This window comes from Pleurodeles waltl, chromosome 4_2 (genome assembly GCF_031143425.1).
Source record: "Pleurodeles waltl isolate 20211129_DDA chromosome 4_2, aPleWal1.hap1.20221129, whole genome shotgun sequence".
Taxonomy (NCBI): Eukaryota; Metazoa; Chordata; class Amphibia; order Caudata; family Salamandridae; genus Pleurodeles; species Pleurodeles waltl.
The window spans coordinates 660,356,286-660,428,374 of NC_090443.1; positions in this window are offsets into that span (position 1 = coordinate 660,356,286).

Here is a 72,089-nt window from a genome sequence, read left to right on the forward strand (position 1 = left end):
AAATACAGAGGAAAATGAAAGAATCTCCCATGATCAAATTATCTCCGATCTATTTTCTCTGAATAGGAGATGTGAACTGCCAAATGGTAAAGAAAGAATGACCATCAGAGAATCTAACATAAGCTCTATTTTTGCCAACCTGAAGAAGAAGCTTTAGTGTTTATTATTATGCCAAGGACCTGTGACCATTTCATTACTGACAACCGTAAATCTACTGTCTGAGAGATAATACTGTTCCTAGGGTTTAAAGTCTGTCAACTTTATGCCTCTCCACCTTCAGCTTGTCTTTTTGCAGTACCAGAGTTTTCAGCCAGCCTTTTGTCTTCAGAAGGCAGAGTCCTTAGCCAGCTTGCATGCTGAAGTCAAACCTGCAACCTACCTGCCTTCTGATCCTCCAGCTTGCCTACCTACTGAGCCTATACTTCCAGTGTGCCGGCCTTCAGAGATTCTATTGGTGAGAAGACCGCCACTCCGGTCTTCTGCCCACTGGCCCTATTATGAGTTTCTTGGGGGGTCAGTGGGTGGAAACAGCGTTTGGCCCAGTGGGAAACTACCCACAACATTGAGGCCGGCTCATAATCGAGCCAGTTGCGTTGTGTTGGTGCAACAGCCACACAGCACCGACTGCACTTTTCACTGCCTGTGTTTCAGGCAGTGAAAAGCGTGACAGGGCTGTCCATGCGGGCCCCTGCACTTACCATGTCAAGGGCGCCTGATACCCCGTCTCTTCCACCCTTTGCATGGTGGCAGAACTGCCATGAAAAAGCTGGCAAACACGGAAGTCATAATCACCAGGACAGTGCTATTTGTAGTGCTGCCCTACCGGATAAAGACAGCAGGCACCGCCAGGCTCTTGGCCACCGAAAAAGTGGCAGTGCTGGTGGTTGGATCATGGTGCTTTCGGCCAGGCCTTAATTTGCCTGTCAGACCACCACTTTGGCGAAAGCCACCGCAAGTCTGACGGTCCCAGGACCTCCAGACTCGTACTGAGGCCCTGAGTCTCCAGCCTCAGAGTCAACACTTTCATGGTGTAAACACCCAGGGCCAGAGCCTCCTGCATATCTGATTCCAGAGTCTCCTGCATATAAATCTTCTGTATGCCTACCTCCATGGCCAGTGCTTCAAGTCTCCTTCCTGTTACCCTCTTTGTGTTCCGCCAGCTTACACTTGACTTCTGGGCCTCCTATCTGCTTTTGAATCTACAGTCAATCTACCTGCTGAGTACTACTCCAGCCTCCCATCATCTAAAGTTCATGTACCTTTGCTTCAGGCTCCTAAGCCTTCACTACTGATTTCGGACTCTCCAAGTCTAGAATAAAGTCTGACTTGTGTATTAGACCACTTCCCTCTTAAAACATCTGCCTTGGATGCTCCTGTTAATTCACAGCTTGCTATTCTACCCTCCATAACATCACATTTTGACAGCAGTCCTCTGTTACCTTGTGCTGTAACTCTGTTGGAAATGGACATATTTCACACAAGCTAAGGCTTTGAATCCAGTTTTAGATGCTGGGAACTAGTCTTTTTGGGGGGCATGCTGTGGGAGTACACTCACTCTCTCATGTGTCCACCATCACTAGGGGGAGGAATTATGGGACTTTCAAGTGTTCTAATAAGCTTCCAGACCTTCCACTGTATGCATAACCTGATTTCCAGACTCTTTGGCACTATTCAGAACTTCCCATCCAGTTCCGATTCATTCCACGTTTTGAGGAAGGCATTCTATCCATGCTAAAAACTAGACTCCATTTCCTAAAATTCCCTGTTCACTGAGTCATCTCTATCCCTGCAGGCCGAGGATGGGGGGAGGAATTTAGCACACCTGTGGTTGGCAGTTGCTAGCCTGTTCACAAGCGGTGCATGTTATCACTGTGTGGTCTTTTAAACCCCAGGTCCCTTCAGTCCAGCATTGTAGCAGTGTTTCTGTTTAGCTGCCCTTTTGTTTCCTTAGTTTTTACTGTCTTTGCTTTCTATGTTCCTGGACTGTAGCTAATCCTTGTTCCTTGTTTCCTGTTGCTGTGCTGTAGCTAATTCCTCCGCTCCTGAACTTGCACTGCCTGCAGTGCTACCTTGATTCCTGAGCTGTAACTAATCCTTGTTCCTGAACTAGCACTGCCTACAGCGCTACCTTGAATTCTGAGCTAGCAATATTTTAGTGCACTCTTGAACTCTCTCTCTCGTCCTGTATTTCCAAGTCTCTTTTTTCCAGTTTCTAGTTTGCTACCTTCCTATACCCACTGTCTTAGCCTCTAGTTTCATCTTATTGTTGTTACCTACTTCTGCCAAGTATGCCCTGTGTTTTCCATTCATTCCTCTTTAGCACTCTTCCTTACTATCTCCTTGTCTATTGTGGCAGTGAATTATTTAGTTTTACACCCTTGCTGTTACCCCCTTGCCTGTTTGATTGCCAGGATCCACAGGCTCAGCTCTGACAACCTAGATGGTGTTTCTTTTCCACTGTTAGTATACTGTAGTATTTGAGTTACTTTTGTAACGTCGTAATAGGTATCAGCTCCATAGACCCTGTTTGTGCATTTATATTCTATATGTGGGTATTTACAGCCAGTATCTGAAACAGAAGTTGTGTTAGGATCTTACTGACCTTCAGTATTTATATATATATTTATCTTTATCTGCAACGCCTTTCAACAATATGACTTTCTCAGGTGGATTTGAAACAATTGATTAGTCCTTCAGATGTACTGCACTATTTATAGTTCATTCAATGGCAGTCTGGTAGTTGTAGTACAATCCTATTCCCACAAAGTGCTGTAAAATCACAATATCAACTTTCCCTCTAGAAATACACCTTCCTAATACATAGTTCTCAACATGCTGGTGCTTTTAATCAGGCCAGTGCCTGCAATCTCCATAGCTGGTTTTAATCTGTGCCATTGCTTGCCATTCAGGCTTTTAAACACTCCCAGAAAATACTGAATAAAGTTCCAGGTACAGAGCAGCATCAACCCCCACAGGACACTTCAAGTGAAAGCCATCCTATTCCCTGCTGAAACGAAAGCTGGCTATTTCTCCATGATGCGTTTCAAGAAAGCGCATTTTAAAGTAAGTCTTTCCATGTAAAATACACCAAATATATATATATATGTATTTATATTACCTAGTGGAGGTCACCAGTAGGTAGTTATAGTCAGGGCTATGTTTCTATAGAAAAAACATTTTTTGACTTGCCTATATATTTGGCACTGTTTAAGATACCTTCACAACATTTTTTTTTTTTAAAGTGTCCTGGTGCTTCTTACATTTTCGGGGTTATCTGTCAAGTAGAGGGCTTGAAAAAGGGTGGGGGGTTAAAAAGTTGTGTTTACCATGTTAAATCCCATAGAACCTTTATACACGACTACAGCCCAAATCACTGGAAGGAATTACATGAAATTTGTCAGAAAGCTAGCTTTTGGTATGCAGATTACACTTTCACTTATTTGGTGTAAATCAGTTCAGTAGTTTTTGAGATATTAAAGGGAAAATAAATGTGTATATCTAGGGATGCGGATCCTTTGCGAATAAATTGTGAACATTTGTGAATGCACATGCAAATAGAAGCCCTGTAATTGGCTTGCCACAACCTGACTAGAAACTTGCAGCCACCAATTTATGTTATCGGAGAGGGTTCCTGAGGCTGAAAATAGAAATGATGTAAGTGGTATAAGGGGTCAGGGTACAGGGGTGTGATTTAGGGTCAAATTATGGGTTTGAAATAATTTTTCTTCACCATGTGTGATATTCGCAAATATCCTAGAATGTTCGAGGATATTCTTTAATATTTTAGAATGTACTAAAACAATCTTAAAACAAAAACATTCACAGACTCATTCATACACTAATTAATTTGATCCTACATGCACTCAGAGACCCATGTGCTCACTCAGACCCACTCATAGACTCACACACCCACTTTCAGACCCACTCAGATACTCACAAAGCCACTAACAGATCCACTGACAGAGACAGGCCCTGTGACCAACGTCCGCTGCGTACGGCCAAAGGCTGTGCGTGGAGCAGGGTTGCGTGGTTATAATGGTTTCAATACAGGGCCTCATATAAAACCATAGAAATTCAGCAGTTAGAGTTAGCGTTATTTTAAGTAACTATAACACGGGCCCTAAGCTGATTATAACTTGTGCCATCGCCATGAACAGCTAATTACTCCACATATATAATTGATAATTTCTTGTATGGTATCTTTGATATTATCATTGCAACATTTGCAATAAAATTATTGATAAGAAAACTGTGCATGGAATGGGCGTGAGTTACAGAAACTTTAGGGCCCAATAAAATTACTTCAAGTAACTATAACTATAACTGGCCAAATCTGTGACTAAATGAATTGAGCAGACTTCACAAAGTGTTATGCATTATGTCAATAAGGTGACACCTCATATTCGAACATGAGAAGGACTATCAGAGGTTTCTGCTGCAACAGAGGAGAAAAAAGTGAGAAGACACAAAAAGGTGATGCTAGAAATACCTGCAAATATTCTAAACCACACAAATTGCCTGGATAGCATTTCCAACATGTCATGTTTCACCCACTGGGCTACTTTAGAGAGAGGCCCACTTTATGGAAATCAGTGCTGTCCCTGCTCATTGTGGGAAGTGTCCATGCTGAACTGCCAGGTAAAGTCCCCTCCTAAAGGGAACACAAGCAACCTCAGAATTCTTTCAGCCTCATTAAGCCATATCAGTGAGGTATAGCTTGGTTTCTATGACACATTGAGCACGTAATCCACATCCCTTTATACCCTAGGCTGCATAGGGTATTATCTCAAACACACAATTCTATTCTACTCTTGGACTTTCAAAACCGCTTGGCTATCCAACGGACCTCCCAGTACTAGATCGACCATACCAAAGCAGAACTTAGGCACTTAAGCAAACAGCACAGTCTTCAGCTGTTTCCTTAAGCTTAACTCATCCTTGTTTCTACTTTTTTCGTGTTCAAGATATTTTATTGAAGTTTATGATAAGGCATTAAATCATACAAAAAATATTACCAAAGGAAGTAATTAACATTTTACAATATTACATTAATATAACAATTGAATATATACAATGACAATAATAATATAATAGTAACTAAAATTGAAAAAAACAAAACAAAAAAGGGGGACTCAATAAGTATTATCTTTACAAGTATATCTCAACCCCGTAGCTGCCGGACCCTCCCTCACAGTGCTGAGCCCTTTTTTGGGTACTTGGGATAGTTTGTGCTCAGACCCCCATAACTTTTTGTGCACATAAGCTATCCATGCCAAATGTGCATCCTTTTTTCCAACATTTAGGGGATTGTAAAGGTACCCAGAGTTTGTGGGTTCCCCTGCAGGAGACCACAAAATTAGCCAAAATGCAGCTAAGATGTGTATTATAATTTTGTTTAAATGGGAGAAAAGTGCTGAAGAAAAAGGCATCTTTTTTTCCCTGCAAATGGCATCAACAAAGGGTTTGTGGTGCTAAAATCACCAGCTTCCCAGCTTTCAGGAACAGGCAGACTTGAATCAGAAAACCACATTTTTCAACACAGTATTGGCATTTTACTGGGACATACCCCATGTTTACTATTTTTTTGTGCTTTCAGCCTCCTTCCAGGTAGTGTCAGAAATGGGTGTGAAACCAATGGTGGATCCTGGACAGCTAAACATTTCTGAAAAGTAGATGAAATTCTGAATTCAGCAAGGGGTCATTTGTGTAGATCCTTCAAGATTTTCATACAGAAAGTAACAGTTGAAATAAAAAAATATTGAATAAAAAAACAGCCCTTTCTGATCATGTTTTCTTCTGTAACTGTTTCCAACTATGATAGTTTTTTAAAGCAATAAACTGTTATGGTTGCTGGTCCCTCCCGGATGTGGGGATACATAGGTCTTGTAGGTTCATCAAGAATCCAAGCTACTCAGTGCCAATAAATGAGCTGTACCTTGCAATGGGTTTTCATTGCATACCGGGTGTTCAAGAATTAATTTGGTAAAATATCAAGAGTGAAAATAGGTATCAGGGAAACCTACGTATTTATGAAATGGGCACAAGATGAGGAGTTTAGAAACAGTGGTTATTTGCACACCTCTGAATTCGGGGGTCCTCATGCTAGCATGTGATTTACATGGCATTTCTCAAAATGACTTCTTTCACATACACTGTCTTATATTTGGAAGGCAAAAATGTAGAGAAAGAATTGGAAATTACACTTGTTCTTTAATTCTGTGTTCCCCCAAGTCTCCTGATAAAAATGGTACCTCACATGTGTGGATAAGCTTAGTGCCCACAACAAGTAACGCCCCAAAATGCAACATGGACACATCACATTTTTCCATTGAAAAATTGTGTGATTTTTGCAAAGTGCCTAGCTGTGGATTTTGGCCTCTACCTGAGCCGGCTGGGTGCCATGTAACTATAAGCAGGGACCTTATAATAATTGTTTATAAGCCCTGGTGAGGTAAAACAGCTAAATTTGTTTTTCCCTAGGGAAAACCTAGGGAAACATACCAAAACTATCTCACTAGTTTCTGTCACCCAGAATCCTTTGCAAACCTCACAATTCGGCTAAAAAAACACATTTGCTGAACATTTTGGTGACAAAAAGTTAAGGAATCTGAGGGGACCCACAAACTTTCTTCTAACCAGCAATCCCCCAAGTCTCCTGATAAAAATGGCACCTCGCTTGTCTGGGTAGGCCTAGTGCCCGCAACATGAAATTCCCCAAAACACAATGTGTACACATCACATTTTCCTAATGAAAGCAGACACATTTTTTGCAAAGTGCCTAGCTGTGGATTTTGGCCTCGAGCTCAGCCGGCACCCAGGGAAACCTATCAAATCTATACATTTTTGGAAAGTAGACACCTAGGGAAATCCAGAATGGGATGACTAGTGGGCTCTCACCAGGTTCTGTCACCCAGAATCCTTTTCAAACCTTAAAATTTGGCTAAAAAAACATGCCTGCTGCACATTTTGACAATGGAAAGTTCTGGAATCTGAGGGGAGCCACAAACTTCTTTCTAGCTCTCCAAGTCTCCTGATAAAAATGGTGCCTCACTTGTGTGGGTAGGTCTAGTGCCTGCGACAGGAATGGATCACACGCTGGTCAATGTTAGTCCTTACATGAGGGCAACTATTGACCCTGAGGTGATCCATTTCTGATGCAGTCACTAGGTACATACACTCAAGTGGGGTAGCGTTTTTATCAGGACAAGTGGGGAAACACTGGGTGGTAGGAATTTTGTGGACCCTAGCATATTCCTGTTGTTTGTGTGACAGAAATGCAAGAACAAATAGAGTTTTTATTCAACATTTCACCTTTGCAGGGTATTGTGGGTAAGAAAACTTTGGAGAATCCACACAAGCCACACCTCAATGGACTCCCCCAGGTGTCTAGTTTCCAGAAATGTCTGGTTTTGGAAGGTTCTCCATATGGCCACCGAGCCCAGGAACAAAAACGCAGGTGCCTGCCTTACAAACCCAGGTTGTTTTGTGATAGATAATTTTGATGTCTCCACAATACGATTTGGGCAGTGGAATTTTGGGCTGAGCTAAATTGGGGAGCTCCCATGTGAGAAAACAGGGCTGATGAACTTTTCCCAACCTACCTTTAAGTCCCCAGTATATGGTAGGGCATATAGGTTTAGGTACCCCGGCTTAGGTGGTGCACCCATAGGTGACCCATAGGTGAACTGCTGAGGCGCCCAGGGTCATTTTAAATGCTGGCCTGCCTTGCTGGCTGCTTTTAAGTTAAAGTTAAAAGCAAATTCGGCTTTGGAATTAAAAGTACTTCCAAAGTCTTAAACAACTTTATTTTTCACATTTGTCACCCCTAAGGTGTGCCCTTTGTGCCCCTAGGGCTGGGTGCCATGTAACTATAAGCAGGGACCTTATAATAATTGTTTATAAGCCCTGGTGAGGTAAAACAGCTAAATTTGTTTTTCCCTCACTGTAGTGAAGGGCCTCCATAGGCTAAAATGGGGAGACTTTATTTTAATTAACGAAGTCCCCTTAAGTGTCAGATCCTCGAGTTTGGTATCACATTAATTGTTACAATAAATCCCACAACTTACAATTATTGGATTTAATATAACTAGTTCAGGTTAAGAGTTTTCCCTGATAAGTTGCCAACTTCTCTGATTGGCCATCCTCTGGATGAGGTGTGTAGTGGTCTGGGCTGAACACAAAAGATGTGCCTGGGGAGGAGAACTGCCTCAGCAGATGGGAAAGCATGAAAGGGGGAGGGCTGCCAAACTGGTCTTCAAAGGCAGGGAAGGACATTTGGAGCAACCCAGCACCCTCCCCCCCTCTAGATCCTGCAACCCCAGACAAGTGTCCTCTTGATTAGATTAGGAGAGGGCAGGAGAGGGGTGTGTTTAGGACCACACCAGTGGGGGGGGGGGCTCAGCCAGATGTAACTTCCAAAAATGAGTTTCAGCCAAGATGGATTTTTGAAGAATGTTGCTCCCTGGGATTGATTTTTGCCACACTTCCCAGGAAGTGGTCACTACAGGGAGAAGGACCCTGCATCTAATTGGAGAACCAGAACCCCCTGCTTTCACCAGGGCCCAAGGATAAATATGGCGAGCTGCACCCACACCTTAGATCCCTATCAAATTCCTACAAGGAAGAACATCAATAGAAAAAGGACTGCTGTGCTGGACCTCTGACCTGCATCTGGACACTGCACTCTGAAGGACTCCACCAGCTGCACACTTGGGCTCCACCACAAGAAGGATTTTGCCTGGCTTCAACTGGTTCAAGGAGGGACTTCCTGTTTGATACATATGAAAAATTGCTAACCAGAGTCCCCTGCCTCAGATCCTGAAGAAACTGACCACTGACTATTGTCCAGTGGTGATTTTGGAGTTTGAGCCAAGTGCATTCTGGGAGTTGTAGTCCGCACCCTCAAGGAGCAACTCACAGCTTCTGGATCATTGGGTGAGATCTGGACACCAAAAGAACCTCAAAAACCCTTCTGGAAGAATATCCAGAAGTTTGGAGAAGATTGGAGAACTTTTTGGAAAAAGCTCCATAAAGGGACCAACCCTCCTAAGCAACTCTAGCTAGCTTGCCTCAACCGCGACCTGGCCTGACTTGCAGGTTTGTCCTGCTGAAGAAAATCTCTGAAAAAGTGACTAAAGCTGAACATAGAAAGTTGACCGAGACCTCCCGCACAGGGTATCCAAAGAGGGCCACAGGATCGTCGGATCAAGATTCAGGTTTGGCCCAGTTGAATGATTTTCATCTCCAAAATCGTCTAAGTCCAAACGTACAAATATTCACTGAGGGCTCCCGCGATGCGTATCTGAGGAAGGGCTCCAGGTAGGACGGATCAGACTGGCGACTTTGTCCCGCTGAATAAAATCTTCAAGAAAAAAACTAAGTCCAAAGGTAAACTTTTGACTGAGGCCTCCCACTTGCTGTAGCCGAGCAGGGCTCCATCGCCGTCGGCCTTAAACTTTGACTTTGCCCAGGTCGAGGTGGGACCAGATGACAAGATTGGCCTATTAGTTTCCATGCGCTAAAAAATGCTATTTCTTTAAAAATTCATATCTCCTGTTTGCCTTACCCAATTTTATTCATGTTGGGGTAATTTTAAAGATAAAATATACTTATTTTTATAAATTGGTGTTGGTTTTTAATATGTTTTGTGTTTTACTTATTTACTGTTTTGTGGTTTTTAAATGCTTTACACACTTGCCTCTTAAGTTAAGCCTTGTCGCTTGATGCCAAGTTACCAAGGGTTGAGCTGGGTTTCATTTATTGAGACATAACTGACCTAAGTGGAGGTTAGTGGCCTACTGCTAAGTGTAGGTACTTATCTGCCCTTACCAATTATCCACTTTCCAACATCTAAAGAGAGCACTAACTCTGTGCATGCTGCTGCATGCACCTGTTCTCTGGGTTGGGCTAACCCGTTATTGTCTCGCTGAACAAACTGTGCTTGAGAAGGAACAGCACAACTGTTCTAATCACCTCCCTCAGAATCACTGGAAAAGGAGTAGTCAGATGGAATTCCTCCGATTGACAAACCACTCCCAGAGCCAGCTCCATTGTCCTATCCCTCAGATGCTGTCTTAGTATCTGATGTCTCAGCCTCTGATCCTACATCAGAGCTGTCCTCCAATACCCGAGTTAGGGCTTGAGCAACAGTCATCAAACGAGATGCCATCTCTGATACTGGCTAAGCTGTCCCTCTAAAACACTAGCGTACGTAGACAGTCACAAAATTGCTGTTAGGTGTGTATGATGCGTGCAACAGTAAAGGTCTGTCACCTTAACTTCCATTCTTCATTCAATCAGCACGTTCTCTCAAGACACTAAAAAAAAAAAAAAGGATCACAAGAGTTATCAGATTTTTTTTATTGCTACCTAAAAGCTACGGTTCAAACGCGTTGGTTGGAGTATATATATATATATATCTATATATATATATATATATATATATAGAATGTAGTGTCTCTGGTTTCCCTGGTTTCCCTGAGAGCTGATCGCAGCCCCCAGGGAAACCACACACGCATTGCCAAAAGTGATCTCCCTGTATGTATATGTGTATATATATATATATATATATATAGATATATATATATATATATAAAATATAAATATAGCGAGAGCTATATATTTATAGATCTATATATATAGAGCACTCTCTCTATATATATATATATATATATCAATATATATCTATAGATACATCTATATATATATCTATATGTATATATGTATCTATATATATATATATATGTAGATATAGATATATATATATATATATAGAGAGAGAGAGAGAGATCTATATATATAGATCTATAAATATATAGCTCTCTCTATATATTTTTTTTTAATGGCTGTATGGTGTCCTTGGGGGTGGCGATTGTGTCCCCCAGGCAGGGAAACCATAAATCTATTTTTTTTAAATGCCCTAAAGAGGGGGTCAGCCCTGCTCACGGGAGACCCCCTGTCAGTTTCATTATTTATTTTTAACCTGGGGGGGGTCCTGATCATGCCCCCCCTTCCCAGGGGTAAACTAACATTTATTTTTCTAGATATGCCTTCACTGTGATCCATTGCCAGGAAACCATTTCAGGAAGGCCTCTTTTGAAAGGGGCACGCCCCCACTTTCTGACCAGGCCTTCCTGAAGGCTGGGGAGGCTCATCGGAGTAGAAAGCGGCCTTACCTGCTGCTTCCAGCTCCGCTAGGGAGTACCAGTGCAGCTCGCGGCGTGCAGACATCACAGAGGGATGGGCGGGATCCGGGGTAGACACACAAGCTCTTCCGTGTCTCCTGAGGGATTTTGAAATAAAAAAACTCCTCAGGTGTGACACACCAGACGATTTTTAAAACCCCTCCCTGGCGTCAGCCACTGGTAGTGACCCGCACCAGGGAGGGTGTGTGTGTATTGGCCAGGAAGGATGTGCGTGCGTCGGTCAGTGGCACACACAGGCGACGTTAATGGAGCTACTCATTATAATCTCAAAGACCATACATATTAGATATAAACATAAGATATTAATAGTACTTAGTAATAAATCTAGTGCTATGGAATGATCAATTGGTTTCCAAAATGATTGATAATGAAATGTGTTTTGAACAACACCCATAATAGTCAGATTGGCTCCTTTTCTTGTGAAAATTATCCATGATCACCATGCATGGGTTGATAATATTGAAGCAGTTTTTTCAATTGGCAGTAATTGATTTTAGAGCAGCAAAGATTAAGAAATCAAAGAGTTTTTTTAATCTGTCAGTTTGGTTGAAAATAACATAGATGTGTAAATCAACACATTATATGAAAGTTTTTCTAAGAGATTAAGGACCAGATTATGAGTCTGGAGGTCTCAAATCCGACTGACTTGCAGTGGCAGTCAGACCACCGCGGCGGCCGGACTGCCACATTTCAACCCTGCCAGTCGGACCACCAAGGGACCGCCATCTCCAGCTGGATTTCTGATCCTGACGGGCTGACTTTGGTCTTGGTTGTGATCAGCCAAAGTGGCGCTGAAGTCAACCATGTTCTCCGCCAGCCTTTTCCTGGCAGTTCAACTGCCATGAAAAGGCTGGTGAAGAAAAGGTGCTGGGGTACCGGGGGCACCTGCACTGGCCACATTGTTGTGGGCATTGCAGGGGGCTTCCTCCCCACACCACCAGAATGCACACTGTCTACTCAGCAGACAGAGCATATTCTGAAGGTGCTGGGAGGGCCACCTGTGCGATAGCCTTGGCTCCATGCAGGGCTGAGACCAATGATACCACACAATTCAACTGGGATGACCGACAGAAACCTTGGTTTCTACCATTCAGCCCAGGGGAAACCTCATAATAGGGTTGGTGGGGAGAACGTCAGCTCCCTGGCGTTTTCCTTACCAAGGGTCTGGTGGTCGGGTTTTTCCAGGTCCAATATGATTTTGCCATGACTCTCAAACCTCTTTCTAAAGTGCAGAAACAATAGTACATTCATAAATCCTATGTGTTAATGAGCCTGAATTAAAATTTCAGTTCCAACAATTAGGGGAATTTAGAAGCTTTGCATTTAACAGTTTTAATAGAGTCCATAAATAATTAAATAATATGAAAGACATAGATTGGTATAAAGACAGAGGTAACCATCCAGAAACACAATTCAACCATATTTCTTTCCATACACCTTGAGAAATAGATATATTGTGTTATTTATTCCAAAATGAAGAGAGGAAATTATTATTATTATTATTATTTTCAAAATTAGTAAAAACGTTTACAATACTTTTTATAGGAACATTGTTGGGAAATTAATCAAGGATAGAATTACATAAAAGTTCATATTTAAAAATATCTGAAAGGGGTAAGATACATTTTTGTTGTAGTTCTTCAAAAGTTAAAAAAGTATTGTTAAGATATATAACTTTAAAGTAAAAAATACCAGCATTTTTAAAGATTTCAAAAATGTTATATTTTATTTAAGTTTTAACAAGGGATTAAATCACAAGGACATACTTAAGGTGTGGGAAATAGATGACTGAAAGAGAGTCTAGATTGTGTAAGATTAGTTTTGTAGGTTTTAGTATTGTGGATCTTCTGGTCTGACATTGGGTCTCATTGCGATGGTCAGAATGAGCCGTGGGAAGGAGGCAGCCGTCATACAGGTGGCCTCCCCCCCAGTTGTATTATGATGCTTCCACCGGGCTGACCAGTGGAAACATCGTGTTACAATGTTTCCACCAGTCAGGTCGGCAGAAACAGTGCCACGACATTGGCCTTGGCTCCCTTAAGGCACAACAGCACCCTTGGAATGTGAGGGTGCTGGCAGCAGGTCCTGCATTGCCCATGCCCTAGGCATAGGAAGTACATGGGCCCACCTGAGGCCCCCAGCACTTCTTTCACTCTTAGCCAGCCTTTCCATGGTGGGGGCCCGCCATGAAAAGGCTGACCGAAAGAGGACTTGTGACCAGCATGGCAGCACCGCCGTGGCTGATCATGACTCCGACCTCTTCCACCCTGCCGGGATCCATGATACCTGTGGTGGTGGCAGTCTCTTGGTGGGCCAACCACCAGGGTTATAGTCTGACAGTTGAACCACCAGGAGTGCAGTGGTGGTCCGACTGCCACGACAGATTTGGCGGTCCTTGGACCGCCAAACTAGGAATGGGGACCTTAGTCAGCAATGCAGCTAAAGGAAATAGAGATATATCTAACTTTTTCTATAAGAAGACATGAAAGTGTTTTATTCTGTAATATTAAAGCAAAAGGAGATTTGTTTTAGAATAAACACTTTATGATAGTTCAAAATATCTGTTAAACCAAAATCATCATTAGACTTTCCAGTTTTTAATTTGGTATAGTTTATATGTAGTGTTTAGTTAAGTAACGTTTGATATTTTTATCTAAATTATCATAAAATGTAAGAGGAAGTCGAGTAGGCATCATAGATAAGAGATTCAATATTTTTGGAGCAATAACCATTTTAATAGAATCAACTTTTCTTCACCAGGATAAGAGTAAGATAGACCATTTATGAAACATGTCTTTGATATGATTAAGAATATATTCACATTTCAATGTATCCAATTGTTGAGAGAATGAGAAAATAGGATACCAAGATATTTTATGTTTTTCTTCTGCCATATTCTTTAAATTTTGGGGCGCATATCAGGGGCATAATGCACATTTAATGGAAAAAATTATATTGTATTAGTGTTTAAAATGTAACCAGAAATGTGGGAATATGTTTGAATTACATTTAGTAGAGGAGGAATGGAAAAATCAGGATTACTAATATGCAGTAAGACATCATCAGCATATGCTAATGTTTTTATAGGAACATCATTAAAAGTAATACCTTTTATTTCCATACAGTTTCTGCTGGTAATGTGTAAAGGTTAAAAAGCAAGATGAAAAAATAGAAGGTAAAAAGGGATAAGCTTGACGTGTGCTCGAAAATGGAAAAATTTGTTAGAGTTGACCATTAACGAAAAGTCTGGCAGATGGACCAGAATAGAGTCCTGAAATCATGTCAATAAAGGAATTGCCAAAATTAAATATGGATAAAGTATGAAATAGTTACTGCCAATGTACTTTGTCAAATATTTTTTTGGCATCTAATGCTATGACACGGGAGAGTGGATGTAAAGATGACGCTGCTTCAATTACATGGAATAATAATCTAGTGTTATTTACAGAATGTCTATGTTTTATGAAACCAGTTAGATCAATGTGAATGATAATATCAAGCACAGAAGGCAATCTAGTTGCAAGAATTTTCACATAAAGTTTACTTTTTAAAAAAGATATTTTTTTATTAACATTTTGTTGTTTTACAGACAGTATCTTGGTTACGGCGTAATTGTGTATACATCTTGTTTATGCTTAACAGTGTTAATATCACAGCTGTCTACTCTTGTTTGGGTGGTTTCACCTCATTGTACATTAAGTATATAATTCAGTCTTATGCAGGAACAGAATATGTGTGCTGATTCTTCTTGTTCGGGCTGTTCCACCTACTGGGCGTTATATCACCGTCTTATTCTTGGTACTATACATCAAGTTTAACTTGTATCAAACAATATTTAAGCTAAACTTTGAACATGATGGCATTGTGTGGGGTGGTAGTTGCTTATGCAGGGGTAGGCCACACTCTGGCTTTTCCAATGTATGGGGCGACGATATTCATAGACTTTGTCTGACTTCAGGTGGATGGGGTGCCTTTCGCGTCCAACCTGTCTATTACTCAATGCCCAAGGCAACATCCACTATTGACCCCGCCCCTTGTTCAGTCCCGGTCTCGTTAATGTCCAATTTAGTAACGTCCTAGTGGGTGTGGTAACATCCCTCCCTTCCTATTTTCTACCTAGGTTCCACTTCTGTTGGCGTGTCCATACCTGTCCCCACTCCCCTCGCCATATTGTCCCAGCATTGTCCCAGCTTGCCACTGCTACTTCCCATTCTGGTGCAATAGGGTGGTGGCGCAGTCCCTTCCCCTCCTCACTCTTCAAAACCTGCAGCTCGGCTCTGGTCCATGTTGTTACATCTTGTCTCCACTTAACCTGAGGGGGGCGACCCTGCACTTTCCAGCCCTTCGCAATCTGTCTCCTGTACAGGACAAGTGCCAGATCCAGGAAGGGCCCCCCCACCCTACCCCGCGGCAGGCCAGCCCCAAGGCCCAGTAAACATACGTCAGGGGTCGGAGTCAGGTTCATGTAAAAAAATCTCGATAGATCAGGCATCACCTCGACCCACCCGAGCTGGATATCCAGACAGTTCCATACCATGTGGTCGAAGTCTGCGTCTACATTCTTACATCTAGGGCACGTCCTGGGAGCTCCCCCATAAATTAATGTTAGCCGTGTGGGGTGAGGTACGTTCTGTGAAGATAATTGGCACATAAAGTTTACAATGTTGGTTACTAGACCGCCAGACTCGCCATGGCAGTCTGGAACGCGGCTGCTGTGATGGTCTGACCACCACATTAGGACCCTGGTGATCAGACCACAAGGGTACCATTGTCAGCGATCCAAACTGGTTAACGACAGGTGCTGGTCACTATCAGTCAGGGTGGCACTGCATTCAGCACTGCCCTACTGATTACGAACTGGTTCTCCTCCAGCCTTTTCATGGTGGTCAAATCACCATGAAAAGGCTGGTGGAGAACAGGTACAAGGCGCTGCAGGGGACTGCAGGGGGACCCGTGCACAGCCCATGCACTTGGTATGGGCAGCGCGAGGTCCCCCTGCCCAGCACCCTTGTAATGCTCACTACCTGACGTGCCGATAGTAGGCATTGCAAGGGTGCTGATGCCCCCTGTGGATGGAAGCATTGCAGCTGGCTCGATTACAAGAACATGACAATGCTGCAGCCACTTATCAAATCGTAATAGGCCCAGCGGGGAGGTAGCCAGTAAGACAGCAAACTTCCCATCGGAAGTTTGGCGGAAGGATCATCCTGTCTGCCAAACTCATAATCAGGCCCATAGGGTGGTAATTCGAAAGAGCAGTGGGATCCTTATTAGGTTTTGGAAGAAATGTAATCAAAGCTTCAGTAAAGGATCCTAAAGTTGATTCTAAAATACAAAATTGAATAAATAGCTTAATTGAGTGAGGTGGCAGGTAAGGAGAATATTCTAGTTTAAGTAATTTACCCATTAAGACATTTAATAGCTAAATTAATTTCTTCTAAAGAAATTCGTACATCCAATTTGTCCCTCACTGACTGATTAATTTTAAGTAAACCACAGAATTGCAAAGAATTATCAATACTAAATGTATCTGTAACTGTGGATTATTGTATAAATTTGAATAGTAGTTCAAAAATTAATTGACTATTTCCTTGTGTGATAATGCAAAGATAACCATTTAAACCATGAACTGTATTAATCAGGATTTTTTCTTTTTTAATATGGAGATCATTTTCTAAAACAGTCATCCAGATCTATTAGCATTGAAGTACAATTTAGCCATATTATTTAAAATATGCATGCTAGCTCTTTTGCTTAACAGGGAGCTTAATTGATATAGAAAATTCTGTAATTGTACTGTGTATTTATTATCATTAGATGTAATAAAGGAATGCTCATGTTTTGCTATTTGTTTATCACCTGAAATAAGCGTATGGTCAGAAATATCTATATTGTAAATTATAGGATCAGAAATTGTCTGGATTAATTGAGAGAAGAAATTAATAAATGATCTATTCAAGAGTAGGAATTATGAGGATTAGAAAAAATATAAAATGTTTCTCCTTTGGGTGATGTAGATCCCAATTATATTCCAATTTGGCAGATCTAAAAAAAAGATTTAAAAATGAAAAAAGCTTTGCAAGATGATATTTGGTTTCAGAACATATATCCAATAAAAGGTCAAATATTAAGTTAAAGTTCCCACCAATAATATGACGTACATCACCTAATTTAAGCAATTCAGAGGTAAAGAGACACCCAAACTTAAAATCATAATTTGTTGGCCCATATACATTAATAAGATGAAGAATGGTAATATCAATTTTAATATTCCCTATGAGAGAATGACCATCTATATCAGAACATTTGCTTAGTATTTGAAGATTTAGGTTTTTTTCAAAATGGATTGCAAAAAAGTTATTTTTGTTAACTGCAGGAGAAAAAATAATAGTACAAACACATGTTTTATTCATATATGATAAAACGTTATCATATTTATGTTTCTTTTGAAGAAGACAATTGTCTACCTAATGTCTTAAAAAACAATCTAAAACTTTATTTTTTTTATCAAGGTGTCTTAAACATTTAACATTAAAATAAACAATTTTAATTATTTTAATATTATCCATACTTAGCAAAGAGAAAAGACAATAATAAAAAGGAAAAATAGGACTGAAAAGTAGCTCTAAAGGCAGATGAGAGGAGAAGAAGCAAGGACATAGACAAAAATAAAAAAGACAACATGGAAACATAAATAGTGCTCCAGAATCTTACCCATACACGTGCAAGATTGACCTGCCCTAATAGAGAAAATCAAAAAAGTAGGATAGGTGTAATAGTATTTAAGTGTAAGAATTAAGTAGAAGTGTAATTCGACTCCATGGAGAGTGGAGAATGCAGATCTAAAAAGGCATGACGATCAACAAGGCATTGAAAAGAGTTTGAGATACCATCTTTCCAAATTCTCATAATAAATCAATCAAAACAGCCATATTTAAAGCCACAGCTTCTTAGCTGTGGTCGAAGTTCAGTTAATTCTTGGCAAACTTTGACACCTTCCTTGGCAAAGTCTTGATATATGAAAATGTTGTTTCCATTGAATATTAAAGTTGGCATCTCTCTTGCTGCTTTCTAGAACAACACTAGATGATGATGGTGCACAACTTTAAAGATCAGTTGATGTGGTTTGACATTGCTTGATTGAGGAAGAATTCTATGTGCCCAATTTTGAATTTTTCTGGGAATTTTATATATAAAAGACCAGGTAACAAGCTTTCCAAATACTGCCCTCTGTATTTGCCTTCAACACCTTCTGGTATATTAAATATGCATAGGTTATACTGTCTATTAGGAATTTCTAAGTCGGTAATAGAGTATTTATGGCTCCAATTATAGCAGAAGAGACATCTTACTGTCAATTTTTCTCTTGTTTTCTTGAATTTGTATTAAATTATTAGAGACTTTCATTGAGAGACTAGCCATATCTTTGCAAATACTTTTAATTTCTGATACAATGTTGCCTGTAATAGAGTGTACTGTTTGTCATTTTTCCATTATAATGGATAAAGAGGGCACATTAGAATCCAAAACATTTACCTTTGCTGCTGGTGGAGAAGTTGTTTGCTTATGTCTGTTATTTATAACATGCACATTCTTTCCTTTCATACTGATATATTGGGCCTGATTCTAACTTTGGAGGACGGTGTTAAACCGTCCCAAAAGTGGCGGATATACCACCTACCGTATTACGAGTCCATTATATCCTATGGAACTCGTAATACGGTAGGTGGTATATCCGCCACTTTTGGGACGGTTTAACACCGTCCTCCAAAGTTAGAATCAGGCCCATAGTCTTTAAATAATCTAAATGACATCAAATGGTCTTCAAATGTGGGAGTGGTTTAGGCCTCAGCTGCGCCCTTTCCTTAATGTGGCTCCGCCCACTGACAGAAAACTCTAGCAGAACTTTACTGGACAGCTCGGCTGAAGGCTCAGTATGGGAATAGCCTTCCATATTGCATGCAATGCCTCAAAATTAGCATCCCTAGGAAGCGTTGGCTATAGAGATTAAAATGTGTCATCATTAACAGGTAAGAGAAGCCTTCAAATTGTTAAAATATCAAATAATAAGGGGGTTCACAGGGGATTATTGAGAGGCAGCCATCTTGTTTTCACGCACTGGCCCAATTCATCCTTGTTCATTCTTAATGTTACAGTTAGAGCATTCCATAATTCAGGAGATAAATAAACAAAGGATCATCCTCTGCTCCTTGATTTCTTGTTCTTAGGAACTCTTAGTAGTCCTAGAGCAGAGGACGTAGAAATCTACTTGGACTATAAAATGACAGACCAAAGGCTGTAGTATCTGAGGGCCTTTCTGATGAACCACCTAATGGGCTAGTCATACTACCTTAAACGGAATACTTTGGGAAACAGGCAGCCAATGTAAAGATGCCAGTCCACTGGAAACACCATCTCATAACTTGCTCCCCGCGCTCTCAAACCCACCACCACTGGGCTGAAGTTCGGGACTTTCTAATGCTCTAATAAGCTTCTGGACCTTCCCCTACATGTGTATCCTGACTTCAAGTAATTTGAATGCTATTTGCAATTTTCCATCCTTTCCTAATCCATGCCAGATTTTGTGGAAGCCAGTCTGCTCATGCTTGGAACTCCAATACCTATAATCCCCTGCTCACTGCTTCGTCTCCACCCTTGTAGACAAAAGATGAGTGGAGTAATTCAGCACACCTGTGGCTGGCTATTGCTAGCCTGCTCACACCTGATGAATGTGATTACAGTGAGCACTTTCAAGCCTCAGCTCCCTTCAGCCCAGTGTTGGTCATTGTAGCTGTTTTCCGGTGAGACAGACCCTTGTTTCCTGAAGTTTCTGAGCCATAGTTATTCCTGGTTCCTGTTCCAGAGTTGTAGCAAATTCTTGTTGCTGAATTAGCACTCCCTTCAGTTCTGCTCTACTGTGGCACTTCTACTATACCTTGTTCCCTAAACTGTTTCTGCCTGCTGTGTTTCCTTGTTTCCTTGAATTCTGCACCAGCACTTCTTATGCTCCCTAGAAGCCTCTCCTTCTGTATTTTCCATTTCCCAGTCCTTGCCCTTCTCTCTATTTCGTTGTTCCAGTTCCGAGTTTGCTGGTTTCCTGCTGTCTTTCTTCTAGTTTCCTTTTTTGTTTGTTTCTTTCTGCAAGTGTGCCCTTTGTTTTTCCTTCTTTCCTGTTAAACACTCCTTCTTGTAGCTCCTTGTCTATCATGGTGGCATTTAGTTCTCTACCCTTGCTGTTACTGCCATGTGTGTTCCTGTTTGATTTCCAGGATCTGTGGGCTCAGCTGACAACCTAGGTGATGTGTCTTGTCCACTGTGAGTATTGTCTTTCACGTACTTTTATACCATCCCCATAGGTGTCAGCTCCACAGACTCTGCCTTTGCATGTATATCTAATCAGCAGTCAGAATCTATAACAGCAATTGTGGGTGATTAACTTACTGAGCTTCAGTTTTACCGTGTGGAGCTCCCGAGTGGTTTACCACTTTACCCCACATTGTGCGTTCGACCTGGGGTGTTAGTCTGGGTGCTTCATTGCATCTTGAATGCCTGTTCTATCTGAGCCTTATGTCTCCTATGCCGTTGAATAGAGCTTCCCTTTTGGATCCCCTCTCTCATCTGACTCTCTGTGTGATCTTGGATAGCCCTATGCCAGTACTCTGCCTCCTTTGTCTTCCCTGCTACCAGAATAGCCAGCACCCCTGGCAGTTCGGAGAAACTCCGTGGTGTTTAGGTAGTTTCAGCAGTATCCACACATCTGCATTCTGTATCACTTGTGGTCTTTTGATCACAATTTGGGAACTACCTAGATAGAATGTGTTACCATTGTCCATTATAGATAACACTAATGCTTAAGCCACCACTCTCTGCATTGAGCTCTGTAACAAGTTCAGCAACTTTCTAAGTTTACTTATTAGCCTAAAGCAACTTAAGGTTAATTTCTTGGCCTGGACCTCCAGTGAGAGCTTGTTATGAATCTAAATCTCCAGACTTCTAACAGCTGATTTAGGGATTAGATGATTCCCTAAACAGTTCAGCCAACTTATTTTGGACCAGATAGTGGTATTGTTGGCAACTGCTAGCCCTTATGTTTTTTGGCATTTAATTTTAAGAAGCAGACAGACATCCATCATACCACTTCATTTAGGCAAGCATTTAGCTGATTAGAGACTGCCACTTCCTCAGAAGTAAGTGAAATGACAATTTGTGTGTCATCTGCATATGACATCAGTGAAAAACCATGTGTAGATACAATCTCAGCTAGCGGGCGAACATAGAGGTTGAATAATGTCGGGCTTAGTGCGGATACTTGTGGCACCTCAGACTTTAAAATGTGTAATTTTAAATAGCAAGGTTCCTAAAAAATTTGGAAGCTTCTATCATACAAAAAGAAGGAACACCATTTAAGGGCTAAACATGTAATTTCTGCATCTATCAATTGTCATAGTAGAATGGGGTGAAACACGGTACCAAATGTTGCACTGAGCTCTCATAATATAACTGCCCCATCTTACCTTGATTAAGGATATTTTTCAACTCTTTCATAACTTCCTCTAATGCAGTTTCCTTACTGCACCCCAGACAGAATCCTGTTTGGATGGAATGTAGTACCTTATTATTTGCCTCCAGAAAATGTGAAAGGTGTGTTTTTGCAGAATTTTTCAATATTTTACTCATGTCTGGAAGATGGGATATTGGCTTGTAATTTTCAGTTGAGGCAGAATCTAATGACAGTGTTTTCTTAACAGGGGTCTTATGACAGAGTGTTTCCAGGAAAGTGGTACAGTGCTGCTCTTAACTGACATTAAAAATATCAATTACCCTGGGTAGATTATATTTTCCCTCTTCATCAATAAGACAGGAGGGGCTTTATCTTGCAGGGAGGCAGGTTTTACAGTTTTCATAATGACTTCAATATTTCCTTTCTGAGAATTTGTTCTTGACCATGAGATCCTGAAGAACGCCATCAACATTGACCATAAGGTCCCAGGGAATACCCTTGATAAGGCCATTAAGTTGAGCATTTTCTACCAAGGTGGCATAAATATTATTGACTTTTGCAAAAACATATTTAGCAAGCATGTCACATAGAAATTCAGATGTCAAGATCCCTGAGTTTTCCATAGCAGGTTTTGTAAGCACATTAACTATTTTAAATAGTTATTTTACTGAGTTTGACACACCATCAATAAGAAGAACAAGGGTGATTGGAGAAATGCCTGCAAATAGTCTAAACCACTGAGAGGGCCTGTGGGCAGCATTCATACTCATTGTGTTTCACCCAGTGGGTCACTATGCACTGTGGCCCACCTTATGTAAATCAATGCTGGCCCTGTTTCCCAAGGGAACAGTCCATCCTGGATTGCCAGGGGAGGTCTACTTCAGAAGGGAATATAAGCAGCTCAAGACTAATTTCAGCCTTATTAGGGCTCCTCAGTGAGGTAGAGCTTAGATCCTGTGGCTTAGTGAGCAAGGGGCCCAAGTCTGAATAGAGCCTTTGCCAATAGGGTGTTATATCAGACACAAACAAAATATGTGAGGAATGCTTGCAAATAAACTAAACAATGGATAAACCTTCCAGGTGGCATTCCAACCTATTGTTTTTTAGAACCCCCTCATGCAAATCAGTACTGACTCTTTCCTTCTAGAACAGAAAAGAACACGAGCAGGAGACCCAGATAGGTTTAAATCTTGGTAGGCCTCATCCCGAGGCACTGTTCGAATCTCATGGCACAGTGAGCAAGGGACCCACATATGGGCATACCCTTGACCAACGAGGATGTTACATCAGGTGCATAAAAAGAAGTGATTGAAGTAATGCTTACAAATAGTCCAAAACACTGACAATCACTCTAGGTAGCACAGACACCTTGTGAAAAATCCAAATTCAATTTAAAAATCACAGTTAAAAGGTAGTTATGATTCAGTGAACCCATACCAATAAGTTCTGTTAAGTTCCATTTATAGTATGCAAAGCTCACAATGCACAACATAACTCACTTCACCCCTGTTGGAAATGTCCCTTCCTGCAGGGTTATCCCCTGACTTTTTGCCTTTCCATCCGGTTTTGTTGCTGTACCTTTTTGTTGGCTATAGGACTCAGAGCACTTTACCACTGCTGATCAATGCTAAAGTGTGTGTAATCCTCCACTAAAACATGGTAACACTGGTGTATCCACAACTGGCATATTTAATTAACTAATAAGTCCCTTGTAGAGTGGTGTACCAAATGCCCAGGGACTCTGAATTGAATGCTTGTAGTGGACCCACTGCACTGACCGTACCACTCACTTAAGTAGCTGCATAAACATGTCTCAGGCCTGCCATTGCAGGGCCTGCGTGTGCAGTCTAACTGCCACCCTGACTTGGCACTTGAAACAAAACTCTTGCCAAGCCCAGAACTCCCCTTTTCTTACATATGTCACCGTTAAAGTAGGACCTAGACATCCCTTAGGGCAGGGGTCTTCAAACTGGGGGGTGGGCCCCCCTAGGGGGTCCTCAAGGGATCCCAGGGGGCACCAGGCTGTGGCCAAAATAAGCATTACAGAGATAACAGTGTTTTGTTTTAAGCAGAAACATGTTGCTGCACTAACAAAAAGGTAGCATTACTTAACTGCGATGTTTAAATACATAGACATATTTAAACATTGCCATCTTTATAAAATAATTGGGAAAAATTCCGAGGGGGGTGCCCGATGATTTTTATTTTTCAACTGGGGGGGCACGGCATTAAAATGTTTGGAGACCATTGCCTTAGGGCAAGGTGCCATGTAGGTAAAAGGCAGGACATATACTTTTACATTCTCATGGCCAGGTAATGAAAAACTCTCCATAGTCGGTTCTCATCACTGTGAGAGCTGTCCCTCTCATAGGCCAGCATTAAGAGTTCCTTATAATACCTTTAAGCTGTAATATGTGAAATGAGAGGAGTAGCTGCATCATGTTTAGTACCATTGGAATGGTAATAATAAATCTTCTTTACTGGTAAAGTGGGATGTATTATTATTATTTTAGAAATGCCACTTTTAGAAAGTAGGCATTCCCCTAAACTTTCTGCCCTGTGTGCCACAGCCTATCTCCAATACACATCTGCCTTGGGCTAGGACTGGTGACAGCTACACTTGTAAATTCCCTTCAGATACCCGCAACACAGGATACTCAACTGCATCTGCATACTGATGTGTCTTCATGGGGAGAAGATTGGGAACCTCAAATGATAGTATCTACACAAGGGCGCTGATTACCCCCCAGTGATAGTCTGGAGCCAAGGCTGACCTGAAAGGGGGACCTGTGCACTTTACAAGAACTCTTTGTAGTCACCCCCCACATCAAAGGCACTTTCTAGTAAAAGTCCCTGACCCCCTAAAATCAGTACACTTCTGGACTCAAGAAAACACTGCTGGAGTAAAGACTGCTGCAACAGTGCTGGAGTAAAAAATGCTGCATGCCAGGATTGCCACTCTGTCAGGATTGACTGCTCTCAGGAAATGCTGAGATGCTTTGCTGTGCCACACTGCTGCCTGCTGATCTCTGCCGGGTAGCCCAAGACTCGTCCTCCAAATGCAGAGTGACTCTGACCGGCTTCTACTTTCCTTTGCTGCTCGCCTTCAATTTCAACTCAAGCAGCTTTTGCCAAACTTTGCAGCTCACATCTGTAACCTGCCCAGAGTGGCCCTGCTTTCCTTTGCTACTCACCTTTACTTTCAACCTGGGCGGCTTTTCCCAAACTTCGTCGGTCACATCTGTGACCTGCCTGGAGTGGCTCTGCTTTCCTTTGCCGCTTACTTTCAATTTCAATTCAGACGGCTATTGCCAAACTTCACCACCCATCTCTGTGACAGACCTAAAGTGGCCTTGTTTTCACCTGCCACCTGCTTTCAACTTCAACTTGAGCATCTTTAGTCAAACTTTGCAATTTGCTACTTTCAAACTCAAACACGGGCAACTTCGTCAACCTTTGCCGCTTACACCTAGAAACCCTCTGGAGTGGCTCTGCTCTCCTTCACCGCTCGCTACTCTCAGTGAAACTGCGTGGCTTTGCCCAGCATAGCTGCACATCCCTCCCCGAGAGAAAAGCAACCCCGACAGAACCAGAGTCCATCGGGACATTGAACACTCATGCTGAGGAGTCACAAGCACCACCCCTTTGATCTATTACATTTTGTTCATTACCTTACTATTTTTAAGTCTACAAAGCCTATACATTGCTGTTTGTGAATTGTATGTGTATCATGCTAAATTTAAAAGTAACCAGATAAACATGCTTTATTTTTCTACATCTGTTTCTGTGGTGTGTCTCATGAGGTTACTGTGAATGTATTGCACAAGTACTTTACATATTGCTTTCTAAGTTAGGCCTGCACCAAGCTATCAGAGAATGAACACAGGCTAATCTATGTGGAGCTATTGACTTGCCCTGACTAGGATTGTGTTCCCTACTCAGAAAGGGTGCATACCTCTGCCAACTAGAGACCCAATTTCTAACAACCCCCCTTTGCTTAATACACCAATGAAAGGTGCATGTAGTGAGTTCTGGTGTACATTGTGTGTACTGCAGACAATAAGTGGTGAATTTCAGAGAATGCATGGATTTGCATTCATTGAATCATAACTACACTTTAACTGTGGCACAAGAAAAATAAAGCAGTATATAAAAAGCTAAGCATAACAGACTGCAACAATCCATAAGTATCATGACAAGAGATTATTTGATTGGAGTGGTAGATCATGGGGTTTTAACAGAAAAAAGGAATAGGAGATTATCCAGGTTTGTGATTTACAATCCAAACAAAATACAAGACTAAGATTAGTCTAAGAATCTGTCAATTTAATAGGCTGAGAAACTATGAAACTAAGAATGTTAAAGTCTATAAATCTATAAACTAAGAATCTAGGAATCTTAGACCCTAAGGCTTTGGCACTCTGCCATTATTCTCTGCCACCGGAGTAACAGACAATTGACATTAGGAAGAGCTGGACTGACACCAGTATTTTCACAGTGAAAAAGGAAGCTTCAAGGGTGAAATGGTGCTGTTGTGAGATGTAAGTTGTGAGACTATGCAAAGAGGGAGCGCTAGAAAGCTATATCCTTTGTTTTCTATTCTTATGGTTCTAACTCTCACTTTTTCTCAGAGTTAGCGTCAGTCCTAGTTAGCAATCAATTAGATGCTATACATTATGATAGGTGCAGCTGTGCACATCTATGTTATTCATTTTTGTTACCATTATCTGTGCAATATCTTTATATAAGATGGAAGTTTGGATTTTGGGTATCCAGCTATGCTCCTCCTCTTTGGCAGATGTTTATGTTGTAGTGCAATTTAAACATATATTAAAGGTAGTATCTTGTGTGCTTTAAGAGTTGGAGCAGGCACTACCCTTTTACTTACAGTGGTAGAGGGTTGCTGAAATGGTAGGATGCTGGGAGTTGATGTACAAATGATGGCAATAACAATAAAAAAAGTAGTGTGAGGTAGGTCATTTTCTTTCTTTTCAAACGTAATTTTTGAAGTATTCTTTTTCTTGGGCCTATTTTCTAATGAGAGCAGTTAAAGTTTTGTTGTGCATTAATAACAGGCTTAGTAGCAGAAGGCCATTTGTCCCACATGCAGTTTTGGTTTAGGAAACCCATCTGAGATCGATCAGTTCCAAAGGATTCATTTTTCACTGGGCTTTCCAAGTCTATTGTGCTCCTGCTAGTGCTGGCCAAAAAGGGGTGGCTATTTTTGAACACTTCTATGAAGTGGAATATAGTATACTCCAAATGGATCTTATTGGTGCATGGCTTTGGATTTCCACTTCTACTGTCACAAAAACGTAAAATGTTGTGACCTATTATGAGCCTGTCAAAGCCTCATGACACATATATCTTTTGAGGGCCTACTCTAATGGCCTCAACAATGATGAAGTTGATTTTAACTTCATTCAAGTGCCTGAGCTGGATGCTTTAAAGAATGGCAAGAAGCAATCTATACCTAAAACTGCAGCATTCAATCCAAGTTTTAAAACAGATTTAGGTCTTTTAGATCTGTGGCGTATGCAGTTTTTTTCTCAAAAGCAGCATAGCTGTTTGTGACTTTGTTTACTTCACCCTCCAGACTAGATTTTTGGCTCATTTCACAAACCTAGGGATTGTAAGCTCTTCTATGTTAGATAATAGGTTTTCAGATCATGCTGCTATTTCTGTATAGATTGAAAGTTTGCTGGACCCATCCCAGATTAAAAAATGGTTCTTCAACAAATCCCTTTTCTCAGAGTCAGAATAGGTCCTATAGCTCATTATATTTCAATAAATCTTTGAAAGGCCCCCTTTCGTATAGCCTGGGATGCACTGAGAGAACATGTCATTGCTTAGTCAGCAAAAATGGATATAAAAAGAAAGGCTGCAACTTTTAGGCTCCAAGCATGCATTTAAAGGACATCCATAAGCTAATTGTGAGAGGGTGGTTCTGACCATCTGGTCTGGCCTGATTTTTTACTTTTTGACCACCTGCTTTTTGACCTTTTACGGTGAGGGAGCCTCAAAGCCAGGGACTCCCCCACAGTAAACTCATGGTAAAATGGACGCCATTTGTGACCGTCAGTGCCGCCTTGCTAAAGAAAGGCTGCTGTGGTGCACCAAGAGTAGGAGGCCCGGGATGATTACATGAGATTATGTGTGCACATGTGTGTGCACCCATGTAAGGGCTGCACGGGGAGGGTTCCTGGTTTGCGCAACCCAACAACTGTGCTTAGGGAGCCTGGTGCAGAAGGAACTATGTAGGGCGAGTGGTGACCTGGAGTAGGCCTCAGGAGGTGGGTATACACAGAGGAGAGATAATCAGTGTGCTTACTGTATTCTTACTGTAGGGACTCTCCAGTACATGTCAACATCAGTGTGCTTACTGTCTTTTCACTGTAGGGACACTCGATTCAATGTCAACGGGAAAGAGTGGCCTAGGGCATAACTCAGGTCCCCTGGCCAGATCACTCCAATGTACACTGTAACCTGTGTGAAAAGAATGATACAGTAGGTTACAAAAGCATACTTGTACAACACATGGGTCATCCAGGAATTTCATAATTCTCTGACTCAGCTCAGGATTAGGGTCAATTACTGCTCTGTCCAGATGACTGAGCAGGACCTTGCATCAATTATCCAGCTGTCAGCCCCTGCCAGGAAATGGGCGGAGAAACCCTGAAAGTAATGTTAGGAAGGAAGGGCTGAGTTTCAGAGCACATGTGGCCTAACCTCCTGGAGGACGCCATTTTGGGCAATTCCAGAAGACTGTTCAGGGAGGAGGGATAGGGGCAAGGAAGTGATGTGGCACATCTGGATTGGCCAGAGGTGCAGGCCTGCTGGACACTTCCACCCCCACTTAAAAGGTCCTGCACAGGGGAGAGCTCTCTCTCTTGGCTGTGCTTCACTGCTGGACACTGAGACTGTAGACGGGCGTCATGGACAGCTGAAAGGAAGAACCCCCTGAATGCCCACGGGGCAGGGACTCTGCCCCTGAATGTCTTCAGGCCCAGCGAGGTGCATGCCTGGGCCAGGTAAGCTGGCCCCTCACTCCTTTTTGCTTCTAAGCACTATTTTTACTTACAACTTTGAAATTCAAAATCTCCACCTCTGCTTATTGAATTTTTGCCATTTTGGTCTTGTTTATTAATTAACTATTTTACTAACCTGGTGTGGAATCCTTTTATGTGGTGGTTTCGCTGTTTATTGTTTGAAGTGTTGCAGAAATACTTTTCACACTGCCTCTACATTAAACCTGACTGCTCTATGGCAAGCTAGGGGTGAGCACAGGTCAATTTAGAGATTGCCTCAAGACCTTACCCTGACCAGAGGTTTGGTTGCTGCTTGACCAGGGATCACACCCCAGTCAACTAGCAACCCAATTTCTAATCGTTAGCTTTAATACATATTTGACTATATTATTATGCAGCTCTTTTAGACATTGTATTTCAGGTGAACATTAGTCTTTCACCCACATATTAGTTGCTCAATGTTCACCAGTAGCACATTCTGCCTATTGGCTTTAACATGACATTAGACATTACATTCTGTATTCAGTTTAGCTGCCTATTGGCTTTAACATGGCATTAGACATTACATTTGGTATGTAGGTTAGCTGCCTATTGGCTTTAACATGGCATTAGACATTACATTTGGTATTTAGGTTAGCTGCCTATTGGCTTTAACGTGGAGTTAGACATTGCAGATGAGCTGTGTTTTTCCAAGCTGTGTTTTTCCACATGGTAGACCAAGCTGTGTTTTTCAAATTGAATTCACACGAAACCTAACGTGATAAGAGAGCGTATATTTGGTGTTTTCCTTTCTGCTCAGCCTTGGGAAGAGGAGGGGCCTAGGAAATCTGGCCAATCTCCAATTGCTTGTTTTATTTCCCGAGTCCGAGAGGAAGGGGCAGGTTTTTGTAACGGTGGCCCTGTGACAACTGCAATCGCAATCACGTACTTACCTACATCTGGCCCTATCTTTTTTCCTTTATATGCAAATATCTGAACAGATCGTTTACACCAGATGTTTTTGCAATTTTGTTTGGTTTAGTTGATCATGATGTTTCCTTCAGGTGTGCAATGGAATTTTATTTTTGTTGCTACGATGGAAGGCAAATGATGTGCCACTGTTTGTTCAATGTAAAGTTTTTAAATCAATTAATGCAAAAATAATTAATCAGATAGCTGAGCATAATAGGATATGATAAATTATACTATGAGCTTGGAATGTGTAATGAGAGTTTCCTTTTTAGAGAGCTATGACTATCAATAATGTGAACTGGTTCCCGGTATCATTTTTATGCTCAATATTAATACAAATGTCATTGCATGAATTGATTTGATTTGATTATACCGAGTTAACGTATTGATAGATTTGTATATTTATAAGGAACTGTTGAACAGCTATTTTGTATACATTTATCTTTCAATACTTCCCAATTAAAAAAAAAATATAAGAATGTAAGAATCTAATGGCTTGATTCACAAAGACAACTTACTCTTTTGAGTAAGTTTACATTTTTTAATACATTTACTACTTGTCCCTATTCACAAACTACACTTCTGCTGAAACTTACACTTCTATGATAACTTCCAATTTTGTACAGTCCTGCACTAAACACCGTAAACCACCAGTACTGCAACACCTTCCTATAGAAATAAATTTGAAGTAGTTAAATTACATTAGATCATTTAAAAAGAACTAACATATATAAATATACATAAATTCATGTTACAAATACACAAACTGTATATATTTATTACTTCATTATAAAATATTAGTTTAAACCTGATGTAACATCAATTTTTTGTACAAATATTGACATTCATTGTTATTAATTCCATTCCCTTTAACTATTAATGCTCTCTAAAAGTATTTATTTTATTAAAATGGGAATGCGTTTTTTAATTTAAACTTCAGAAAAGCAATTTAATATTAATTTAATATATTTCCTTAAATTAAATTATGAATTCAAAATTAATATAATAATGCTGTACCATATTTTCTCTTTTGTTCTGCATTTAAAGATCATTCCTTAAATGAACTTACATTTATATTTAACATAAAATTAAGGCAAAGGGTGGTATCAGTTGTGGGGAAGACAGGGAAGGACACTGACTGATGCATGTCAGTTGTGGAGCTCAGTCCTCACACATCACATGGTGTTTGTAATTGAATCCATGTGCTGGGTCAGTGTAGCTAGATGGAAATGACAGGTCGGGTTCCGAACAAGGACTCAGCGTCTTCATAGCTACTATAATAAAATACCAGGGTCAGACTGTCCTATGTGGCAGTGCTAGGAGGGCTAGTCTGATGTGTCAGTGCGAGGGTTAGCTTTTCTAGTTGTTTTCTGGCCTATTGTATAGTCTGGTGCTCAGCTTTTTACAGTTGACTTTTCTGGTACTATCACAATTAATGTCTGCAGCAAAGTAAAATCCATGCATTCTCCTACACCTTGCAAAACATCTACACAGTCTACCTTTACAACTTCTCAGTTTGCAAACATGTACCACTTTGTTAGGTGTATGATGTAGGCTGGACAGACCTTTTATTGTATCAACATTTTTCCAGACAACCGGAACCCCTGGAGGCCTGTGATTAGGGCAGGGGCCGGTCTTCGTGCCTCTGTCACTTTCTCAAGCTCACTGAGGTTAATTGTAGCAGACACTGAGAGGGTTCATAAGAGAGTGGTGGAGAGGGAAGATAGAGAAAAGGGCATCATAGAAGGATAAGAGAGAGAAGGAGATGAATGGTAAATCACATTGCGCTAAGAGGTGACGGAAAAAGGGCTAGTTTGAGCCTTTTTGCCAGGACTGCTTTTGTTCCCTAGGGACAGATGTACCAAAGGATTTTACACATTCTGTGTCTATGGGAAAAAGCTTTCGTACATATGGCCTAGTCTGGCCCTGATCTAATTCTCTAATCGGTGCCGCTTTTATTTTATTGATAATACCTATTATCCTGTCCCAGTTCGACCCTGAGAAATATTCTTTGCACTATGAGCAAATGAAGTGCTTAAAATAAAAAATGAGATTAGTTTTGAAGGAAATACTTTTTGATCGTCTAATAATTCTGTAGGGAGGACTGCATGACAAGAAGATACAAAGTCAGCACTATAAAAACAACTTTTTCTTGGTATTTGTCTTTTCTGTTGACACCAGGCAGCAGACACAATGGATTGCAGCACACCGAAGCAAAAAAAAAAAGCTTCACAAGTATATGTAAATATCTCAGCACACCTACCTGACACTGGTTTAATGTACCACAGTACACATTATTTTCTTTTGCTTTGTCTAATTCCCAATTGGTTGTCTGAGGAAAATGAACAGTTCTAAGCAATCACACAAACTGCTGTGACCAAAAAGGCCAGATGTCAGTTAATGTGGGATTTGGTAATCCCCAAGCTGCAAATACCTTTGCTAATAAATAGTAAGAATCATAAAACGTGCAGAACATTGGAATGAAGTAAGTCATGCTGAGTATGCCTTCTTTCTTTTTTGCATACATGACATAAAATATATTTTTCTCAAGTTCTCCTTGATCAGTCTGGACTTCTGGAACTTGCTTCACAAAATTCAGTACGAAAATTATTTTTTTTGTTTTTCTTTGGGGCCCCAGTGAATGTGCCACTTTTTTGAACGCATAAAAGTTTCCAGTAATTCACACCAAAAGCTGTAATTGCTTCTGTACTGGATGAGCTATCAATCTCATTTTTGAACGAGTAGTTATGCACATGCTTAGTCTTCTTTAGTTGGAAATGTGAAAACAACTCTAACACTATTTTCGACGAGAAACCGGTTCCTCTATTCCACTATGCCACTATCAATATATATATATATATATATATATATATATATATAGCTATAGGTAGCTCGCGCTAACTGACATGGAAGAGCCCAGAGAGAATTAGAATCTCCAAAGGTTCGCCGGGAAAACTTAACCCAAGGTGAGCATTCCCTGAAACACCTTAGATATATGATGCTGTTGCTTCAATAAATCACAAAGCACTTTCGCATAAGCGCTCATGGCAGTGTGTTCTTTCATCTTTCAGATGCCAAAGGTTTGAATATATATACCCATGTGTGTGTGTGTGTGTGTGTGTGTGTGTATATATATATATATATATATATATATATATATATTTTTTTTTTTTCAACTGCTCCTGCTGTTCTTCCAACGCTGGCCTTTACTTCACCCTCCAGACTAGATTTTTGGCTCATTTCACAAACCTAGGGATTGGAAGCTCTTCTATGTTAGATAATAGGTTTTCAGATCATGCTGCTATTTCTGTATAGATTGAAAGTTTGCTGGACCCATCCCAGATTAAAAAATGGTTCTTCAACAAATCCCTTTTCTCAGAGTCAGAATAGGTCCTATAGCTCATTATATTTCAATAAATCTTTGAAAGGCCCCCTTTCGTATAGCCTGGGATGCACTGAGAGAACATGTCATTGCTTAGTCAGCAAAAATGGATATAAAAAGAAAGGCTGCAACTTTTAGGCTCCAAGCATGCATTTAAAGGACATCCATAAGCTAATTGTGAGAGGGTGGTTCTGACCATCTGGTCTGGCCTGATTTTTTACTTTTTGACCACCTGCTTTTTGACCTTTTACGGTGAGGGAGCCTCAAAGCCAGGGACTCCCCCACAGTAAACTCATGGTAAAATGGACGCCATTTGTGACCGTCAGTGCCGCCTTGCTAAAGAAAGGCTGCTGTGGTGCACCAAGAGTAGGAGGCCCGGGGTGATTACATGAGATTATGTGTGCACATGTGTGTGCACCCATGTAAGGGCTGCACGGGGAGGGTTCCTGGTTTGCGCAACCCAACAACTGTGCTTAGGGAGCCTGGTGCAGAAGGAACTATGTAGGGCGAGTGGTGACCTGGAGTAGGCCTCAGGAGGTGGGTATACACAGAGGAGAGATAATCAGTGTGCTTACTGTATTCTTACTGTAGGGACTCTCCAGTACATGTCAACATCAGTGTGCTTACTGTCTTTTCACTGTAGGGACACTCGATTCAATGTCAACGGGAAAGAGTGGCCTAGGGCATAACTCAGGTCCCCTGGCCAGATCACTCCAATGTACACTGTAACCTGTGTGAAAAGAATGATACAGTAGGTTACAAAAGCATACTTGTACAACACATGGGTCATCCAGGAATTTCATAATTCTCTGACTCAGCTCAGGATTAGGGTCAATTACTGCTCTGTCCAGATGACTGAGCAGGACCTTGCATCAATTATCCAGCTGTCAGCCCCTGCCAGGAAATGGGCGGAGAAACCCTGAAAGTAATGTTAGGAAGGAAGGGCTGAGTTTCAGAGCACATGTGGCCTAACCTCCTGGAGGACGCCATTTTGGGCAATTCCAGAAGACTGTTCAGGGAGGAGGGATAGGGGCAAGGAAGTGATGTGGCACATCTGGATTGGCCAGAGGTGCAGGCCTGCTGGACACTTCCACCCCCACTTAAAAGGTCCTGCACAGGGGAGAGCTCTCTCTCTTGGCTGTGCTTCACTGCTGGACACTGAGACTGTAGACGGGCGTCATGGACAACTGAAAGGAAGAACCCCCTGAATGCCCACGGGGCAGGGACTCTGCCCCTGAATGTCTTCAGGCCCAGCGAGGTGCATGCCTGGGCCAGGTAAGCTGGCCCCTCACTCCTTTTTGCTTCTAAGCACTATTTTTACTTACAACTTTGAAATTCAAAATCTCCACCTCTGCTTATTGAATTTTTGCCATTTTGGTCTTGTTTATTAATTAACTATTTTACTAACCTGGTGTGGAATCCTTTTATGTGGTGGTTTCGCTGTTTATTGTTTGAAGTGTTGCAGAAATACTTTTCACACTGCCTCTACATTAAACCTGACTGCTCTATGGCAAGCTAGGGGTGAGCACAGGTCAATTTAGAGATTGCCTCAAGACCTTACCCTGACCAGAGGTTTGGTTGCTGCTTGACCAGGGATCACACCCCAGTCAACTAGCAACCCAATTTCTAATCGTTAGCTTTAATCCATATTTGACTATATTATTATGCAGCTCTTTTAGACATTGTATTTCAGGTGAACATTAGTCTTTCACCCACATATTAGTTGCTCAATGTTCACCAGTAGCACATTCTGCCTATTGGCTTTAACATGACATTAGACATTACATTCTGTATTCAGTTTAGCTGCCTATTGGCTTTAACATGGCATTAGACATTACATTTGGTATGTAGGTTAGCTGCCTATTGGCTTTAACATGGCATTAGACATTACATTTGGTATTTAGGTTAGCTGCCTATTGGCTTTAACGTGGAGTTAGACATTGCAGATGAGCTGTGTTTTTCCAAGCTGTGTTTTTCCACATGGTAGACCAAGCTGTGTTTTTCAAATTGAATTCACACGAAACCTAACGTGATAAGAGAGCGTATATTTGGTGTTTTCCTTTCTGCTCAGCCTTGGGAAGAGGAGGGGCCTAGGAAATCTGGCCAATCTCCAATTGCATGTTTTATTTCCCGAGTCCGAGACGAAGGGGCAGGTTTTTGTAACGGTGGCCCTGTGACAACTGCAATCGCAATCACGTACTTACCTACATCTGGCCCTATCTTTTTTCCTTTATATGCAAATATCTGAACAGATCGTTTACACCAGATGTTTTTGCAATTTTGTTTAGTTTAGTTGATCATGATGTTTCCTTCAGGTGTGCAATGGAATTTTATTTTTGTTGCTACGATGGAAGGCAAATGATGTGCCACTGTTTGTTCAATGTAAAGTTTTTAAATCAATTAATGCAAAAATAATTAATCAGATAGCTGAGCATAATAGGATATGATAAATTATACTATGAGCTTGGAATGTGTAATGAGAGTTTCCTTTTTAGAGAGCTATGACTATCAATAATGTGAACTGGTTCCCGGTATCATTTTTATGCTCAATATTAATACAAATGTCATTGCATGAATTGATTTGATTTGATTATACCGAGTTAACGTATTGATAGATTTGTATATTTATAAGGAACTGTTGAACAGCTATTTTGTATACATTTATCTTTCAATACTTCCCAATTAAAAAAAAAATATAAGAATGTAAGAATCTAATGGCTTGATTCACAAAGACAACTTACTCTTTTGAGTAAGTTTACATTTTTTAATACATTTACTACTTGTCCCTATTCACAAACTACACTTCTGCTGAAACTTACACTTCAATGATAACTTCCAATTTTGTACAGTCCTGCACTAAACACCGTAAACCACCAGTACTGCAACACCTTCCTATAGAAATAAATTTGAAGTAGTTAAATTACATTAGATCATTTAAAAAGAACTAACATATATAAATATACATAAATTCATGTTACAAATACACAAACTGTATATATTTATTACTTCATTATAAAATATTAGTTTAAACCTGATGTAACATCAATTTTTTGTACAAATATTGACATTCATTGTTATTAATTCCATTCCCTTTAACTATTAATGCTCTCTAAAAGTATTTATTTTATTAAAATGGGAATGCGTTTTTTAATTTAAACTTCAGAAAAGCAATTTAATATTAATTTAATATATTTCCTTAAATTAAATTATGAATTCAAAATTAATATAATAATGCTGTACCATATTTTCTCTTTTGTTCTGCATTTAAAGATCATTCCTTAAATGAACTTACATTTATATTTAACATAACATTAAGGCAAAGGGTGGTATCAGTTGTGGGGAAGACAGGGAAGGACGCTGACTGATGCATGTCAGTTGTGGAGCTCAGTCCTCACACATCACATGGTGTTTGTAATTGAATCCATGTGCTGGGTCAGTGTAGCTAGATGGAAATGACAGGTCGGGCTCCGAACAAGGACTCAGCGTCTTCATAGCTACTATAATAAAATACCAGGGTCAGACTGTCCTATGTGGCAGTGCTAGGAGGGCTAGTCTGATGTGTCAGTGCGAGGGTTAGCTTTTCTAGTTGTTTTCTGGCCTATTGTATAGTCTGGTGCTCAGCTTTTTACAGTTGACTTTTCTGGTACTATCACAATTAATGTCTGCAGCAAAGTAAAATCCATGCATTCTCCTACACCTTGCAAAACATCTATACAGTCTACCTTTACAACTTCTCAGTTTGCAAACATGTACCACTTTGTTAGGTGTATGATGTAGGCTGGACAGACCTTTTATTGTATCAACATTTTTCCAGACAACCGGAACCCCTGGAGGCCTGTGATTAGGGCAGGGGCCGGTCTTCGTGCCTCTGTCACTTTCTCAAGCTCACTGAGGTTAATTGTAGCAGACACTGAGAGGCTTCATAAGAGAGTGGTGGAGAGGGAAGATAGAGAAAAGGGCATCAGAGAAGGATAAGAGAGAGAAGGAGATGAATGGTAAATCACATTGCGCTAAGAGGTGACGGAAAAAGGGCTAGTTTGAGCCTTTTTGCCAGGACTGCTTTTGTTCCCTAGGGACAGATGTACCAAAGGATTTTACACATTCTGTGTCTATGGGAAAAAGCTTTCGTACATATGGCCTAGTCTGGCCCTGATCTAATTCTCTAATCGGTGCCGCTTTTATTTTATTGATAATACCTATTATCCTGTCCCAGTTCGACCCTGAGAAATATTCTTTGCACTATGAGCAAATGAAGTGCTTAAAATAAAAAATGAGATTAGTTTTGAAGGAAATACTTTTTGATCGTCTAATAATTCTGTAGGGAGGACTGCATGACAAGAAGATACAAAGTCAGCACTATAAAAACAACTTTTTCTTGGTATTTGTCTTTTCTGTTGACACCAGGCAGCAGACACAATGGATTGCAGCACACCGAAGCAAAAAAAAAAAGCTTCACAAGTATATGTAAATATCTCAGCACACCTACCTGACACTGGTTTAATGTACCACAGTACACATTATTTTCTTTTGCTTTGTCTAATTCCCAATTGGTTGTCTGAGGAAAATGAACAGTTCTAAGCAATCACACAAACTGCTGTGACCAAAAAGGCCAGATGTCAGTTAATGTGGGATTTGGTAATCCCCAAGCTGCAAATACCTTTGCTAATAAATAGTAAGAATCATAAAACGTGCAGAACATTGGAATGAAGTAAGTCATGCTGAGTATGCCTTCTTTCTTTTTTGCATACATGACATAAAATATATTTTTCTCAAGTTCTCCTTGATCAGTCTGGACTTCTGGAACTTGCTTCACAAAATTCAGTACGAAAATTATTTTTTTTGTTTTTCTTTGGGGCCCCAGTGAATGTGCCACTTTTTTGAACGCATAAAAGTTTCCAGTAATTCACACCAAAAGCTGTAATTGCTTCTGTACTGGATGAGCTATCAATCTCATTTTTGAACGAGTAGTTATGCACATGCTTAGTCTTCTTTAGTTGGAAATGTGAAAACAACTCTAACACTATTTTCGACGAGAAACCGGTTCCTCTATTCCACTATGCCACTATCAATATATATATATATATATATATATATATATATATATATATATATAGCTATAGGTAGCTCGCGCTAACTGACATGGAAGAGCCCAGAGAGAATTAGAATCTCCAAAGGTTCGCCGGGAAAACTTAACCCAAGGTGAGCATTCCCTGAAACACCTTAGATATATGATGCTGTTGCTTCAATAAATCACAAAGCACTTTCGCATAAGCGCTCATGGCAGTGTGTTCTTTCATCTTTCAGATGCCAAAGGTTTGAATATATATACCCATGTGTGTGTGTGTGTGTGTGTGTATATATATATATATATATATATATATTTTTTTTTTTCAACTGCTCCTGCTGTTCTTCCAACGCTGGCCTTTACTTCACCCTCCAGACTAGATTTTTGGCTCATTTCACAAACCTAGGGATTGGAAGCTCTTCTATGTTAGATAATAGGTTTTCAGATCATGCTGCTATTTCTGTATAGATTGAAAGTTTGCTGGACCCATCCCAGATTAAAAAATGTTTCTTCAACAAATACCTTTTCTCAGAGTCAGAATAGGTCCTATAGCTCATTATATTTCAATAAATCTTTGAAAGGCCCCCTTTCGTATAGCCTGGGATGCACTGAGAGAACATGTCATTGCTTAGTCAGCAAAAATGGATATAAAAAGAAAGGCTGCAACTTTTAGGCTCCAAGCATGCATTTAAAGGACATCCATAAGCTAATTGTGAGAGGGTGGTTCTGACCATCTGGTCTGGCCTGATTTTTTACTTTTTGACCACCTGCTTTTTGACCTTTTACGGTGAGGGAGCCTCAAAGCCAGGGACTCCCCCACAGTAAACTCATGGTAAAATGGACGCCATTTGTGACCGTCAGTGCCGCCTTGCTAAAGAAAGGCTGCTGTGGTGCACCAAGAGTAGGAGGCCCGGGGTGATTACATGAGATTATGTGTGCACATGTGTGTGCACCCATGTAAGGGCTGCACGGGGAGGGTTCCTGGTTTGCGCAACCCAACAACTGTGCTTAGGGAGCCTGGTGCAGAAGGAACTATGTAGGGCGAGTGGTGACCTGGAGTAGGCCTCAGGAGGTGGGTATACACAGAGGAGAGATAATCAGTGTGCTTACTGTATTCTTACTGTAGGGACTCTCCAGTACATGTCAACATCAGTGTGCTTACTGTCTTTTCACTGTAGGGACACTCGATTCAATGTCAACGGGAAAGAGTGGCCTAGGGCATAACTCAGGTCCCCTGGCCAGATCACTCCAATGTACACTGTAACCTGTGTGAAAAGAATGATACAGTAGGTTACAAAAGCATACTTGTAGAACACATGGGTCATCCAGGAATTTCATAATTCTCTGACTCAGCTCAGGATTAGGTCAATTACTGCTCTGTCCAGATGACTGAGCAGGACCTTGCATCAATTATCCAGCTGTCAGCCCCTGCCAGGAAATGGGCGGAGAAACCCTGAAAGTAATGTTAGGAAGGAAGGGCTGAGTTTCAGAGCACATGTGGCCTAACCTCCTGGAGGACGCCATTTTGGGCAATTCCAGAAGACTGTTCAGGGAGGAGGGATAGGGGCAAGGAAGTGATGTGGCACATCTGGATTGGCCAGAGGTGCAGGCCTGCTGGACACTTCCACCCCCACTTAAAAGGTCCTGCACAGGGGAGAGCTCTCTCTCTTGGCTGTGCTTCACTGCTGGACACTGAGACTGTAGACGGGCGTCATGGACAACTGAAAGGAAGAACCCCCTGAATGCCCACGGGGCAGGGACTCTGCCCCTGAATGTCTTCAGGCCCAGCGAGGTGCATGCCTGGGCCAGGTAAGCTGGCCCCTCACTCCTTTTTGCTTCTAAGCGCTATTTTTACTTACAACTTTGAAATTCAAAATCTCCACCTCTGCTTATTGAATTTTTGCCATTTTGGTCTTGTTTATTAATTAACTATTTTACTAACCTGGTGTGGAATCCTTTTATGTGGTGGTTTCGCTGTTTATTGTTTGAAGTGTTGCAGAAATACTTTTCACACTGCCTCTACATTAAACCTGACTGCTCTATGGCAAGCTAGGGGTGAGCACAGGTCAATTTAGAGATTGCCTCAAGACCTTACCCTGACCAGAGGTTTGGTTGCTGCTTGACCAGGGATCACACCCCAGTCAACTAGCAACCCAATTTCTAATCGTTAGCTTTAATCCATATTTGACTATATTATTATGCAGCTCTTTTAGACATTGTATTTCAGGTGAACATTAGTCTTTCACCCACATATTAGTTGCTCAATGTTCACCAGTAGCACATTCTGCCTATTGGCTTTAACATGACATTAGACATTACATTCTGTATTCAGTTTAGCTGCCTATTGGCTTTAACATGGCATTAGACATTACATTTGGTATGTAGGTTAGCTGCCTATTGGCTTTAACATGGCATTAGACATTACATTTGGTATTTAGGTTAGCTGCCTATTGGCTTTAACGTGGAGTTAGACATTGCAGATGAGCTGTGTTTTTCCAAGCTGTGTTTTTCCACATGGTTGACCAAGCTGTGTTTTTCAAATTGAATTCACACGAAACCTAACGTGATAAGAGAGCATATATTTGGTGTTTTCCTTTCTGCTCAGCCTTGGGAAGAGGAGGGGCCTAGGAAATCTGGCCAATCTCCAATTGCTTGTTTTATTTCCCGAGTCCGAGAGGAAGGGGCAGGTTTTTGTAACGGTGGCCCTGTGACAACTGCAATCGCAATCACGTACTTACCTACATCTGGCCCTATCTTTTTTCCTTTATATGCAAATATCTGAACAGATCGTTTACACCAGATGTTTTTGCAATTTTGTTTGGTTTAGTTGATCATGATGTTTCCTTCAGGTGTGCAATGGAATTTTATTTTTGTTGCTACGATGGAAGGCAAATGATGTGCCACTGTTTGTTCAATGTAAAGTTTTTAAATCAATTAATGCAAAAATAATTAATCAGATAGCTGAGCATAATAGGATATGATAAATTATACTATGAGCTTGGAATGTGTAATGAGAGTTTCCTTTTTAGAGAGCTATGACTATAAATAATGTGAACTGGTTCCCGGTATCATTTTTATGCTCAATATTAATACAAATGTCATTGCATGAATTGATTTGATTTGATTATACCGAGTTAACGTATTGATAGATTTGTATATTTATAAGGAACTGTTGAACAGCTATTTTGTATACATTTATCTTTCAATACTTCCCAATTAAAAAAAAAATATAAGAATGTAAGAATCTAATGGCTTGATTCACAAAGACAACTTACTCTTTTGAGTAAGTTTACATTTTTTAATACATTTACTACTTGTCCCTATTCACAAACTACACTTCTGCTGAAACTTACACTTCTATGATAACTTCCAATTTTGTACAGTCCTGCACTAAACACCGTAAACCACCAGTACTGCAACACCTTCCTATAGAAATAAATTTGAAGTAGTTAAATTACATTAGATCATTTAAAAAGAACTAACATATATAAATATACATAAATTCATGTTACAAATACACAAACTGTATATATTTATTACTTCATTATAAAATATTAGTTTAAACCTGATGTAACATCAATTTTTTGTACAAATATTGACATTCATTGTTATTAATTCCATTCCCTTTAACTATTAATGCTCTCTAAAAGTATTTATTTTATTAAAATGGGAATGCGTTTTTTTAATTTAAACTTCAGAAAAGCAATTTAATATTAATTTAATATATTTCCTTAAATTAAATTATGAATTCAAAATTAATATAATAATTCTGTACCATATTTTCTCTTTTGTTCTGCATTTAAAGATCATTCCTTAAATGAACTTACATTTATATTTAACATAAAATTAAGGCAAAGGGTGGTATCAGTTGTGGGGAAGACAGGGAAGGACGCTGACTGATGCATGTCAGTTGTGGAGCTCAGTCCTCACACATCACATGGTGTTTGTAATTGAATCCATGTGCTGGGTCAGTGTAGCTAGATGGAAATGACAGGTCGGGCTCCGAACAAGGACTCAGCGTCTTCATAGCTACTATAATAAAATACCAGGGTCAGACTGTCCTATGTGGCAGTGCTAGGAGGGCTAGTCTGATGTGTCAGTGCGAGGGTTAGCTTTTCTAGTTGTTTTCTGGCCTATTGTATAGTCTGGTGCTCAGCTTTTTACAGTTGACTTTTCTGGTACTATCACAATTAATGTCTGCAGCAAAGTAAAATCCATGCATTCTCCTACACCTTGCAAAACATCTACACAGTCTACCTTTACAACTTCTCAGTTTGCAAACATGTACCACTTTGTTAGGTGTATGATGTAGGCTGGACAGACCTTTTATTGTATCAACATTTTTCCAGACAACCGGAACCCCTGGAGGCCTGTGATTAGGGCAGGGGCCGGTCTTCGTGCCTCTGTCACTTTCTCAAGCTCACTGAGGTTAATTGTAGCAGACACTGAGAGGCTTCATAAGAGAGTGGTGGAGAGGGAAGATAGAGAAAAGGGCATCAGAGAAGGATAAGAGAGAGAAGGAGATGAATGGTAAATCACATTGCGCTAAGAGGTGACGGAAAAAGGGCTAGTTTGAGCCTTTTTGCCAGGACTGCTTTTGTTCCCTAGGGACAGATGTACCAAAGGATTTTACACATTCTGTGTCTATGGGAAAAAGCTTTCGTACATATGGCCTAGTCTGGCCCTGATCTAATTCTCTAATCGGTGCCGCTTTTATTTTATTGATAATACCTATTATCCTGTCCCAGTTCGACCCTGAGAAATATTCTTTGCACTATGAGCAAATGAAGTGCTTAAAATAAAAAATGAGATTAGTTTTGAAGGAAATACTTTTTGATCGTCTAATAATTCTGTAGGGAGGACTGCATGACAAGAAGATACAAAGTCAGCACTATAAAAACAACTTTTTCTTGTTATTTGTCTTTTCTGTTGACACCAGGCAGCAGACACAATGGATTTCAGCACACCGAAGCAAAAAAAAAAAGCTTCACAAGTATATGTAAATATCTCAGCACACCTACCTGACACTGGTTTAATGTACCACAGTACACATTATTTTCTTTTGCTTTGTCTAATTCCCAATTGGTTGTCTGAGGAAAATGAACAGTTCTAAGCAATCACACAAACTGCTGTGACCAAAAAGGCCAGATGTCAGTTAATGTGGGATTTGGTAATCCCCAAGCTGCAAATACCTTTGCTAATAAATAGTAAGAATCATAAAACGTGCAGAACATTGGAATGAAGTAAGTCATGCTGAGTATGCCTTCTTTCTTTTTTGCATACATGACATAAAATATATTTTTCTCAAGTTCTCCTTGATCAGTCTGGACTTCTGGAACTTGCTTCACAAAATTCAGTACGAAAATTATTTTTTTTGTTTTTCTTTGGGGCCCCAGTGAATGTGCCACTTTTTTGAACGCATAAAAGTTTCCAGTAATTCACACCAAAAGCTGTAATTGCTTCTGTACTGGATGAGCTATCAATCTCATTTTTGAACGAGTAGTTATGCACATGCTTAGTCTTCTTTAGTTGGAAATGTGAAAACAACTCTAACACTATTTTCAACGAGAAACCGGTTCCTCTATTCTACTATGCCACTATCAATATATATATATATATATATATATATATATATATATATATATATATATAGCTATAGGTAGCTCGCGCTAACTGACATGGAAGAGCCCAGAGAGAATTAGAATCTCCAAAGGTTCGCCGGGAAAACTTAACCCAAGGTGAGCATTCCCTGAAACACCTTAGATATATGATGCTGTTGCTTCAATAAATCACAAAGCACTTTCGCATAAGCGCTCATGGCAGTGTGTTCTTTCATCTTTCAGATGCCAAAGGTTTGAATATATATACCCATGTGTGTGTGTGTGTGTGTGTGTGTGTGTGTGTGTATATATATATATATATATATATATATATATATATATATATTTTTTTTTTTTATTTTTTTTTCAACTGCTCCTGCTGTTCTTCCAACGCTGGCCTTTACTTCACCCTCCAGACTAGATTTTTGGCTCATTTCACAAACCTAGGGATTGGAAGCTCTTCTATGTTAGATAATAGGTTTTCAGATCATGCTGCTATTTCTGTATAGATTGAAAGTTTGCTGGACCCATCCCAGATTAAAAATGGTTCTTCAACAAATCCCTTTTCTCAGAGTCAGAATAGGTCCTATAGCTCATTATATTTCAATAAATCTTTGAAAGGCCCCCTTTCGTATAGCCTGGGATGCACTGAGAGAACATGTCATTGCTTAGTCAGCAAAAATGGATATAAAAAGAAAGGCTGCAACTTTTAGGCTCCAAGCATGCATTTAAAGGACATCCATAAGCTAATTGTGAGAGGGTGGTTCTGACCATCTGGTCTGGCCTGATTTTTTACTTTTTGACCACCTGCTTTTTGACCTTTTACGGTGAGGGAGCCTCAAAGCCAGGGACTCCCCCACAGTAAACTCATGGTAAAATGGACGCCATTTGTGACCGTCAGTGCCGCCTTGCTAAAGAAAGGCTGCTGTGGTGCACCAAGAGTAGGAGGCCCGGGGTGATTACATGAGATTATGTGTGCACATGTGTGTGCACCCATGTAAGGGCTGCACGGGGAGGGTTCCTGGTTTGCGCAACCCAACAACTGTGCTTAGGGAGCCTGGTGCAGAAGGAACTATGTAGGGCGAGTGGTGACCTGGAGTAGGCCTCAGGAGGTGGGTATACACAGAGGAGAGATAATCAGTGTGCTTACTGTATTCTTACTGTAGGGACTCTCCAGTACATGTCAACATCAGTGTGCTTACTGTCTTTTCACTGTAGGGACACTCGATTCAATGTCAATGGGAAAGAGTGGCCTAGGGCATAACTCAGGTCCCCTGGCCAGATCACTCCAATGTACACTGTAACCTGTGTGAAAAGAATGATACAGTAGGTTACAAAAGCATACTTGTACAACACATGGGTCATCCAGGAATTTCATAATTCTCTGACTCAGCTCAGGATTAGGGTCAATTACTGCTCTGTCCAGATGACTGAGCAGGACCTTGCATCAATTATCCAGCTGTCAGCCCCTGCCAGGAAATGGGCGGAGAAACCCTGAAAGTAATGTTAGGAAGGAAGGGCTGAGTTTCAGAGCACATGTGGCCTAACCTCCTGGAGGACGCCGTTTTGGGCAATTCCAGAAGACTGTTCAGGGAGGAGGAATAGGGGCAAGGAAGTGATGTGGCACATCTGGATTGGCCAGAGGTGCAGGCCTGCTGGACACTTCCACCCCCACTTAAAAGGTCCTGCACAGGGGAGAGCTCTCTCTCTTGGCTGTGCTTTACTGCTGGACACTGAGACTGTAGACGGGCGTCATGGACAACTGAAAGGAAGAACCCCCTGAATGCCCACGGGGCAGGGACTCTGCCCCTGAATGTCTTCAGGCCCAGCGAGGTGCATGCCTGGGCCAGGTAAGCTGGCCCCTCACTCCTTTTTGCTTCTAAGCACTATTTTTACTTACAACTTTGAAATTCAAAATCTCCACCTCTGCTTATTGAATTTTTGCCATTTTGGTCTTGTTTATTAATTAACTATTTTACTAACCTGGTGTGGAATCCTTTTATGTGGTGGTTTCGCTGTTTATTGTTTGAAGTGTTGCAGAAATACTTTTCACACTGCCTCTACATTAAACCTGACTGCTCTATGGCAAGCTAGGGGTGAGCACAGGTCAATTTAGAGATTGCCTCAAGACCTTACCCTGACCAGAGGTTTGGTTGCTGCTTGACCAGGGATCACACCCCAGTCAACTAGCAACCCAATTTCTAATCGTTAGCTTTAATACATATTTGACTATATTATTATGCAGCTCTTTTAGACATTGTATTTCAGGTGAACATTAGTCTTTCACCCACATATTAGTTGCTCAATGTTCACCAGTAGCACATTCTGCCTATTGGCTTTAACATGACATTAGACATTACATTCTGTATTCAGTTTAGCTGCCTATTGGCTTTAACATGGCATTAGACATTACATTTGGTATGTAGGTTAGCTGCCTATTGGCTTTAACATGGCATTAGACATTACATTTGGTATTTAGGTTAGCTGCCTATTGGCTTTAACGTGGAGTTAGACATTGCAGATGAGCTGTGTTTTTCCAAGCTGTGTTTTTCCACATGGTAGACCAAGCTGTGTTTTTCAAATTGAATTCACACGAAACCTAACGTGATAAGAGAGCGTATATTTGGTGTTTTCCTTTCTGCTCAGCCTTGGGAAGAGGAGGGGCCTAGGAAATCTGGCCAATCTCCAATTGCTTGTTTTATTTCCCGAGTCCGAGAGGAAGGGGCAGGTTTTTGTAACGGTGGCCCTGTGACAACTGCAATCGCAATCACGTACTTACCTACATCTGGCCCTATCTTTTTTCCTTTATATGCAAATATCTGAACAGATCGTTTACACCAGATGTTTTTGCAATTTTGTTTGGTTTAGTTGATCATGATGTTTCCTTCAGGTGTGCAATGGAATTTTATTTTTGTTGCTACGATGGAAGGCAAATGATGTGCCACTGTTTGTTCAATGTAAAGTTTTTAAATCAATTAATGCAAAAATAATTAATCAGATAGCTGAGCATAATAGGATATGATAAATTATACTATGAGCTTGGAATGTGTAATGAGAGTTTCCTTTTTAGAGAGCTATGACTATCAATAATGTGAACTGGTTCCCGGTATCATTTTTATGCTCAATATTAATACAAATGTCATTGCATGAATTGATTTGATTTGATTATACCGAGTTAACGTATTGATAGATTTGTATATTTATAAGGATCTGTTGAACAGCTATTTTGTATACATTTATCTTTCAATACTTCCCAATTAAAAAAAAAATATAAGAATGTAAGAATCTAATGGCTTGATTCACAAAGACAACTTACTCTTTTGAGTAAGTTTACATTTTTTAATACATTTACTACTTGTCCCTATTCACAAACTACACTTCTGCTGAAACTTACACTTCTATGATAACTTCCAATTTTGTACAGTCCTGCACTAAACACCGTAAACCACCAGTACTGCAACACCTTCCTATAGAAATAAATTTGAAGTAGTTAAATTACATTAGATCATTTAAAAAGAACTAACATATATAAATATACATAAATTCATGTTACAAATACACAAACTGTATATATTTATTACTTCATTATAAAATATTAGTTTAAACCTGATGTAACATCAATTTTTTGTACAAATATTGACATTCATTGTTATTAATTCCATTCCCTTTAACTATTAATGCTCTCTAAAAGTATTTATTTTATTAAAATGGGAATGCGTTTTTTAATTTAAACTTCAGAAAAGCAATTTAATATTAATTTAATATATTTCCTTAAATTAAATTATGAATTCAAAATTAATATAATAATGCTGTACCATATTTTCTCTTTTGTTCTGCATTTAAAGATCATTCCTTAAATGAACTTACATTTATATTTAACATAAAATTAAGGCAAAGGGTGGTATCAGTTGTGGGGAAGACAGGGAAGGACGCTGACTGATGCATGTCAGTTGTGGAGCTCAGTCCTCACACATCACATGGTGTTTGTAATTGAATCCATGTGCTGGGTCAGTGTAGCTAGATGGAAATGACAGGTCGGGCTCCGAACAAGGACTCAGCGTCTTCATAGCTACTATAATAAAATACCAGGGTCAGACTGTCCTATGTGGCAGTGCTAGGAGGGCTAGTCTGATGTGTCAGTGCGAGGGTTAGCTTTTCTAGTTGTTTTCTGGCCTATTGTATAGTCTGGTGCTCAGCTTTTTACAGTTGACTTTTCTGGTACTATCACAATTAATGTCTGCAGCAAAGTAAAATCCATGCATTCTCCTACACCTTGCAAAACATCTATACAGTCTACCTTTACAACTTCTCAGTTTGCAAACATGTACCACTTTGTTAGGTGTATGATGTAGGCTGGACAGACCTTTTATTGTATCAACATTTTTCCAGACAACCGGAACCCCTGGAGGCCTGTGATTAGGGCAGGGGCCGGTCTTCGTGCCTCTGTCACTTTCTCAAGCTCACTGAGGTTAATTGTAGCAGACACTGAGAGGCTTCATAAGAGAGTGGTGGAGAGGGAAGATAGAGAAAAGGGCATCAGAGAAGGATAAGAGAGAGAAGGAGATGAATGGTAAATCACATTGCGCTAAGAGGTGACGGAAAAAGGGCTAGTTTGAGCCTTTTTGCCAGGACTGCTTTTGTTCCCTAGGGACAGATGTACCAAAGGATTTTACACATTCTGGCCCATATTTATACTTTTTGACGCTAAACTGCGCTAACGCAGTTTAGCGTCAAAAAGTTTTGCGCCGTCTAACGCCATTCTGAAGCGCCATGCGGGCGCCGTATTTATGGAATGGCGTTAGACGGCGCAATCAGACCGGCGCTGCCTGGTTTGCGTGGGAAAAAACCACGTAGACCAGACAGCGCCGGCGTAGGGGGAAAATGGCGCATGGGCGTCTTAAAATGGGGCAAGTCAGGTTACGTCGAAAAAATCGTCTTAACCCGACTTGCGCCATTTTTTAACGACGCCCATCCCCCATCAACATGACTCCTATCATTGTAAAGATAGGAGTCATGCCCCCTTGCCCAATGGCCATGCCCAGGGGACTTCTGTCCCCTGGGCATGGTCATTGGGCATAGTGGCATGTAGGGGGGCACAAATAAGGCCCCCCTATGCCACCAAAATAAAATATAAAAAATAAAAAATTATACTTACCTGAACTTACCTGAATGTCCCTGGGGTGGGTCCCTCCATCCTTGGGGGTCCTCCTGGGGTGGGCAAGGGTGGCAGGGGGGGTCCCTGGGGGCATGGGAGGGCACCTGTGGGCTCATTTTGAGCCCACAGGCCCCTTAACGCCTGCCCTGAGCAGGCGTTAAAAAGTGGCGCAAATGCGCCGTTTTTAGCCACGCCAACTCCCGGGCGTCTCTTTTGCCCGGGAGTATAAATACCACGTAAAGGCCTGGGAGTCATTTTTTAGACGGGAACGCCTCCCTTGCATATCATTAACGCAAGGAAGGGGTTGACGCTAAAAAATGACGCACATTCCGGGAACTTTGGCGCTATTCGCCTCTAACGCCATAGTATAAATATGGCGTTAGTTGGCGTTAGTTTTGCGTCGAAATTGCGTCAAAAAAAACGACGCAATTTCGGCGCAAACGGAGTATAAATATGGCCCTCTGTGTCTATGGGAAAAAGCTTTCGTACATATGGCCTAGTCTGGCCCTGATCTAATTCTCTAATCGGTGCCGCTTTTATTTTATTGATAATACCTATTATCCTGTCCCAGTTCGACCCTGAGAAATATTCTTTGCACTATGAGCAAATGAAGTGCTTAAAATAAAAAATGAGATTAGTTTTGAAGGAAATACTTTTTGATCGTCTAATAATTCTGTAGGGAGGACTGCATGACAAGAAGATACAAAGTCAGCACTATAAAAACAACTTTTTCTTGGTATTTGTCTTTTCTGTTGACACCAGGCAGCAGACACAATGGATTGCAGCACACCGAAGCAAAAAAAAAAAGCTTCACAAGTATATGTAAATATCTCAGCACACCTACCTGACACTGGTTTAATGTACCACAGTACACATTATTTTCTTTTGCTTTGTCTAATTCCCAATTGGTTGTCTGAGGAAAATGAACAGTTCTAAGCAATCACACAAACTGCTGTGACCAAAAAGGCCAGATGTCAGTTAATGTGGGATTTGGTAATCCCCAAGCTGCAAATACCTTTGCTAATAAATAGTAAGAATCATAAAACGTGCAGAACATTGGAATGAAGTAAGTCATGCTGAGTATGCCTTCTTTCTTTTTTGCATACATGACATAAAATATATTTTTCTCAAGTTCTCCTTGATCAGTCTGGACTTCTGGAACTTGCTTCACAAAATTCAGTACGAAAATTATTTTTTTTGTTTTTCTTTGGGGCCCCAGTGAATGTGCCACTTTTTTGAACGCATAAAAGTTTCCAGTAATTCACACCAAAAGCTGTAATTGCTTCTGTACTGGATGAGCTATCAATCTCATTTTTGAACGAGTAGTTATGCACATGCTTAGTCTTCTTTAGTTGGAAATGTGAAAACAACTCTAACACTATTTTCGACGAGAAACCGGTTCCTCTATTCCACTATGCCACTATCAATATATATATATATATATATATATATATATATATATATATAGCTATAGGTAGCTCGCGCTAACTGACATGGAAGAGCCCAGAGAGAATTAGAATCTCCAAAGGTTCGCCGGGAAAACTTAACCCAAGGTGAGCATTCCCTGAAACACCTTAGATATATGATGCTGTTGCTTCAATAAATCACAAAGCACTTTCGCATAAGCGCTCATGGCAGTGTGTTCTTTCATCTTTCAGATGCCAAAGGTTTGAATATATATACCCATGTGTGTGTGTGTGTGTGTGTGTGTGTGTGTATATATATATATATATATATATTTTTTTTTTTTTTTCAACTGCTCCTGCTGTTCTTCCAACGCTGGCCTTTACTTCACCCTCCAGACTAGATTTTTGGCTCATTTCACAAACCTAGGGATTGGAAGCTCTTCTATGTTAGATAATAGGTTTTCAGATGATGCTGCTATTTCTGTATAGATTGAAAGTTTGCTGGACCCATCCCAGATTAAAAAATGGTTCTTCAACAAATCCCTTTTCTCAGAGTCAGAATAGGTCCTATAGCTCATTATATTTCAATAAATCTTTGAAAGGCCCCCTTTCGTATAGCCTGGGATGCACTGAGAGAACATGTCATTGCTTAGTCAGCAAAAATGGATATAAAAAGAAAGGCTGCAACTTTTAGGCTCCAAGCATGCATTTAAAGGACATCCATAAGCTAATTGTGAGAGGGTGGTTCTGACCATCTGGTCTGGCCTGATTTTTTACTTTTTGACCACCTGCTTTTTGACCTTTTACGGTGAGGGAGCCTCAAAGCCAGGGACTCCCCCACAGTAAACTCATGGTAAAATGGACGCCATTTGTGACCGTCAGTGCCGCCTTGCTAAAGAAAGGCTGCTGTGGTGCACCAAGAGTAGGAGGCCCGGGGTGATTACATGAGATTATGTGTGCACATGTGTGTGCACCCATGTAAGGGCTGCACGGGGAGGGTTCCTGGTTTGCGCAACCCAACAACTGTGCTTAGGGAGCCTGGTGCAGAAGGAACTATGTAGGGCGAGTGGTGACCTGGAGTAGGCCTCAGGAGGTGGGTATACACAGAGGAGAGATAATCAGTGTGCTTACTGTATTCTTACTGTAGGGACTCTCCAGTACATGTCAACATCAGTGTGCTTACTGTCTTTTCACTGTAGGGACACTCGATTCAATGTCAACGGGAAAGAGTGGCCTAGGGCATAACTCAGGTCCCCTGGCCAGATCACTCCAATGTACACTGTAACCTGTGTGAAAAGAATGATACAGTAGGTTACAAAAGCATACTTGTACAACACATGGGTCATCCAGGAATTTCATAATTCTCTGACTCAGCTCAGGATTAGGGTCAATTACTGCTCTGTCCAGATGACTGAGCAGGACCTTGCATCAATTATCCAGCTGTCAGCCCCTGCCAGGAAATGGGCGGAGAAACCCTGAAAGTAATGTTAGGAAGGAAGGGCTGAGTTTCAGAGCACATGTGGCCTAACCTCCTGGAGGACGCCATTTTGGGCAATTCCAGAAGACTGTTCAGGGAGGAGGGATAGGGGCAAGGAAGTGATGTGGCACATCTGGATTGGCCAGAGGTGCAGGCCTGCTGGACACTTCCACCCCCACTTAAAAGGTCCTGCACAGGGGAGAGCTCTCTCTCTTGGCTGTGCTTCACTGCTGGACACTGAGACTGTAGACGGGCGTCATGGACAACTGAAAGGAAGAACCCCCTGAATGCCCACGGGGCAGGGACTCTGCCCCTGAATGTCTTCAGGCCCAGCGAGGTGCATGCCTGGGCCAGGTAAGCTGGCCCCTCACTCCTTTTTGCTTCTAAGCACTATTTTTACTTACAACTTTGAAATTCAAAATCTCCACCTCTGCTTATTGAATTTTTGCCATTTTGGTCTTGTTTATTAATTAACTATTTTACTAACCTGGTGTGGAATCCTTTTATGTGGTGGTTTCGCTGTTTATTGTTTGAAGTGTTGCAGAAATACTTTTCACACTGCCTCTACATTAAACCTGACTGCTCTATGGCAAGCTAGGGGTGAGCACAGGTCAATTTAGAGATTGCCTCAAGACCTTACCCTGACCAGAGGTTTGGTTGCTGCTTGACCAGGGATCACACCCCAGTCAACTAGCAACCCAATTTCTAATCGTTAGCTTTAATCCATATTTGACTATATTATTATGCAGCTCTTTTAGACATTGTATTTCAGGTGAACATTAGTCTTTCACCCACATATTAGTTGCTCAATGTTCACCAGTAGCACATTCTGCCTATTGGCTTTAACATGACATTAGACATTACATTCTGTATTCAGTTTAGCTGCCTATTGGCTTTAACATGGCATTAGACATTACATTTGGTATGTAGGTTAGCTGCCTATTGGCTTTAACATGGCATTAGACATTACATTTGGTATTTAGGTTAGCTGCCTATTGGCTTTAACGTGGAGTTAGACATTGCAGATGAGCTGTGTTTTTCCAAGCTGTGTTTTTCCACATGGTAGACCAAGCTGTGTTTTTCAAATTGAATTCACACGAAACCTAACGTGATAAGAGAGCATATATTTGGTGTTTTCCTTTCTGCTCAGCCTTGGGAAGAGGAGGGGCCTAGGAAATCTGGCCAATCTCCAATTGCTTGTTTTATTTCCCGAGTCCGAGAGGAAGGGGCAGGTTTTTGTAACGGTGGCCCTGTGACAACTGCAATCGCAATCACGTACTTACCTACATCTGGCCCTATCTTTTTTCCTTTATATGCAAATATCTGAACAGATCGTTTACACCAGATGTTTTTGCAATTTTGTTTGGTTTAGTTGATCATGATGTTTCCTTCAGGTGTGCAATGGAATTTTATTTTTATTGCTACGATGGAAGGCAAATGATGTGCCACTGTTTGTTCAATGTAAAGTTTTTAAATCAATTAATGCAAAAATAATTAATCAGATAGCTGAACATAATAGGATATGATAAATTATACTATGAGCTTGGAATGTGTAATGAGAGTTTCCTTTTTAGAGAGCTATGACTATCAATAATGTGAACTGGTTCCCGGTATCATTTTTATGCTCAATATTAATACAAATGTCATTGCATGAATTGATTTGATTTGATTATACCGAGTTAACGTATTGATAGATTTGTATATTTATAAGGAACTGTTGAACAGCTATTTTGTATACATTTATCTTTCAATACTTCCCAATTAAAAAAAAAATATAAGAATGTAAGAATCTAATGGCTTGATTCACAAAGACAACTTACTCTTTTGAGTAAGTTTACATTTTTTAATACATTTACTACTTGTCCCTATTCACAAACTACACTTCTGCTGAAACTTACACTTCTATGATAACTTCCAATTTTGTACAGTCCTGCACTAAACACCGTAAACCACCAGTACTGCAACACCTTCCTATAGAAATAAATTTGAAGTAGTTAAATTACATTAGATCATTTAAAAAGATCTAACATATATAAATATACATAAATTCATGTTACAAATACACAAACTGTATATATTTATTACTTCATTATAAAATATTAGTTTAAACCTGATGTAACATCAATTTTTTGTACAAATATTGACATTCATTATTATTAATTCCATTCCCTTTAACTATTAATGCTCTCTAAAAGTATTTATTTTATTAAAATGGGAATGCGTTTTTTAATTTAAACTTCAGAAAAGCAATTTAATATTAATTTAATATATTTCCTTAAATTAAATTATGAATTCAAAATTAATATAATAATGCTGTACCATATTTTCTCTTTTGTTCTGCATTTAAAGATCATTCCTTAAATGAACTTACATTTATATTTAACATAAAATTAAGGCAAAGGGTGGTATCAGTTGTGGGGAAGACAGGGAAGGACGCTGACTGATGCATGTCAGTTGTGGAGCTCAGTCCTCACACATCACATGGTGTTTGTAATTGAATCCATGTGCTGGGTCAGTGTAGCTAGATGGAAATGACAGGTCGGGCTCCGAACAAGGACTCAGCGTCTTCATAGCTACTATAATAAAATACCAGGGTCAGACTGTCCTATGTGGCAGTGCTAGGAGGGCTAGTCTGATGTGTCAGTGCGAGGGTTAGCTTTTCTAGTTGTTTTCTGGCCTATTGTATAGTCTGGTGCTCAGCTTTTTACAGTTGACTTTTCTGGTACTATCACAATTAATGTCTGCAGCAAAGTAAAATCCATGCATTCTCCTACACCTTGCAAAACATCTATACAGTCTACCTTTACAACTTCTCAGTTTGCAAACATGTACCACTTTGTTAGGTGTATGATGTAGGCTGGACAGACCTTTTATTGTATCAACATTTTTCCAGACAACCGGAACCCCTGGAGGCCTGTGATTAGGGCAGGGGCCGGTCTTCGTGCCTCTGTCACTTTCTCAAGCTCACTGAGGTTAATTGTAGCAGACACTGAGAGGCTTCATAAGAGAGTGGTGGAGAGGGAAGATAGAGAAAAGGGCATCAGAGAAGGATAAGAGAGAGAAGGAGATGAATGGTAAATCACATTGCGCTAAGAGGTGACGGAAAAAGGGCTAGTTTGAGCCTTTTTGCCAGGACTGCTTTTGTTCCCTAGGGACAGATGTACCAAAGGATTTTACACATTCTGTGTCTATGGGAAAAAGCTTTCGTACATATGGCCTAGTCTGGCCCTGATCTAATTCTCTAATCGGTGTCGCTTTTATTTTATTGATAATACCTATTATCCTGTCCCAGTTCGACCCTGAGAAATATTCTTTGCACTATGAGCAAATGAAGTGCTTAAAATAAAAAATGAGATTAGTTTTGAAGGAAATACTTTTTGATCGTCTAATAATTCTGTAGGGAGGACTGCATGACAAGAAGATACAAAGTCAGCACTATAAAAACAACTTTTTCTTGGTATTTGTCTTTTCTGTTGACACCAGGCAGCAGACACAATGGATTGCAGCACACCGAAGCAAAAAAAAAAAGCTTCACAAGTATATGTAAATATCTCAGCACACCTACCTGACACTGGTTTAATGTACCACAGTACACATTATTTTCTTTTGCTTTGTCTAATTCCCAATTGGTTGTCTGAGGAAAATGAACAGTTCTAAGCAATCACACAAACTGCTGTGACCAAAAAGGCCAGATGTCAGTTAATGTGGGATTTGGTAATCCCCAAGCTGCAAATACCTTTGCTAATAAATAGTAAGAATCATAAAACGTGCAGAACATTGGAATGAAGTAAGTCATGCTGAGTATGCCTTCTTTCTTTTTTGCATACATGACATAAAATATATTTTTCTCAAGTTCTCCTTGATCAGTCTGGACTTCTGGAACTTGCTTCACAAAATTCAGTACGAAAATTATTTTTTTTGTTTTTCTTTGGGGCCCCAGTGAATGTGCCACTTTTTTGAACGCATAAAAGTTTCCAGTAATTCACACCAAAAGCTGTAATTGCTTCTGTACTGGATGAGCTATCAATCTCATTTTTGAACGAGTAGTTATGCACATGCTTAGTCTTCTTTAGTTGGAAATGTGAAAACAACTCTAACACTATTTTCGACGAGAAACCGGTTCCTCTATTCCACTATGCCACTATCAATATATATATATATATATATATATATATATATATATATATATATAGCTATAGGTAGCTCGCGCTAACTGACATGGAAGAGCCCAGAGAGAATTAGAATCTCCAAAGGTTCGCCGGGAAAACTTAACCCAAGGTGAGCATTCCCTGAAACACCTTAGATATATGATGCTGTTGCTTCAATAAATCACAAAGCACTTTCGCATAAGCGCTCATGGCAGTGTGTTCTTTCATCTTTCAGATGCCAAAGGTTTGAATATATATACCCATGTGTGTGTGTGTGTGTGTGTGTGTGTGTGTGTGTGTATATATATATATATATATATATATATTTTTTTTTTCAACTGCTCCTGCTGTTCTTCCAACGCTGGCCTTTACTTCACCCTCCAGACTAGATTTTTGGCTCATTTCACAAACCTAGGGATTGGAAGCTCTTCTATGTTAGATAATAGGTTTTCAGATCATGCTGCTATTTCTGTATAGATTGAAAGTTTGCTGGACCCATCCCAGATTAAAAAATGGTTCTTCAACAAATCCCTTTTCTCAGAGTCAGAATAGGTCCTATAGCTCATTATATTTCAATAAATCTTTGAAAGGCCCCCTTTCGTATAGCCTGGGATGCACTGAGAGAACATGTCATTGCTTAGTCAGCAAAAATGGATATAAAAAGAAAGACTGCAACTTTTAGGCTCCAAGCATGCATTTAAAGGACATCCATAAGCTAATTGTGAGAGGGTGGTTCTGACCATCTGGTCTGGCCTGATTTTTTACTTTTTGACCACCTGCTTTTTGACCTTTTACGGTGAGGGAGCCTCAAAGCCAGGGACTCCCCCACAGTAAACTCATGGTAAAATGGACGCCATTTGTGACCGTCAGTGCCGCCTTGCTAAAGAAAGGCTGCTGTGGTGCACCAAGAGTAGGAGGCCCGGGGTGATTACATGAGATTATGTGTGCACATGTGTGTGCACCCATGTAAGGGCTGCACGGGGAGGGTTCCTGGTTTGCGCAACCCAACAACTGTGCTTAGGGAGCCTGGTGCAGAAGGAACTATGTAGGGCGAGTGGTGACCTGGAGTAGGCCTCAGGAGGTGGGTATACACAGAGGAGAGATAATCAGTGTGCTTACTGTATTCTTACTGTAGGGACTCTCCAGTACATGTCAACATCAGTGTGCTTACTGTCTTTTCACTGTAGGGACACTCGATTCAATGTCAACGGGAAAGAGTGGCCTAGGGCATAACTCAGGTCCCCTGGCCAGATCACTCCAATGTACACTGTAACCTGTGTGAAAAGAATGATACAGTAGGTTACAAAAGCATACTTGTAGAACACATGGGTCATCCAGGAATTTCATAATTCTCTGACTCAGCTCAGGATTAGGTCAATTACTGCTCTGTCCAGATGACTGAGCAGGACCTTGCATCAATTATCCAGCTGTCAGCCCCTGCCAGGAAATGGGCGGAGAAACCCTGAAAGTAATGTTAGGAAGGAAGGGCTGAGTTTCAGAGCACATGTGGCCTAACCTCCTGGAGGACGCCATTTTGGGCAATTCCAGAAGACTGTTCAGGGAGGAGGGATAGGGGCAAGGAAGTGATGTGGCACATCTGGATTGGCCAGAGGTGCAGGCCTGCTGGACACTTCCACCCCCACTTAAAAGGTCCTGCACAGGGGAGAGCTCTCTCTCTTGGCTGTGCTTCACTGCTGGACACTGAGACTGTAGACGGGCGTCATGGACAACTGAAAGGAAGAACCCCCTGAATGCCCACGGGGCAGGGACTCTGCCCCTGAATGTCTTCAGGCCCAGCGAGGTGCATGCCTGGGCCAGGTAAGCTGGCCCCTCACTCCTTTTTGCTTCTAAGCGCTATTTTTACTTACAACTTTGAAATTCAAAATCTCCACCTCTGCTTATTGAATTTTTGCCATTTTGGTCTTGTTTATTAATTAACTATTTTACTAACCTGGTGTGGAATCCTTTTATGTGGTGGTTTCGCTGTTTATTGTTTGAAGTGTTGCAGAAATACTTTTCACACTGCCTCTACATTAAACCTGACTGCTCTATGGCAAGCTAGGGGTGAGCACAGGTCAATTTAGAGATTGCCTCAAGACCTTACCCTGACCAGAGGTTTGGTTGCTGCTTGACCAGGGATCACACCCCAGTCAACTAGCAACCCAATTTCTAATCGTTAGCTTTAATACATATTTGACTATATTATTATGCAGCTCTTTTAGACATTGTATTTCAGGTGAACATTAGTCTTTCACCCACATATTAGTTGCTCAATGTTCACCAGTAGCACATTCTGCCTATTGGCTTTAACATGACATTAGACATTACATTCTGTATTCAGTTTAGCTGCCTATTGGCTTTAACATGGCATTAGACATTACATTTGGTATGTAGGTTAGCTGCCTATTGGCTTTAACATGGCATTAGACATTACATTTGGTATTTAGGTTAGCTGCCTATTGGCTTTAACGTGGAGTTAGACATTGCAGATGAGCTGTGTTTTTCCAAGCTGTGTTTTTCCACATGGTAGACCAAGCTGTGTTTTTCAAATTGAATTCACACGAAACCTAACGTGATAAGAGAGCGTATATTTGGTGTTTTCCTTTCTGCTCAGCCTTGGGAAGAGGAGGGGCCTAGAAAATCTGGCCAATCTCCAATTGCTTGTTTTATTTCCCGAGTCCGAGAGGAAGGGGCAGGTTTTTGTAACGGTGGCCCTGTGACAACTGCAATCGCAATCACGTACTTACCTACATCTGGCCCTATCTTTTTTCCTTTATATGCAAATATCTGAACAGATCGTTTACACCAGATGTTTTTGCAATTTTGTTTGGTTTAGTTGATCATGATGTTTCCTTCAGGTGTGCAATGGAATTTTATTTTTGTTGCTACGATGGAAGGCAAATGATGTGCCACTGTTTGTTCAATGTAAAGTTTTTAAATCAATTAATGCAAAAATAATTAATCAGATAGCTGAGCATAATAGGATATGATAAATTATACTATGAGCTTGGAATGTGTAATGAGAGTTTCCTTTTTAGAGAGCTATGACTATCAATAATGTGAACTGGTTCCCGGTATCATTTTTATGCTCAATATTAATACAAATGTCATTGCATGAATTGATTTGATTTGATTATACCGAGTTAACGTATTGATAGATTTGTATATTTATAAGGAACTGTTGAACAGCTATTTTGTATACATTTATCTTTCAATACTTCCCAATTAAAAAAAAAATATAAGAATGTAAGAATCTAATGGCTTGATTCACAAAGACAACTTACTCTTTTGAGTAAGTTTACATTTTTTAATACATTTACTACTTGTCCCTATTCACAAACTACACTTCTGCTGAAACTTACACTTCTATGATAACTTCCAATTTTGTACAGTCCTGCACTAAACACCGTAAACCACCAGTACTGCAACACCTTCCTATAGAAATAAATTTGAAGTAGTTAAATTACATTAGATCATTTAAAAAGAACTAACATATATAAATATACATAAATTCATGTTACAAATACACAAACTGTATATATTTATTACTTCATTATAAAATATTAGTTTAAACCTGATGTAACATCAATTTTTTGTACAAATATTGACATTCATTGTTATTAATTCCATTCCCTTTAACTATTAATGCTCTCTAAAAGTATTTATTTTATTAAAATGGGAATGCGTTTTTTTAATTTAAACTTCAGAAAAGCAATTTAATATTAATTTAATATATTTCCTTAAATTAAATTATGAATTCAAAATTAATATAATAATTCTGTACCATATTTTCTCTTTTGTTCTGCATTTAAAGATCATTCCTTAAATGAACTTACATTTATATTTAACATAAAATTAAGGCAAAGGGTGGTATCAGTTGTGGGGAAGACAGGGAAGGACGCTGACTGATGCATGTCAGTTGTGGAGCTCAGTCCTCACACATCACATGGTGTTTGTAATTGAATCCATGTGCTGGGTCAGTGTAGCTAGATGGAAATGACAGGTCGGGCTCCGAACAAGGACTCAGCGTCTTCATAGCTACTATAATAAAATACCAGGGTCAGACTGTCCTATGTGGCAGTGCTAGGAGGGCTAGTCTGATGTGTCAGTGCGAGGGTTAGCTTTTCTAGTTGTTTTCTGGCCTATTGTATAGTCTGGTGCTCAGCTTTTTACAGTTGACTTTTCTGGTACTATCACAATTAATGTCTGCAGCAAAGTAAAATCCATGCATTCTCCTACACCTTGCAAAACATCTACACAGTCTACCTTTACAACTTCTCAGTTTGCAAACATGTACCACTTTGTTAGGTGTATGATGTAGGCTGGACAGACCTTTTATTGTATCAACATTTTTCCAGACAACCGGAACCCCTGGAGGCCTGTGATTAGGGCAGGGGCCGGTCTTCGTGCCTCTGTCACTTTCTCAAGCTCACTGAGGTTAATTGTAGCAGACACTGAGAGGCTTCATAAGAGAGTGGTGGAGAGGGAAGATAGAGAAAAGGGCATCAGAGAAGGATAAGAGTGAGAAGGAGATGAATGGTAAATCACATTGCGCTAAGAGGTGACGGAAAAAGGGCTAGTTTGAGCCTTTTTGCCAGGACTGCTTTTGTTCCCTAGGGACAGATGTACCAAAGGATTTTACACATTCTGTGTCTATGGGAAAAAGCTTTCGTACATATGGCCTAGTCTGGCCCTGATCTAATTCTCTAATCGGTGCCGCTTTTATTTTATTGATAATACCTATTATCCTGTCCCAGTTCGACCCTGAGAAATATTCTTTGCACTATGAGCAAATGAAGTGCTTAAAATAAAAAATGAGATTAGTTTTGAAGGAAATACTTTTTGATCGTCTAATAATTCTGTAGGGAGGACTGCATGACAAGAAGATACAAAGTCAGCACTATAAAAATAACTTTTTCTTGTTATTTGTCTTTTCTGTTGACACCAGGCAGCAGACACAATGGATTTCAGCACACCGAAGCAAAAAAAAAAAGCTTCACAAGTATATGTAAATATCTCAGCACACCTACCTGACACTGGTTTAATGTACCACAGTACACATTATTTTCTTTTGCTTTGTCTAATTCCCAATTGGTTGTCTGAGGAAAATGAACAGTTCTAAGCAATCACACAAACTGCTGTGACCAAAAAGGCCAGATGTCAGTTAATGTGGGATTTGGTAATCCCCAAGCTGCAAATACCTTTGCTAATAAATAGTAAGAATCATAAAACGTGCAGAACATTGGAATGAAGTAAGTCATGCTGAGTATGCCTTCTTTCTTTTTTGCATACATGACATAAAATATATTTTTCTCAAGTTCTCCTTGATCAGTCTGGACTTCTGGAACTTGCTTCACAAAATTCAGTACGAAAATTATTTTTTTTGTTTTTCTTTGGGGCCCCAGTGAATGTGCCACTTTTTTGAACGCATAAAAGTTTCCAGTAATTCACACCAAAAGCTGTAATTGCTTCTGTACTGGATGAGCTATCAATCTCATTTTTGAACGAGTAGTTATGCACATGCTTAGTCTTCTTTAGTTGGAAATGTGAAAACAACTCTAACACTATTTTCAACGAGAAACCGGTTCCTCTATTCTACTATGCCACTATCAATATATATATATATATATATATATATATATATATATATATATATATAGCTATAGGTAGCTCGCGCTAACTGACATGGAAGAGCCCAGAGAGAATTAGAATCTCCAAAGGTTCGCCGGGAAAACTTAACCCAAGGTGAGCATTCCCTGAAACACCTTAGATATATGATGCTGTTGCTTCAATAAATCACAAAGCACTTTCGCATAAGCGCTCATGGCAGTGTGTTCTTTCATCTTTCAGATGCCAAAGGTTTGAATATATATACCCATGTGTGTGTGTGTGTGTGTGTGTGTGTGTGTGTGTGTGTATATATATATATATATATATATATATATATATATATATATATATTTTTTTTTTTTTTTTTTTTCAACTGCTCCTGCTGTTCTTCCAACGCTGGCCTTTACTTCACCCTCCAGACTAGATTTTTGGCTCATTTCACAAACCTAGGGATTGGAAGCTCTTCTATGTTAGCAAATAGGTTTTCAGATCATGCTGCTATTTCTGTATAGATTGAAAGTTTGCTGGACCCATCCCAGATTAAAAAATGGTTCTTCAACAAATCCCTTTTCTCAGAGTCAGAATAGGTCCTATAGCTCATTATATTTCAATAAATCTTTGAAAGGCCCCCTTTCGTATAGCCTGGGATGCACTGAGAGAACATGTCATTGCTTAGTCAGCAAAAATGGATATAAAAAGAAAGGCTGCAACTTTTAGGCTCCAAGCATGCATTTAAAGGACATCCATAAGCTAATTGTGAGAGGGTGGTTCTGACCATCTGGTCTGGCCTGATTTTTTACTTTTTGACCACCTGCTTTTTGACCTTTTACGGTGAGGGAGCCTCAAAGCCAGGGACTCCCCCACAGTAAACTCATGGTAAAATGGACGCCATTTGTGACCGTCAGTGCCGCCTTGCTAAAGAAAGGCTGCTGTGGTGCACCAAGAGTAGGAGGCCCGGGGTGATTACATGAGATTATGTGTGCACATGTGTGTGCACCCATGTAAGGGCTGCACGGGGAGGGTTCCTGGTTTGCGCAACCCAACAACTGTGCTTAGGGAGCCTGGTGCAGAAGGAACTATGTAGGGCGAGTGGTGACCTGGAGTAGGCCTCAGGAGGTGGGTATACACAGAGGAGAGATAATCAGTGTGCTTACTGTATTCTTACTGTAGGGACTCTCCAGTACATGTCAACATCAGTGTGCTTACTGTCTTTTCACTGTAGGGACACTCGATTCAATGTCAATGGGAAAGAGTGGCCTAGGGCATAACTCAGGTCCCCTGGCCAGATCACTCCAATGTACACTGTAACCTGTGTGAAAAGAATGATACAGTAGGTTACAAAAGCATACTTGTACAACACATGGGTCATCCAGGAATTTCATAATTCTCTGACTCAGCTCAGGATTAGGGTCAATTACTGCTCTGTCCAGATGACTGAGCAGGACCTTGCATCAATTATCCAGCTGTCAGCCCCTGCCAGGAAATGGGCGGAGAAACCCTGAAAGTAATGTTAGGAAGGAAGGGCTGAGTTTCAGAGCACATGTGGCCTAACCTCCTGGAGGACGCCGTTTTGGGCAATTCCAGAAGACTGTTCAGGGAGGAGGAATAGGGGCAAGGAAGTGATGTGGCACATCTGGATTGGCCAGAGGTGCAGGCCTGCTGGACACTTCCACCCCCACTTAAAAGGTCCTGCACAGGGGAGAGCTCTCTCTCTTGGCTGTGCTTTACTGCTGGACACTGAGACTGTAGACGGGCGTCATGGACAACTGAAAGGAAGAACCCCCTGAATGCCCACGGGGCAGGGACTCTGCCCCTGAATGTCTTCAGGCCCAGCGAGGTGCATGCCTGGGCCAGGTAAGCTGGCCCCTCACTCCTTTTTGCTTCTAAGCACTATTTTTACTTACAACTTTGAAATTCAAAATCTCCACCTCTGCTTATTGAATTTTTGCCATTTTGGTCTTGTTTATTAATTAACTATTTTACTAACCTGGTGTGGAATCCTTTTATGTGGTGGTTTCGCTGTTTATTGTTTGAAGTGTTGCAGAAATACTTTTCACACTGCCTCTACATTAAACCTGACTGCTCTATGGCAAGCTAGGGGTGAGCACAGGTCAATTTAGAGATTGCCTCAAGACCTTACCCTGACCAGAGGTTTGGTTGCTGCTTGACCAGGGATCACACCCCAGTCAACTAGCAACCCAATTTCTAATCGTTAGCTTTAATACATATTTGACTATATTATTATGCAGCTCTTTTAGACATTGTATTTCAGGTGAACATTAGTCTTTCACCCACATATTAGTTGCTCAATGTTCACCAGTAGCACATTCTGCCTATTGGCTTTAACATGACATTAGACATTACATTCTGTATTCAGTTTAGCTGCCTATTGGCTTTAACATGGCATTAGACATTACATTTGGTATGTAGGTTAGCTGCCTATTGGCTTTAACATGGCATTAGACATTACATTTGGTATTTAGGTTAGCTGCCTATTGGCTTTAACGTGGAGTTAGACATTGCAGATGAGCTGTGTTTTTCCAAGCTGTGTTTTTCCACATGGTAGACCAAGCTGTGTTTTTCAAATTGAATTCACACGAAACCTAACGTGATAAGAGAGCGTATATTTGGTGTTTTCCTTTCTGCTCAGCCTTGGGAAGAGGAGGGGCCTAGGAAATCTGGCCAATCTCCAATTGCTTGTTTTATTTCCCGAGTCCGAGAGGAAGGGGCAGGTTTTTGTAACGGTGGCCCTGTGACAACTGCAATCGCAATCACGTACTTACCTACATCTGGCCCTATCTTTTTTCCTTTATATGCAAATATCTGAACAGATCGTTTACACCAGATGTTTTTGCAATTTTGTTTGGTTTAGTTGATCATGATGTTTCCTTCAGGTGTGCAATGGAATTTTATTTTTGTTGCTACGATGGAAGGCAAATGATGTGCCACTGTTTGTTCAATGTAAAGTTTTTAAATCAATTAATGCAAAAATAATTAATCAGATAGCTGAGCATAATAGGATATGATAAATTATACTATGAGCTTGGAATGTGTAATGAGAGTTTCCTTTTTAGAGAGCTATGACTATCAATAATGTGAACTGGTTCCCGGTATCATTTTTATGCTCAATATTAATACAAATGTCATTGCATGAATTGATTTGATTTGATTATACCGAGTTAACGTATTGATAGATTTGTATATTTATAAGGATCTGTTGAACAGCTATTTTGTATACATTTATCTTTCAATACTTCCCAATTAAAAAAAAAATATAAGAATGTAAGAATCTAATGGCTTGATTCACAAAGACAACTTACTCTTTTGAGTAAGTTTACATTTTTTAATACATTTACTACTTGTCCCTATTCACAAACTACACTTCTGCTGAAACTTACACTTCTATGATAACTTCCAATTTTGTACAGTCCTGCACTAAACACCGTAAACCACCAGTACTGCAACACCTTCCTATAGAAATAAATTTGAAGTAGTTAAATTACATTAGATCATTTAAAAAGAACTAACATATATAAATATACATAAATTCATGTTACAAATACACAAACTGTATATATTTATTACTTCATTATAAAATATTAGTTTAAACCTGATGTAACATCAATTTTTTGTACAAATATTGACATTCATTGTTATTAATTCCATTCCCTTTAACTATTAATGCTCTCTAAAAGTATTTATTTTATTAAAATGGGAATGCGTTTTTTAATTTAAACTTCAGAAAAGCAATTTAATATTAATTTAATATATTTCCTTAAATTAAATTATGAATTCAAAATTAATATAATAATGCTGTACCATATTTTCTCTTTTGTTCTGCATTTAAAGATCATTCCTTAAATGAACTTACATTTATATTTAACATAAAATTAAGGCAAAGGGTGGTATCAGTTGTGGGGAAGACAGGGAAGGACGCTGACTGATGCATGTCAGTTGTGGAGCTCAGTCCTCACACATCACATGGTGTTTGTAATTGAATCCATGTGCTGGGTCAGTGTAGCTAGATGGAAATGACAGGTCGGGCTCCGAACAAGGACTCAGCGTCTTCATAGCTACTATAATAAAATACCAGGGTCAGACTGTCCTATGTGGCAGTGCTAGGAGGGCTAGTCTGATGTGTCAGTGCGAGGGTTAGCTTTTCTAGTTGTTTTCTGGCCTATTGTATAGTCTGGTGCTCAGCTTTTTACAGTTGACTTTTCTGGTACTATCACAATTAATGTCTGCAGCAAAGTAAAATCCATGCATTCTCCTACACCTTGCAAAACATCTATACAGTCTACCTTTACAACTTCTCAGTTTGCAAACATGTACCACTTTGTTAGGTGTATGATGTAGGCTGGACAGACCTTTTATTGTATCAACATTTTTCCAGACAACCGGAACCCCTGGAGGCCTGTGATTAGGGCAGGGGCCGGTCTTCGTGCCTCTGTCACTTTCTCAAGCTCACTGAGGTTAATTGTAGCAGACACTGAGAGGCTTCATAAGAGAGTGGTGGAGAGGGAAGATAGAGAAAAGGGCATCAGAGAAGGATAAGAGAGAGAAGGAGATGAATGGTAAATCACATTGCGCTAAGAGGTGACGGAAAAAGGGCTAGTTTGAGCCTTTTTGCCAGGACTGCTTTTGTTCCCTAGGGACAGATGTACCAAAGGATTTTACACATTCTGGCCCATATTTATACTTTTTGACGCTAAACTGCGCTAACGCAGTTTAGCGTCAAAAAGTTTTGCGCCGTCTAACGCCATTCTGAAGCGCCATGCGGGCGCCGTATTTATGGAATGGCGTTAGACGGCGCAATCAGACCGGCGCTGCCTGGTTTGCGTGGGAAAAAACCACGTAGACCAGACAGCGCCGGCGTAGGGGGAAAATGGCGCATGGGCGTCTTAAAATGGGGCAAGTCAGGTTACGTCGAAAAAATCGTCTTAACCCGACTTGCGCCATTTTTTAACGACGCCCATCCCCCATCAACATGACTCCTATCATTGTAAAGATAGGAGTCATGCCCCCTTGCCCAATGGCCATGCCCAGGGGACTTCTGTCCCCTGGGCATGGTCATTGGGCATAGTGGCATGTAGGGGGGCACAAATAAGGCCCCCCTATGCCACCAAAATAAAATATAAAAAATAAAAAATTATACTTACCTGAACTTACCTGAATGTCCCTGGGGTGGGTCCCTCCATCCTTGGGGGTCCTCCTGGGGTGGGCAAGGGTGGCAGGGGGGGTCCCTGGGGGCATGGGAGGGCACCTGTGGGCTCATTTTGAGCCCACAGGCCCCTTAACGCCTGCCCTGAGCAGGCGTTAAAAAGTGGCGCAAATGCGCCGTTTTTAGCCACGCCAACTCCCGGGCGTCTCTTTTGCCCGGGAGTATAAATACCACGTAAAGGCCTGGGAGTCATTTTTTAGACGGGAACGCCTCCCTTGCATATCATTAACGCAAGGAAGGGGTTCACGCTAAAAAATGACGCACATTCCGGGAACTTTGGCGCTATTCGCCTCTAACGCCATAGTATAAATATGGCGTTAGTTGGCGTTAGTTTTGCGTCGAAATTGCGTCAAAAAAAACGACGCAATTTCGGCGCAAACGGAGTATAAATATGGCCCTCTGTGTCTATGGGAAAAAGCTTTCGTACATATGGCCTAGTCTGGCCCTGATCTAATTCTCTAATCGGTGCCGCTTTTATTTTATTGATAATACCTATTATCCTGTCCCAGTTCGACCCTGAGAAATATTCTTTGCACTATGAGCAAATGAAGTGCTTAAAATAAAAAATGAGATTAGTTTTGAAGGAAATACTTTTTGATCGTCTAATAATTCTGTAGGGAGGACTGCATGACAAGAAGATACAAAGTCAGCACTATAAAAACAACTTTTTCTTGGTATTTGTCTTTTCTGTTGACACCAGGCAGCAGACACAATGGATTGCAGCACACCGAAGCAAAAAAAAAAAGCTTCACAAGTATATGTAAATATCTCAGCACACCTACCTGACACTGGTTTAATGTACCACAGTACACATTATTTTCTTTTGCTTTGTCTAATTCCCAATTGGTTGTCTGAGGAAAATGAACAGTTCTAAGCAATCACACAAACTGCTGTGACCAAAAAGGCCAGATGTCAGTTAATGTGGGATTTGGTAATCCCCAAGCTGCAAATACCTTTGCTAATAAATAGTAAGAATCATAAAACGTGCAGAACATTGGAATGAAGTAAGTCATGCTGAGTATGCCTTCTTTCTTTTTTGCATACATGACATAAAATATATTTTTCTCAAGTTCTCCTTGATCAGTCTGGACTTCTGGAACTTGCTTCACAAAATTCAGTACGAAAATTATTTTTTTTGTTTTTCTTTGGGGCCCCAGTGAATGTGCCACTTTTTTGAACGCATAAAAGTTTCCAGTAATTCACACCAAAAGCTGTAATTGCTTCTGTACTGGATGAGCTATCAATCTCATTTTTGAACGAGTAGTTATGCACATGCTTAGTCTTCTTTAGTTGGAAATGTGAAAACAACTCTAACACTATTTTCGACGAGAAACCGGTTCCTCTATTCCACTATGCCACTATCAATATATATATATATATATATATATATATATATATATATATAGCTATAGGTAGCTCGCGCTAACTGACATGGAAGAGCCCAGAGAGAATTAGAATCTCCAAAGGTTCGCCGGGAAAACTTAACCCAAGGTGAGCATTCCCTGAAACACCTTAGATATATGATGCTGTTGCTTCAATAAATCACAAAGCACTTTTGCATAAGCGCTCATGGCAGTGTGTTCTTTCATCTTTCAGATGCCAAAGGTTTGAATATATATACCCATGTGTGTGTGTGTGTGTGTGTGTGTGTGTGTATATATATATATATATATATATATATTTTTTTTTTTCAACTGCTCCTGCTGTTCTTCCAACGCTGGCCTTTACTTCACCCTCCAGACTAGATTTTTGGCTCATTTCACAAACCTAGGGATTGGAAGCTCTTCTATGTTAGATAATAGGTTTTCAGATGATGCTGCTATTTCTGTATAGATTGAAAGTTTGCTGGACCCATCCCAGATTAAAAAATGGTTCTTCAACAAATCCCTTTTCTCAGAGTCAGAATAGGTCCTATAGCTCATTATATTTCAATAAATCTTTGAAAGGCCCCCTTTCGTATAGCCTGGGATGCACTGAGAGAACATGTCATTGCTTAGTCAGCAAAAATGGATATAAAAAGAAAGGCTGCAACTTTTAGGCTCCAAGCATGCATTTAAAGGACATCCATAAGCTAATTGTGAGAGGGTGGTTCTGACCATCTGGTCTGGCCTGATTTTTTACTTTTTGACCACCTGCTTTTTGACCTTTTACGGTGAGGGAGCCTCAAAGCCAGGGACTCCCCCACAGTAAACTCATGGTAAAATGGACGCCATTTGTGACCGTCAGTGCCGCCTTGCTAAAGAAAGGCTGCTGTGGTGCACCAAGAGTAGGAGGCCCGGGGTGATTACATGAGATTATGTGTGCACATGTGTGTGCACCCATGTAAGGGCTGCACGGGGAGGGTTCCTGGTTTGCGCAACCCAACAACTGTGCTTAGGGAGCCTGGTGCAGAAGGAACTATGTAGGGCGAGTGGTGACCTGGAGTAGGCCTCAGGAGGTGGGTATACACAGAGGAGAGATAATCAGTGTGCTTACTGTATTCTTACTGTAGGGACTCTCCAGTACATGTCAACATCAGTGTGCTTACTGTCTTTTCACTGTAGGGACACTCGATTCAATGTCAACGGGAAAGAGTGGCCTAGGGCATAACTCAGGTCCCCTGGCCAGATCACTCCAATGTACACTGTAAGCTGTGTGAAAAGAATGATACAGTAGGTTACAAAAGCATACTTGTACAACTCATGGGTCATCCAGGAATTTCATAATTCTCTGACTCAGCTCAGGATTAGGGTCAATTACTGCTCTGTCCAGATGACTGAGCAGGACCTTGCATCAATTATCCAGCTGTCAGCCCCTGCCAGGAAATGGGCGGAGAAACCCTGAAAGTAATGTTAGGAAGGAAGGGCTGAGTTTCAGAGCACATGTGGCCTAACCTCCTGGAGGACGCCATTTTGGGCAATTCCAGAAGACTGTTCAGGGAGGAGGGATAGGGGCAAGGAAGTGATGTGGCACATCTGGATTGGCCAGAGGTGCAGGCCTGCTGGACACTTCCACCCCCACTTAAAAGGTCCTGCACAGGGGAGAGCTCTCTCTCTTGGCTGTGCTTCACTGCTGGACACTGAGACTGTAGACGGGCGTCATGGACAACTGAAAGGAAGAACCCCCTGAATGCCCACGGGGCAGGGACTCTGCCCCTGAATGTCTTCAGGCCCAGCGAGGTGCATGCCTGGGCCAGGTAAGCTGGCCCCTCACTCCTTTTTGCTTCTAAGCACTATTTTTACTTACAACTTTGAAATTCAAAATCTCCACCTCTGCTTATTGAATTTTTGCCATTTTGGTCTTGTTTATTAATTAACTATTTTACTAACCTGGTGTGGAATCCTTTTATGTGGTGGTTTCGCTGTTTATTGTTTGAAGTGTTGCAGAAATACTTTTCACACTGCCTCTACATTAAACCTGACTGCTCTATGGCAAGCTAGGGGTGAGCACAGGTCAATTTAGAGATTGCCTCAAGACCTTACCCTGACCAGAGGTTTGGTTGCTGCTTGACCAGGGATCACACCCCAGTCAACTAGCAACCCAATTTCTAATCGTTAGCTTTAATACATATTTGACTATATTATTATGCAGCTCTTTTAGACATTGTATTTCAGGTGAACATTAGTCTTTCACCCACATATTAGTTGCTCAATGTTCACCAGTAGCACATTCTGCCTATTGGCTTTAACATGACATTAGACATTACATTCTGTATTCAGTTTAGCTGCCTATTGGCTTTAACATGGCATTAGACATTACATTTGGTATGTAGGTTAGCTGCCTATTGGCTTTAACATGGCATTAGACATTACATTTGGTATTTAGGTTAGCTGCCTATTGGCTTTAACGTGGAGTTAGACATTGCAGATGAGCTGTGTTTTTCCAAGCTGTGTTTTTCCACATGGTAGACCAAGCTGTGTTTTTCAAATTGAATTCACACGAAACCTAACGTGATAAGAGAGCGTATATTTGGTGTTTTCCTTTCTGCTCAGCCTTGGGAAGAGGAGGGGCCTAGGAAATCTGGCCAATCTCCAATTGCTTGTTTTATTTCCCGAGTCCGAGAGGAAGGGGCAGGTTTTTGTAACGGTGGCCCTGTGACAACTGCAATCGCAATCACGTACTTACCTACATCTGGCCCTATCTTTTTTCCTTTATATGCAAATATCTGAACAGATCGTTTACACCAGATGTTTTTGCAATTTTGTTTGGTTTAGTTGATCATGATGTTTCCTTCAGGTGTGCAATGGAATTTTATTTTTGTTGCTACGATGGAAGGCAAATGATGTGCCACTGTTTGTTCAATGTAAAGTTTTTAAATCAATTAATGCAAAAATAATTAATCAGATAGCTGAGCATAATAGGATATGATAAATTATACTATGAGCTTGGAATGTGTAATGAGAGTTTCCTTTTTAGAGAGCTATGACTATCAATAATGTGAACTGGTTCCCGGTATCATTTTTATGCTCAATATTAATACAAATGTCATTGCATGAATTGATTTGATTTGATTATACCGAGTTAACGTATTGATAGATTTGTATATTTATAAGGAACTGTTGAACAGCTATTTTGTATACATTTATCTTTCAATACTTCCCAATTAAAAAAAAAATATAAGAATGTAAGAATCTAATGGCTTGATTCACAAAGACAACTTACTCTTTTGAGTAAGTTTACATTTTTTAATACATTTACTACTTGTCCCTATTCACAAACTACACTTCTGCTGAAACTTACACTTCTATGATAACTTCCAATTTTGTACAGTCCTGCACTAAACACCGTAAACCACCAGTACTGCAACACCTTCCTATAGAAATAAATTTGAAGTAGTTAAATTACATTAGATCATTTAAAAAGAACTAACATATATAAATATACATAAATTCATGTTACAAATACACAAACTGTATATATTTATTACTTCATTATAAAATATTAGTTTAAACCTGATGTAACATCAATTTTTTGTACAAATATTGACATTCATTGTTATTAATTCCATTCCCTTTAACTATTAATGCTCTCTAAAAGTATTTATTTTATTAAAATGGGAATGCGTTTTTTTAATTTAAACTTCAGAAAAGCAATTTAATATTAATTTAATATATTTCCTTAAATTAAATTATGAATTCAAAATTAATATAATAATGCTGTACCATATTTTCTCTTTTGTTCTGCATTTAAAGATCATTCCTTAAATGAACTTACATTTATATTTAACATAAAATTAAGGCAAAGGGTGGTATAAGTTGTGGGGAAGACAGGGAAGGACGCTGACTGATGCATGTCAGTTGTGGAGCTCAGTCCTCACACATCACATGGTGTTTGTAATTGAATCCATGTGCTGGGTCAGTGT